Consider the following 72,089-nt stretch of genomic DNA (forward strand, 5'->3'; position numbering starts at 1 on the left):
CCTAGGTGTTATGGTTCTTTCGTAAATGTCACCAATGCACAGCCTCCTCCCTCGAACTCTTCCATAGACTCTAATGTTAAAATGGCTCAGAAGGTTGGTTTGAAAATCAGAAGAGCATGGTGTCTTTCCACTGTCACCACGTCCATATAATAAACTCCACAGGCATGAAAACTGAGAATTCGGTAGACTAGACATTGCTGTCACTCACGGTGAAAGAATTTTGTCAATACGACTTTTACTTTTCATATGGGAACGATTTGTTTCAGCCTGACTTTTCTGTTCATTTTAAGCAGCAAAAGTGAGGTGCATGTCTGTGTCCGTGTGTATGGAGCCCTTGGGTGTGGTCACTATAGCAACCAGGCTCACACCTGCCTGCTTAACGAGCTCTCTCTCTCACTCTGCCAAGATTCATCTTAAACACTTCTCTTTCAACTGCTGCTGTGTCCACAGTGTTAAAGCCATCATTTTACCCTCAAAACGTCGCCATCGTTGTTCTTTTTCCAACATCTTGTCTTTCAAAGCTCAGAGATGTAAACTTTTTAAACTGTGTGGGTCCAAGTGGAGGGATCACATTTTAGTCATTCAGTGATTCAAAGAATATGACCTTTTAATATTCTTTCAGATGTTTTCTGACTCTAAATGTTCTTTTCTCATTTCTTAGGTTTTTCTAATTTACAATTAAAACATTTTCAGCTTTTTTCCAACTTCTTCTGTGTAACCTTCAGCTTTTAGCAGTTCAGCACTGTTGTTTTCAGGTTAAATTCAGGTTGTTTTTTTTGTTTTTTTATCTCATTCAAAATTTTTAACTCAAAATTCAGCAATTAATTCATTTCAGTCCACATGTCTGTGTCCGTGTGTATGGAGCCCTTGGGTGCGGTCACTATAGCAACCAGGCTCACACCTGCCTGCTTAACGAGCTCTGTCTCTCACTCTGCCAAGATTAAATCAAAAATGTGTGTTACATCTAAGCAGTTGTAGTAAGATTAACTTTTTCAATAGGTACAATAAGACAGGTTTGACAGGCTTTTGCCACAGATTAACAGTATGTCAGTAGTTAATATAGGCTAACTGAATAGAGCCCTGAATTATTGCCCTGTTAAATTCAAGTTGATTGTGTATTGGTGGACTTGTCTTCTCCACACAGGTTTTTCATACCTCGGCAGTTTTAGTCAGTTGATGACTTTAAAATAATCTTTTCTGACTGGATAATTAAAGCTCACAGCATCTACCTGTCTGTAGTGTATTTTCCCACATTTTAAATAATCGAATCTCATTTAATGTCTCTGTTTTTAGTCTGTATAGTTAATCTCCCCACGAATACGCTCAAAGTAGTCTTAAAATAAAATCCACAAAACAGTTCAAGATGACATACTTTTTATTTGCTAATTTAATGCCAGTTGCCCTCTTTCCTGAGTATAAGCGAATGAGTGACATAAAGAGAAAAAGTACCAATTTGTATGCTGGTGAGTCTTGTGTATTTTTTTCTCTGTCTCTCTATGACAGAGAAATATATATGCTCATTATTGATGTTCAAACTGATGCTCAAATTTCCAAGCACCACCTGAACGCCTCATCAGTCTTTAACTAATCACTGCACCAACTGCCGTCATTCCGCTTTGCTCTCTGCTGTGGTAAGTACAATACACTCAGTACAGCACTGTTTTAGTTTTATGATGGTAAAAATACATGTTTGACATTTAAACTCACATATCAAGTCTTTTTAAAGTTCAACAGAGTTCAAAGAATAAAGAAAGCAAAAAAAGAATAACCTTTGCTACCATTTATATAGGTTTATGACTTTTGCTGTTAGCAGCAGTGCTAACGCTAGCTTCAATGCTAATGCTAGCTATAGTGCTAACACTAGCCTTAGCAGTTGTTAACTGACAAAAAGAATATTCTTGTGATATTCCTGTGATATTTATTGGCAGTCAGTGAGACAAAAGTAACAAATGAGATTTATTATTGCCATTGTGCCTCAGTTTTAACAGTAAGAGTACTTTATGACTTTTGCTGTTAGTAGCAGTGCTAATGCTAGCTTCGATGCTAATGCTAGCATCAATGCTAACGCTAGCTATAGTGCCAACACTAGCCTTAGCAGTTTTTAACTGACAAAAAGAATATTCCTGTGATATTCCTGTGATATTTATTGGCGGTCAGTGAGACAAAAGTAACAAATGAGCTTTATTATTGCCATTGTGCCTCAGTTTTAACAGTAAGAGTGCTAGTTCTACCAGCAGTGCTAACACTAACTGAAGTGCTAACGCTAGCAGGAATGCTAGCGTTAGCAGCGATGCTAAGGCTAGTAACAGTCTAACAGTAGCCTTATATAAGTACTTAAATAAATACTTCAGTTAATTAGTTTGAATTATAAAATGGCTGCTGTATCAGCTGGTGTGCTATATTACTCTATAATTACCCTGCTGACTATAAGTTCAGTGTATCATGTCGTGTGGGCTTTGTTTTTTTGTTAGTCTGATAACACTGTACAGACAACTAACATGTTATTTCTTGTCTTACACTTTCAGGAACTTGACTCACATCTGTGCTTTGCCTGGTAGGTGTGCACATACTGTTAGAGAAGTACACCAAAATTTAAAAAAAAGAGTCTGACTAATATAAGCTTTAAAGTGATGGGTTCAAACTTTGTGCTAGACCTTTTAAACAAATTTTTATAATAAATACACATAAGTTCAGCTTAACAATTGGGCTAAAATATTTTTTTCGTACATTTTTGCACATTACATGTGATTAGTTAACAATTCACTCAATCATATTTGTATTTAAAAATATTATTGCTGAATTTAATTAAATATTTATTCTTTTAAAAAGTGCCAAATTGTGCAACTTTTTGCACATGGCAGCCGACAACAGTTTAGCTTGAATATTTGTTTTGTCCTTTTTCAGTAGTCACAATTAGTTCATACAATTACCATGTGATATAATTTTATTAAAATTATTTTTTTTTTCTTGTTTTTTGTTCACAGTGTGCAGAAGAAGAACAAGGACCAGATCTCCAGTCTTCTATCTCACATCCCAACCCCCCAACCCCTCTATCTTCTGTCCTACTCCACCTGTTGTCTCTGCCTTCTTTCCATCTGTATTTCACTCTGTGGTTTGTGAGAAATTTTGCCAAACCAAGAATCTTATTGCGGTTTGATTTAAAGCCGTGTCTCTCCTGCTCTGTCTGTTCTCTCTGCTAAATTTTCTCTCTACCTGTTTTTCACTCTTTGGCTTGCTGCTGAAAAATGCACAAGCCAATAAAACAATAAAGAGTGCATATTTTGCCTCAACCTGAGAACAAACTGAACAAACAAAGAAAACTCTGCGGTTTGATTTAAAGCCGTGTCTCTCCTGCTCTGTCTGTTCTCTCTGCTAAATTTTCTCTCTACCTGTTTTTCACTCTTGGCTTGCTGCTGAAAAATGCCAAGCCATTAAAGCAATAAAGAGTGCATATTGCCTCTACCTGAGAACAAACTGAACAAATAAAGAAAACTCTAATTCACGGTTTGATTGTGATTTCCCAGCCGTGTTTCTCCTGCTCTGTCTGTTCTCTCTTCTAAATTTTCTCTCTAGCTGTTTTTCACTTTGCGCTTGCTGCTAAGTTGTGCCAAGCCAATAAAGAGAGTGCATATTATTCTCTCGACTGACAAACTGTCAAACAAACAAAGACATCTGTTTCTGAGAAATAAAAACCGAAATATAAAGACAAAGAAAACATCTCCTGCTCTGTGCCACTCTTATTTTATAAACATATTTTCTAAAGACTAAGAGAAACACTTGTGTAAAAATGCCAAGGAAGCAGAAAAAGTCACAAGCGGCAAAACAACGCTGGAAGACGTTCCATGAGTTTCATGAAGTACCAACATGTGAACAAGCTGAGTGTGATTTTCCTCAGAGCTCTGCAGAAGACTTTGTGTCTGCAAAGACCAATGCTGATGGTGTCAAACAGGCAGGTCAACATGTTCCTGCACATGTACAACAGGTATCCTATGCAGATGCTGTAAAGATTGGATTGCAGCATGAATTTAATGATCATCAGGTAAACCATAGAGACCAACCTGAGGTGTCAAGTGCCCCACAGGTGGGTTATGCTGATATTGTAAAAAGAGGCCGTCACAGTGATGTGGCAGGACCATCTCATGCAGAAAGAGTGAACTTTGAAAACCAGCCCTCTGTTACACATATCTGTGCATCTCACAGCCAGGCTCATCCCAAATATGGAGACTCCAGAAACAAGCAGTGCACATGTAACTCACTCACATTTCTTGCTTTCCTTCATGAGAATGATAACATGACTACAGCTGACCTTAATCTGGTCTTGGATAAAGGTGATGTGATGTACAAAGAGGCCAAGAAAAGATTTCCTAAAAATATTCATTTGGCAACCGATGAGCTGCCAGACAAAGTTGATGCTCGCTGGTCTATGTATGATGTCGACATGACACAGCCTTCCCGGTATGGGACATTTGAAGAACCTCCAGAGGAAGCAGTAGATACCTTTCTCAGCTTAGAAGCAGGACTGAGCTGCCTGTTGTCAGATGTTCAGTATGCCTTATTGATTATGAGTGGATTGTGTATCGCAGTGTTCAGATCCACATCAGGCAAATATGGTTTCTTTGATCCACACTCTAGAACACCCAGTGGTCTTCCTCTACTACTACAGTCACGTAATCGTGGTACAGCAGTGATGCTGAAATTCACACTCCTCAGTGACATGATTAAGAGACTCCAAGATTCTTATGAAATGATGGAGATATCACCCTCTTGTAACTATGAACTGAAGCCTGTGCAGTTCTACAGTATGAGCACAGTCAACCTGAGTGATACTATCACAGACACAGTCTGCAGACCAACAGCTGCCACTGCTGTGGCACCTACTCACTCTGATACAACTGTTGATGAAGCAAACTCCTCTTCTCCAAGGAGAAACACAACCACTGATCTTACTGAGATCTCTCCAATGTCTGTTTGTACACCACTGGAGAAACAACAAGAAGTCCGTATGACTCAGTTCACATCACACGAAGCTCCTCAAAATGAATTTACTTTTATAACTACCAAAGAACTATCGAGTGACTTTAATTTCCTTCCATCAAATGATGTTTTTTCCTGTCAGTCAAGGACTGCAATAAAAAATGGTGCTAACTGTGATCTTTCTGATACAGTTATACAAAAAATCTATAAACTGACAAAAGTTAATAAACAGCAAAGGCGCAAAATGAAAAGAAGATTAATGGCATCAGACAAACCAAGAAATCAGAGAAAAGAAAACCAAAAAAGGAAAGAACGACAAAAGTACGCTTCAAATAAAGATTACAAAGAAAAGAAGAAATCTTCTACAAGCGAGGCATATAAAAACAATCCTGAAGTTAGACAGAAACATCAACAATATATTAAAAGACGCTACTGTGAGAACGATGAATTCAGAAAGAAACAACAACAATATATTAAAAGACGCTACTGTGAGAACGATGAATTCAGAAAGAAACAACAACAATATATTAAAAGACGCTACTGTGAGAACAATGAATTCAGAAAGAAACAACAACAATATATTAAAAGACGCTACTGTGAGAACGATGAATTCAGAAAGAAACAACAACAATATATTAAAAGACGCTACTGTGAGAACGATGAATTCAGAAAGAAACAACAACAATATATTAAAAGACGCTACTGTGAGAACGATGAATTCAGAAAGAAACAACAACAATATATTAAAAGACGCTACTGTGAGAACGATGAATTCAGAAAGAAACAACAACAATATATTAAAAGACGCTACTGTGACAATGCTGAATTTAGACAAAAACAAAAAAACTATATCACTAAAAGGTATCAAGAGAGCCCAGATTTCAGAGAGAGACAGAGATCTCGAGTGACTCAGCGTTATGCACGTGATAACGCATTCAGAGTAAGACACAGACAACTAATGAAACAACTAATGCGAGACAGGTATCAAAGTAATCTTGCCTTCAGGATTATGCACAATATGAGATGTGCAATGAAAATAAAAAGGAAATACAGATGGGTGAACAGACAAACCCAAGAGAGTGACAACAGTGTGATCAACGAGGCCATATCTGTGTTCAAATCACAAATCAAAGCTGGACCATCATACCCATGTACTGTATGTTTCAAGGCTTCATTTCCAAACCAAGTACGACCCTGCAGAAGGTCAAATTATGTCAAAAACCCACATGTAGTTACAACATGTTTGACAGGAAAGTTTGTTCATGTTTGTGATGAAAACTGCAGAAATGAGCAGTGCAAAGTGCCTGATGAGAGAAAGAGAGAGTGGATATGTCACACCTGCCACGATCATCTTAAAAATGGATCCATGCCAGCACTTGCTGTTGCCAATAAGTTGGATCTTGCTGATATTCCAGCTGAACTTTCTGATCTCAACATACTGGAGAGACATCTCATAGCCAAGTGCATACCATTTGCCAAGATCATTCCTCTTCCCAAAGGCAGACAAAGAGCAATTAGAGGAAATGTGGTCTGTGTCCCATCAGAGGTACAGGAAACTGTTGAAACACTACCTCGATTGAGAATTAATTCTCAGGTGATCAGAGTGAAACTGAAGAGACGCTTGTCTTACAAAGGTCATCAGCTGTTTCAGACTGTAAGCTGGTCTAAACTTGTGCAAGCACTGCATAAACTCAAGCAGATTCATCCACAGTATAAGGATGTGAGCATCAGAGATGATGCTGAGCTGTGTGATCCAACTCTTCCTGATGAAGATGATGAGGATGATGATGATGAAAACATGAATGAGGACGATTATGATGAGGCTGATTTAATGGAAATTGACAGCTGTGAGAAAAATGCACTGAGTGAAGCACAAAATATAAATGAACAGGACATTGACATGTTACCCTGTGATGGTGAACAATCGCATGAACAGATGAGAGATGATTCAGAGCAAGCAGATGGACTGACTAATGGTGGTTTTGCACTCGAGTCCTGTTTGCAGCCCCCTGATGTGGCTGAGGAGATATTATGTTTCAGTGAAGGAATCTACTCTGTTGCTCCTGCAGAGAGAAACAATCCAATAAGTTTTTTCAAAACACCTAAACTGGAGGCCATGGCCTTCCCTGTGCAGTTTCCTACAGGCCAAAACACACTTGATGAAAGAAGGCTGATCAAAGTATCCCCCAGTGGGTATTTCAAATCAAGACTTTTCTGCATTGATGATCGTTTTGCCAAAGACACAAACTATTTATTCTTTGCACAGTTTGTGACTGAAATACACTTGGCTACATCCAGCATGACAGTACAGTTAAGGAAGGCAAAGCCTCTGACCAGAGATGGTAGAAAAATAACCTCAGGCATGTTACAAGATAAACATGAGGTGGAGAAACTGGTGCGAAATAAAGATGCAGTGAGATTCATGCAGCCTCTGAGAGGAACCCCAGCCTATTGGGAGAAAACAACAAGAGATCTTTTTGCCATGATCAGACAGTTGGGAACTCCCACGTTCTTTTGCACATTTTCAGCTGCTGAAATGCGCTGGCCTGAAGTGATCGAGGCAATAACAAGGCAGCAAGGTGAACAAGTGAATTTTGAAGGACTCGACTGGTCAGCAAAGTGTGACATCCTGAGAAGCAATCCTGTCACAACAATGCGCATGTTTGACAAGAGAGTTGAAGCATTATTCAGAGATTTACTCTTATCTCCCGCAGAGCCACTTGGCAAAGTCATTGACTACTTTTACAGAGTTGAGTTTCAGCACAGAGGAAGCCCACACATACACTGCCTCCTGTGGGTAGAAGGTGCTCCTGTGTTTGAGGAGGATGATGAGCAAACTGTTCTTGATTTTATAAACAAATACATCACAGCTCAGCTGCCTGATCCACATAAACAACCTGAACTGTACAAAAAAGTAACAGAAGTGCAAAAACACAGTAAGAACCACACAAAGACGTGCTTTAGGAGTTTAAGCTCCGGGTGCCGTTTTGGTTTTCCCAAACCACCCTGCAATGAGACAATGATCACAAGACCCAGTGAGGATGATGCACTGGAAGTAGAAACGGCAAAGAACAAGCTCAGACCACTGAACCAGCTGCTGAATGAACCTGAAACTGCTTCCATGAGTTTAGAGCAGCTCTTGGAAAGATGCAAGTTGACACATGCAGAATATGAGAGATACCTGAATAAAATGAACATGAGGAGTACGATCATACTAAAGCGTGATCCAAAAGACTCTTGGATAAACGGCTATAATCCACATCTGCTTGAAGCCTGGAACAGTAATATCGACATAAGCTTTGTTTTAGATGCTTTTGGTGCTGCAAATTATTTAATGAAATATATATCAAAAAAAGAGGGCGGGCTATCTGAGTACCTGAAAACTGTCATTGAGAACTCCCATAAGGACAGTGTAAATGAGTGCGATGAAATGAGAGCCGTCATGCAGGCATATTCAAAGAAGCGAGAGATCAGTGCACAGGAGTGTGTTGCTCGTGCATGTGGTCTTCACATGAAGCAATGCTCACGTGCTGTAATATTCATTCCAACTGATGATAATCCTGTGAAAATGAGTCGTCCCCTGTCAGTTCTGGACAACACAACACCTGAGTCTTCCAATGTTTGGATGACATCTTTGAATGACAAATACAAAGCCAGACCTGAAACACCAGAGTATGAGGAGATGTGCATGGCAGACTTTGCTGCTACTTGCAGGATTGTCTATGGCCAACAGAAAAAAGGTAAAGATGTTTTGCCCCTTCTCAATGAGATGGGGTTTGTGCAAAGGCGCAAAAACAATAAGCCTGCTATCATCAGATTTCACCGCTGCTCACAAGAAAAACATCCAGAGCAATATTACGGAAGACTGCTTAAACTGTACCTTCCTCATCGTTCAGACCACGAACTGAAAACACCATCGTTGCCAACCTATCAGGCTTTCTATGGTGCTGGCTGTGTACAGCTACCAGGTACTGACCATCTTGAGTACGTGCAACACATTGTCAAAAGAAACAGAGAAAAATATGAGAAAAACAGTGAGGAGATCGAGAGCGCTGTTGAGGAATATGAGCAGAACAGAGGTGTGACTGACGAATGGTGTAATCTGGCACCTGAATCAGATCTCGTAAGGTTGCCACTTGTCGAACAAGAAAGAGAGCGAGACAATGAAAATGAACAGGAAGATGTGCCCGACTACAGCCGTCAGGCTGATGCTTCAACAGAAGTCAGAGCCATCAGGGAACCCCCTGCTATTGATCCCACATTGTTACGTCAGATGTTTCAAAATCTGAATAAGAAGCAAGCCTGCATATTTTATGCAGTTAGAGACTGGTGCATTAAAAGAGTCTGTGCTCTAAATCCAGAGCAGTTTTTCTTTTATATTAATGGTGGTGCTGGAACAGGAAAATCACATCTTATCAAATGCATCTACTCAGAAGCATCTAAGATACTGAGCAAAGTGCCCAGATATGCAGACGACGTTGACATATCAAAACCCACTGTCCTGTTAACTGCTTTCACTGGGACTGCAGCTTTTAACATTTCTGGAACAACACTGCATTCTCTTCTCAAGCTGCCGAGAAGCTTAAAACCTCCCATTCAGGGACTTGGCAATCAGCTGGATGAAGTCAGATCAGAACTTTTGAATGCTGAAATAATCGTCATTGACGAAGTGTCTATGGTGTCAAGACATCTGTTTGCATATGTAGATGCAAGACTCAAACAGATCAAAGGGACTCGGAGACCCTTTGGAGGCATGTCAGTCATTGCTGTCGGAGACTTCTATCAGCTACCCCCAGTGCGACAGTCTAAACCTCTCTGTGTGCACGACCCGTCTGAGATCGACCTGTGGCGGGAGCATTTTCAGATGATCACTCTGACTGAGATTATGCGTCAGAAAGATGATGTTGTCTTTGCAGAGATGCTGAACAGAATTCGTGTGAAAGGAAAGTTGGATGAGCTTTGCGAAGCAGATAGAAATTTGTTGTCACAGGCCATAACTGAACCAGCCCATTGTCCAACTGATGCGTTGCACATTTTTGCAACTAATAAAGAAGTGGATGCACACAACTCTGCAACACTGGCTCTGCTCCACACTCATATCATTGACATCCATGCAGATGATTATAGAAAAGATCCTAGAACTGGCAGAATGGCACTTCAAGACAGACCATTGAAAGGAGGTAAAAACGAGTTACCAGACACACTGAAAGTTGCAGAAGGAGCTCGTGTCATGCTCACCAGAAACATTGACATACAAAATGGTTTGGTTAATGGAGCTTTTGGAAAACTACTTAGAGTAGTTCACTCTGAAAACGACCAACACATCATCAAGCTTGGACTTAAAATGGATAATGAGACATCTGGAAAGAATAACCGCACACCAGCAGACGACATGGTGTACATTGAGAGAGCAGAGGAGAATCTGAAGCAGAAAGGAGTGGTACGAAGACAGTTCCCAGTGAAGCTGGCCTTTGCATGTACAATACATAAGGTACAGGGTATGACAACTACATCAGCTGTTGTCTCTCTTAAGAGCATTTTTGAGCCCGGCATGGCCTACGTAGCTGTCAGTAGAGTGACGTCTCTCAGTGGACTGTATCTTCTTGATATGGAGGAGAAAAAAATATTCACCAACCCAGAAATCACTGCAGCGCTTGAGAACATGAGACAAGCCAACCTTGATGACATGATGCCTCTTCTACACGTGAGGCAAACACTGAGCAGGTCAGAGGTTTTCACCATTGTTCATCATAATACAGAGGGACTGCCAGCTCACGTTAATGACATCAAAAGTCACCATGAATTGTGTCTAGCAGATGTTTTGTGCCTAACAGAAACACACCTGCGGGGCTCTTTTGTCGCAGAGAGTCTCCACTTGGAAAATTACAATTTGTTCAAACGCAACAGACACCTGTCCTACACAAACTTTCCCCAGATGGCTAACAGAAGTGGTGGTGGAGTTGCTGTTTATGTGAAAAGTGACATTCAAGTGCATGAAAAACAGTACATCCATAATGTAACTGACCTTGAATTTCTGGCTTTAAAGGTTGAAGCACCAGTCAGTGCTCTGATTGCAGTTGTGTACAGACCTCCAGACTACACTCTGAGGCCATTCCTGAAAAACCTGGTAAGCCTATTAGACTCATTGGAGATCATGGACTGTCATCCCATCATAGTTTGTGGTGATTTTAATGAGAATGTTTTATCCAGTGCAAACAAACCAATCCTGGAGCTGTTTGAGTCTAGGGGATACGCACAGGTCATCACTGCCCCTACCACAGAGAAGAACACACTGCTTGACCTAATTTTCATTTCTCAGTCAGATCGATGTCTCCATTCTGGAGTCATGAAGACATACCATAGTTACCATGACCCAGTATACTGTGTATTGTCCTGTGATGATTCATGATCTAGATCTTTGAATACAGTAAGTAATTTCTATATTTTTGAATGACTTAAGAAAGTAGAGCGATATTTAAAAGTTGACGCCCTGCATTGCAGTATAATGGTTGAATTGTTTACATAAAATACAATTACATGAATTAAGTAATGATATCAGTAAAAGATGACAATTTTATTTATTACAGAAAATCTAAAATTCACTAACAGTAACCTATAAATGTCAGAAAAATCAAATATAGCAGTTTGAAACGAACAGTGTAGGCATATCCTCTCTGCAGCCAGGCTTCAACATCCTGCCAGGCTGCCCCAGTCTCACTGTGGCTGGGAGGGAGGGAGGGTGGACCAGAGGATTGCCTACACAACACATAAATGTTCAACAGCTTCTTCATTGTTTCTGAGAGAACAATAATGACTAAAGGTTGCTTTTTAAAAAAACAAACAAACAAACAAACAAACAAACAAACAAACAAACCTAATTACAGCAATAATGACAGTTAAGCCACTTTATGTGTGCCTCTATTTTGAAATACTATTTACAAAAATGTTATTATTTTGGTTTGTTATAAACTTTAAACTTTTTCAAAAGTATACGATTATATTTTTGGACAAATCTTTCGATGAAACATACATTTTTATGAGCTTTTATCATGTTTCGGCCAGTGCAATCATCAGGGTGGGTCTGGGTTGATAACTGCACATTTCTGGCCAGAAATGTTTCAGCAGTGTTACATAAGTAGTACATATGTAACACTTGCTTTCTGTTACCAGCTGATACCCTACATTTGTATAGACATTGGATGGTGTGAGGTTGGGGAGTTGAGTGGGGGGGGGGTTACGGTGGGAGCTGAGGGGGGGGTGTTAGGTTTCCTTTTTTCTTTTTCTTTTTTAAGAGAGACACAGTCCTCCTGTGTCTTCTCCAAGCTTCACATGTAAGATCCAACAGTGTGAAGCACATAGCAGCTAGAAACTGTAATGCCACAGATCAGAGAGGCTTCATCATCACCATCTTCATCGCCGTACGATCAGAGCGTGAGACTTCACATCTGGAGCACAGGAGACATTCTGTGATAAGTCTTCCTTCTAGCTTGTCCCACAAGCAGTCGGTGAGATTTACTCACAACAAAAAGGGTTAATGACATAATTTCCATGAAAACATGTATTCATTCTTTGTAAAGTGTTTAAATTGTGTTTTCACTTGACCTTAGGAGTGTTAGAGTGTATTGTAATGTCTGTACTCAGGTGTTTCCCTCTGTGATCCATCCCCATCAGAGCTGAGACACTCAGGACTGAACAGACTGCACAGTTTCTGTGACCGAGCCTCCAAAACACCTTCTTTGAAACCACTCATGATAGAAGGGCTTCATATTTGCAGCAGCACTACTACAGGTATTCAGTTTATTACAGGATGTGTTTGTTTCTTAGGACCAGCTCTGAGTGCACACTACCTAACATATACACCTTTCTGTTCATTACAAACCAACTACTCTGGATCATATGGCCAGTTGGCAGGAATGTTGCTGCAGGAAAACATCCCTGGAGATCACCATCATTGTCAGACTGACTGTGCCTCCTCTGTGCAGTGTCAAGATCCTCTCTAAATGAGTGTGTAAGTTAACATTTTCATTATTTTATTCCCTTTGACAAGACAAGTATCACTGATATTTACATTTACAACTACATATGTTCCCGTTTTCTGCTCTTCTTTTAAAGTCCTCAGCTATCCTGCTTCTGTGCTGCTTGCCACACATCAAACACTGGCCGGATGACAGGGAGGATCCACTCTGAAGTCACTGGACATGATGAGGATCATATGGGACTTCATAGTTTCACAGAAACATTGTGCTCTGTGATTACAGGTTTTAAATGGACATAATGACTGCCTCTCTCTGATCAACAGGCTAAAGGATTGTTTTCATTGTTAGTGCTCTGTACAATGTATGCTTATTTAATATTTCATCACAGAGCAAACCTTTATTTATTTAACATTTTTTTATTTTGTTTTAATGTTGAATTAACTGTGGGGATTTTTTTAAGTGGGCACTTGGGATGTCATATGACCAGAAATGTGGTAACTGGAATTCAACAGTATGGAAGAAAAAATCTGCTGAGAACGAAACACATACAAAAACCCCCAAGAAAATTCAAATTCATTCCATGTAATCCAATCTAAAACATTTTAAACTGCTGAACAGCAACACAAACAGTGTTAAAAAACAGTGTTAACAGAATGATTATGATGATTTTGTACCAAAGTTTCAGGTCACATGGCACACCTAGTGTGTAGTGTGGGGTATCAGCTGGTAAGTATAGGTTTTTTCATATTTGTGTCCTTAGAGTTCAGATAGATAAAGCCTTGTGTATAATAATTAGTCATAACCACAACTCAAAGTCAGGGACTAACTAAATTTGGGACTTTGTGTCTGAGCCCAGGTTAAAACAATGTGTAAAAAAGCATTTAGTGGCATGGCTGAACAATGCTGTAAACTATTGATACTTATTTATCCATGTTCACAAAAAGGACTAATGTGTTTATTTGATTATTTGCATGTGTTAAACTGTGTCACCACCTTAGGCTTTCATTTGAGTTTACTCACAAATCTCTATACAGTTCTCTTTTACCACTGTGTGGACTCTGTTTACATTAAAACATAAAAAAGAATGAGTAATAAAGAGATGTGTAGACAGATCAGAAGATTAAGTAGACCGATAGAAACAGCTGTTCAGCCATGTTCTAAGAAACCAACACAATTTAAAGGTTCAGGATTGTGGTTTTAAAAGTTGAATTTTCATGTATTTCATATGTTGCTCATTATTTTTTATTTAGTTATTTAATTTAGTTATTTTTCTTTATTCTACCAGTCCTTTTCAGAAAGAAGCTGTAAAATATGACTTAAGATTTTTATGTTATTTTCTATGACATACAAAACAAATTGATGTATGTAATACTATTAAACATGATATACACATGTGTATATGTCTGAAAAACATTATGCTGTATATTAAAGTTTGTATTTTCTGCAGAATGTTTGTTCATCTTTTAAGTTCATTTCAATTAGAAGAATATGAACTTTTAATATTCATTCAGAGGTTTTCTGACTCTAAATTTTCTTTTGTCATTACTCATCTTTTTATTATTTACATTTTAAACATGCTTAGCTTTTTCCAACTTCTTCTGTGTGAACATCAGCTTTCAAAGGTTCTGCACTTTTATTTTCAGGTTAAAAATTCTGTATTTTCCAGCTCATTCAGATTTTTAACTTAACATTCAGCAATTAATTCATTTCAGTGCATACATTCAGATTCAAGCATTCACACTGCAGTTTCTTCAGAAAATGCACTTTCTAGTTATATTTTATCTATTCCGTACGTTTTTTGTACTCCTACTCCTTCAAAACCGTTCAACTTAGAAAAACCATTCAAACACCGTTAGATTCCTATTCTTTTGGACATGACTGCTTCTACTTTTCTCATTTTTAACATTTATATTTTTAATTTTATTCAACTTTATTCAACAAAAATTTCCCATGTATTTCAATGGGGAGACCCTTCAAATTCTCATTCAACTTACTCATTTTTAAACTCCTACTACTTCCACATACGTTGACATAGAGCCACCATTCAAACTTTAAAACGAAGACAAGACATTCAACTATTGAACTTGTATTTATCTTTTCAATATCTATTATACTTTTTCTTCAGTTCCAGTTTAAGTTTCATGATGTTTTTTCACCCGTTTCAGAGTTTATAATGGGTGTGTATGGGACGGAATGTTGGGGCTAGAGTGAGACAGCTCAACTGCTAGAGTGAGAGGAGCAAAAAAATTAATCTTAAAATCTTTTTTAAAACTGCTGCTGTGTCCGCAGCGTTTGCTCTACAGGTATGATTTTACCCTCAAAACGTAGCCATGGCTGTCCTCTTTCATCCAATGTGTTTACTATTGTACTAGGTGTTATGGTTCTTTCATAAATGTCACCAATGCACAGCCTCCTCCCTCCAACTCTTCCATAGACTCTAATGTTAAAATGGCTCAGAAGGTTCGTTTGAAAATCAGAAGAGCATGGTGTCTTTACACTGTCACCACGTCCATATAATAAACTCCACAGGCATGAAAACTGAGAATTTGGTAGACTAGACATGGCTGTCGCTCACGGTGAAAGAATTTTGTCTGTACGACTTTTACTTTTCATTTGGGAACGATTTGTTTCGGCCTGACTTTTCTGTTCATTTTAAGCAGCAAAAGTGAGGCGCATGTCTGTGTACGTGTGTATGGAGCCATTGGGTGCGGTCACTATAGCAACCAGGCTCACACCTGCCTGCTTAACGAGCTCTGCCTGCCACTGTACCAAGATTCATCTTAAGCACTTCTCTTTCAACTGCTGCTGTGTCCACAGTGTTACAGCCATCATTTTACCCTCAAATTGTCGCCATTATTGTTCTCTTTCCAACACCATATCTTTCAAAGCTCAGGCATTTAAACTTTTTAAACTGTGTGGATCAAAGTGGAGGGATCACATTTGAGTCATTCAGTGATTCAAAGAATATGACCTTTTAATATTCATTCAGATGTTTTCTGACTCTAAATGTTCTTTTCTCATTTCTTAGGGTTTTCTAATTTACATTTAAAACATTTTCAGTTTTTTTCCAACTCCTTCTTCTGTGTAACCTTCAGCTTTTAGCAGTTCAGCACCTTTGTTTTCAGGTTAAATTCGTTTTTTTTTTTTGTTTTTTTTTAATCTCATTCAATATTTTTAACTCAAAATTCAGCAATTAATTCATTTCAGTGCATACATTCAGATTCAAGCATTCACACTGCAGTTTCTTCAGAAAATGCACTTTCTAGTTAGTGTGAATGCTTGAAAAGCATTCACAGTATTGTTATTCGAATCTTTATTATTATTATTATTATTATATATTCCGTACGTTTTTTGGCATCTAACTCCTTCAAAACCGTTCAACTTAGAAAAACCATTCAAACACCGTTAGATTCCTATTCTTTTGGACAACACTGCTTCTAAATTTCATATTTTTAACATTTATATTTTTAATTTTATTCAACTTTATTCAACAAAAATTTATAATGTATTTCAATGGGGAGACCCTTCAAATCCTCATTCAACTTACTCATTTTTAAACTCTTACTACTTCCACATACATTGACATAGAGCCACCATTCAAACTTTAAAACGAAGACAAGACATTCAACTATTCAACTTGTATTTATCTTTTCAATATCTATTATACTTTTTCTTCAGTTCCAGTTTAAGTTTCATGATGTTTTTTCACCCGTTTCAGAGTTTATAATGGGTGTGTATGGGACGGAATGTTGGGGCTAGAGTGAGGCAGCTCAACTGCTAGAGTGAGAGGAGCAAAAAAATTAATCTTAAAATCTTTTTTAAAACTGCTGCTGTGTCCGCAGCGTTTGCTCTACAGGTATGATTTTACCCTCAAAACGTAGCCATGGCTGTCCTCTTTCATCCAATGTGTTTACTATTGTACTAGATGTTATGGTTCTTTCATAAATGTCACCAATGCACAGCCTCCTCCCTCCAACTCTTCCATAGACTCTAATGTTAAAATGGCTCAGAAGGTTCGTTTGAAAATCAGAAGAGCATGGTGTCTTTCCACTGTCACCACGTCCATATAATAAGCTCCACAGGCATGAAAACTGAGAATTAGGTAGACTAGACATTGCTGTCGCTCACGGTGAAAGAATTTTGTCAATACGACCTATACTTTTCATTTGGGAGCGATTTGTTTCGGCCTGACTTTTCTGTTCATTTTAAGCAGCAAAAGTGAGGCGCATGTCTGTGTGCGTGTGTATGGAGCCATTGGGTGCGGTCACTATAGCAACCAGGCTCACACCTGCCTGCTTAACGAGCTCTGCCTGCCACTGTACCAAGATTCATCTTAAGCACTTCTCTTTCAACTGCTGCTGTGTCCACAGTGTTACAGCCATCATTTTACCCTCAAAACGTTGTTCTCTTTCCAACATCTTGTCTTTCAAAGCTCAGAGATGTAAACTTTTTAAACTGTGTGGGTCCAAGTGGAGGGATCACATTTTAGTCATTCAGTGATTCAAAGAATATGACCTTTTAATATTCATTCAGATGTTTTCTGACTCTAAATGTTCTTTTCTCATTTCTTAGGGTTTTCTAATTTACATTTAAAACATTTTCAGTTTTTTTCCAACTCCTTCTTCTGTGTAACCTTCAGCTTTTAGCAGTTCAGCACCTTTGTTTTCAGGTTAAATTCGTTTTTTTTTTTTGTTTTTTTTTAATCTCATTCAATATTTTTAACTCAAAATTCAGCAATTAATTCATTTCAGTGCATACATTCAGATTCAAGCATTCACACTGCAGTTTCTTCAGAAAATGCACTTTCTAGTTATTATTATTATTATATTTTATCTATTCCGTACGTTTTTTGTAATCCTACTCCTTCAAAACCGTTCAACTTAGAAAAACCATTCAAACACCGTTAGATTCCTATTCTTTTTGACAACACTGCTTCTATTTTTCATATTTTTAACATTTATATTTTTAATTTTATTCAACTTTATTCAACAAAAATTTATAATGTATTTCAATGGGGAGACCCTTCAAATCCTCATTCAACTTACTCATTTTTAAACTCTTACTACTTCCACATACATTGACATAGAGCCACCATTCAAACTTTAAAACGAAGACAAGACATTCAACTATTCAACTTGTATTTATCTTTTCAATATCTATTATACTTTTTCTTCAGTTCCAGTTTAAGTTTCATGATGTTTTTTCACCCGTTTCAGAGTTTATAATGGGTGTGTATGGGACGGAATGTTGGGGCTAGAGTGAGGCAGCTCAACTGCTAGAGTGAGAGGAGCAAAAAAATTAATCTTAAAATCTTTTTTAAAACTGCTGCTGTGTCCGCAGCGTTTGCTCTACAGGTATGATTTTACCCTCAAAACGTAGCCATCGCTGTCCTCTTTCATCCAATGTGTTTACTATTGTCCTAGGTGTTATGGTTCTTTCGTAAATGTCACCAATGCACAGCCTCCTCCCTCCAACTCTTCCATAGACTCTAATGTTAAAACGGCTCAGAAGGTTGGTTTGAAAATCAGAAGAGCATGGTGTTTTTACACTGTCACCACGTCCATATAATAAACTCCACAGGCATGAAAACTGAGAATTAGGTAGACTAGACATTGCTGCCGCTCACGGTGAAAGAATTTCGTCAATACGACCTATACTTTTCATTTGGGAACGATTTGTTTCGGCCTGACTTTTCTGTTCATTTTAAGCAGCAAAAGTGAGGCGCATGTCTGTGTACGTGTGTATGGAGCCATTGGGTGCGGTCACTATAGCAACCAGGCTCACACCTGCCTGCTTAACGAGCTCTGCCTGCCACTGTACCAAGATTCATCTTAAGCACTTCTCTTTCAACTGCTGCTGTGTCCACAGTGTTACAGCCATCATTTTACTCTCAAATTGTCGCCATTATTGTTCTCTTTCCAACATCTTGTCTTTCAAAGCTCAGAGATGTAAACTTTTTAAACTGTGTGGATCCAAGCGGAGGGATCACATTTTAGTCATTCAGTGATTCAAAGAATATGAACTTTTAATATTCATTCAGATGTTTTCTGACTCTAAATGTTCTCTTCTCATTTCTTAGGGTTTTCTAATTTACAATTAAAACATTTTCAACTTTTTTCCAACTTCTTCTTCTGTCTAACCTTCAGCTTTTAGCAGTTCAGCACTTTTGTTTTCAGGTTAAATTCGGACTTTTTTTTTTTTTATCTCATTCAATATTTTTAACTTAAATTCAGCAATTAATTCATTTCAGTGCATACATTCAGATTCAAGCATTCACACTGCAGTTTCTTCAGAAAATGCACTTTCTAGTTATTATTAGTGTGAATGCTTGAAAAGCATTCACAGTATTGTTCTTCTAATCTTTATTATTCCATTTTATTATTATCTATTCCGTACGTTTTTTGAAAGCCTACTCCTTCAAAACCGTTCAACTTAGAAAAACCATTCAAACACCATTAGATTCCTATTCTTTTGGACATGATTGCTTGTATTTTTCTCATTTTTAACATTTATATTTTTAATTTTATTCAACTTTATTCAACAAAAATTTCCCATGTATTTCAATGGGGAGACCCTTCAAATTCTCATTCAACTTACTCATTTTTAAACTCTTACTACTTCAACATACGTTCACATAGAGCCACCATTCAAACTTTAAAACGAAGACAAGACATTCAACTATTCAACTTGTATTTATCTTTTCAATATCTATTATACTTTTTCTTCAGTTCCAGTTTAAGTTTCATGATGTTTTTTCACCCGTTTCAGAGTTTATAATGGGTGTGTATGGGACGGAATGTTGGGGCTAGAGTGAGGCAGCTCAACTGCTAGAGTGAGAGGAGCAAAAAAAATAATCTTAAAATCTTTTTTAAAACTGCTGCTGTGTCCGCAGCGTTTGCTCTACAGGTATGATTTTACCCTCAAAACGTAGCCATGGCTGTCCTCTTTCATCCAATGTGTTTACTATTGTACTAGGTGTTGTGGTTCTTTCATAAATGTCACCAATGCACAGCCTCCTCCCTCCAACTCTTCCATAGACTCTAATGTTAAAATGGCTCAGAAGGTTCGTTTGAAAATCAGAAGAGCATGGTGTCTTTCCACTGTCACCACGTCCATATAATAAACTCCACAGACATGAAAACTGAGAATTTGGTAGACTAGACATTGCTGTCGCTCACAGTGAAAGAATTTTGTCAATACGACTTTTACTTTTCATTTGGGAACGATTTGTTTCGGCCTGACTTTTCTGTTCATTTTAAGCAGCAAAAGTGAGGTGCATGTCTGTGTGCGTGTGTATGGAGCCATTGGGTGCGGTCACTATAGCAACCAGGCTCACACCTGCCTGCTTAACGAGCTCTGCCTGCCACTCTGCCAAGATTCATCTTAAACACTTCTCTTTCAACTGCTGCTGTGTCCACAGTGTTAAAGCCATCATTTTACCCTCAAAACGTCGCCATCGTTGTTCTTTTTCCAACATCTTGTCTTTCAAAGCTCAGAGATGTAAACTTTTTAAACTGTGTGGGTCCAAGTGGAGGGATCACATTTTAGTCATTCAGTGATTCAAAGAATATGACCTTTTAATATTCTTTCAGATGTTTTCTGACTCTAAATGTTCTTTTCTCATTTCTTAGGCTTTTCTAATTTACAATTAAAACATTTTCAGCTTTTTTCCAACTTCTTCTTCTGTGTAACCTTCAGCTTTTAGCAGTTCAGCACTTTTGTTTTCAGGTTAAATTCGTGTTTTTTTTTTGTTTTTTTTTAATCTCATTCAATATTTTTAACTCAAAATTCAGCAATTAATTCATTTCAGTGCATACATTCAGATTCAAGCATTCACACTGCAGTTTCTTCAGAAAATGCACTTTCTAGTTATATTTTATTTTTCCGTACGTTTTTTGAAAGCCTACTCCTTCAAAACCGTTCAACTTAGAAAAACCATTCAAACACCATTAGATTCCTATTCTTTTGGACAACATTGCTTCTATTTTTCTCATTTTTAACATTTATATTTTTAATTTTATTCAACTTTATTCAACAAAAATTTCCCATGTATTTCAATGGGGAGACCCTTCAAATTCTCATTCAACTTACTCATTTTTAAACTCTTACTACTTCCACATACATTGACATAGAGCCACCATTCAAACTTTAAAACGAAGACAAGACATTCAACTATTCAACTTGTATTTATCTTTTCAATATCTATTATACTTTTTCTTCAGTTCCAGTTTAAGTTTCATGATGTTTTTTCACCCGTTTCAAAGTTTATAATGGGTGTGTATGGGACGGAATGTTGGGGCTAGAGTGAGGCAGCTCAACTGCTAGAGTGAGAGGAGCAAAAAAATTAATCTTAAAATCTTTTTTAAAACTGCTGCTGTGTCCGCAGCGCTTGCTCTACAGGTATGATTTTACCCTCAAAACGTAGCCATGGCTGTCCTCTTTCATCCAATGTGTTTACTATTGTCCTAGGTGTTATGGTTCTTTCATAAATGTCACCAATGCACAGCCTCCTCCCTCCAACTCTTCCATAGACTCTAATGTTAAAATGGCTCAGAAGGTTCGTTTGAAAATCAGAAGAGCATGGTGTCTTTACACTGTCACCACGTCCATATAATAAGCTCCACAGGCATGAAAACTGAGAATTAGGTAGACTAGACATGGCTGTCGCTCACGGTGAAAGAATTTTGTCAATACGACTTTTACTTTTCATTTGGGAACGATTTGTTTCGGCCTGACTTTTCTGTTCATTTTAAGCAGCAAAAGTGAGGCGCATGTCTGTGTACGTGTGTATGGAGCCATTGGGTGCGGTCACTATAGCAACCAGGCTCACACCTGCCTGCTTAACGAGCTCTCTCTGCCACTCTGCCAAGATTCATCTTAAACACTTCTCTTTCAACTGCTGCTGTGTCCACAGTGTTAAAGCCATCATTTTACCCTCAAAACGTCGCCATCGTTGTTCTCTTTCCAACATCTTGTCTTTCAAAGCTCAGACATTTAAACTTTTTAAACTGTGTGGATCCAAGTGGAGGGATCACATTTTAGTCATTCAGTGATTCAAAGAATATGACCTTTTAATATTCTTTCAGATGTTTTCTGACTCTAAATGTTCTTTTCTCATTTCTTAGGTTTTTCTAATTTGCAATTAAAACATTTTCAGCTTTTTTCCAACTTCTTCTTCTGTGTAACCTTCAGCTTTTAGCAGTTCAGCACTTTTGTTTTCAGGTTAAATTCGGGTTTTTTTTTTAAATCTCATTCAAAATTTTTAACTTAAATTCAGTAATTATTTCATTTCAATGCATACATTCAGATTCAAGCATTCACACTGCAGTTTCTTCAGAAAATGCACTTTCTAGTTTTATTTCTTTTTCAGGATTCTTGTTCTGATTATTGCTTTTTTTTAAAATCTTTTTAATCTGTGTATGTAATTAGTGTGAATGCTTGAAAAGCATTCACAGTATTGTTATTCTAATCTTTATTAGTGTGAATGCTTGAAAAGCATTCACAGTATTGTTCTTCTAATCTTTATTGTGTGGATGCTTTAAGCATCCACACTATTGAGTTCCTGTTTCTCTTTATTCTTTATTATTATTATTCTAGTTGCTTCCGTACACTTTTCGCCGTTTAACTACTTCCACAATTTTTGTGCTATTTTCACCGTTCAAACTTTAAACTATTCAGCTATTTTTGCTAATTCCTGCTACGATTTTTGCTATTTTTAACTATTATACTTTTTAAAATATTAAGCTTTTTTCCTTTAATTTGTCCCATTGAAATGAATGGGAAACTTCTGCAATTCTGCTAAATTTTGCCTGTTTTTGAAACTTAACTACTTCCTCATATTTTCACCTAGAACAACCATTCAAATTTTAAAATGTTCACAAATTATTTGGCTATTCAGGTATGATTCAGCTTTTTCAAATCTTCTACTGTTTTACTTTTATGCCTCTTAAAGTTTTGAGTTGCAAAATTGTGATTTTTCACAAAATACATGTGTTGTTATGGTTGCTATGCTCTTGGCTTCCAGTGTGCCACTGAAGGTTTTGCAATTTTCACTTCATGTCCGAACAACTTCCTGCTACTTGCTCAATTTTCACTCAACTTCCACAAATTATACATCAAAACGTAGGTATTTTTGCTGGCTTTCAGAAAATGTCACCATCATTGTTGTGGGATTTATAGAATTTTTGCAAATCTCCTCAGACTAACACAAGGTCAGAAAACTCTCCATATAAAGTGAATGGAGAGCTTGTTCAAAATCACCGCTGGATTTCTGTAATGAGAGGCATATTCGAATCGTCATATCTCCTTAACGAAGCAAAGTTAAGACATGAGGCTTGTCCCCGAATATCTTCAGACACCCCTGACGCTCACAATTCAAGAATTTCTTTCTCACCTATTACCGTTCTGAAATGAGTTGGACTTGTTTGAGGGTAGGAAATTCGTCCTTCGCTCAGATTTCTTCAGATTTCAAACTGTGGAAATGAACCACTTTTTTCTCTCGTCATAACTTTTTGTTGGATTTCCACAGAGACCTGAAAATTTCCATGATTGTTCACCAAAGCCTGCTGTCTCTTACGGTGAAAGAATGATATCGATACTCCAAATAGATTTCGAGTTAGAAAGCGTTGTTTGAGGGCAAGTCAAGGCAGTTTTTGCTTCGCTCTACTCAGTTATGGTGCATTACAAGTCAAATATCTTTAATAATTCATATTTTAATGATAAATTGTAAACACTGGAAGATTCCCCCATCTCTTCTGAACAAAACGGTGTAAGAATGACCGCTCTAGCCCCTACGGTTTGGAAATTATGGTCATTTGTTTGAGGGGAGTCCTCACTATGAGAAATAGGCTGCAATAATCCTGTGCCTCTCTCTGCTGCGTGTGTAAAAAGATGCACCTGTTTTGGCGGGAAAACGTAAACAGCCACTCTGATTGGTGGATTTAAATTCGGCAGCTCTCTCCCTCTGTGTGTGTGTGTGTGTGTGTGTGTGTGTGTGTGTGTGTGTGTGTGTTTAGTGGGAGAGAGAGGACCCTGCCCTTATTTGGCAGCATGTCATTGTAGGATTTAAATTGAATATAGGTAGACTGGTTGACTGGATTAGAGCCTGTGTTTGTGTGTCCCTCTGTGCATTTGTGTTTCAATAAGTTATTACTATTCTGCTAAATCATAGTATTTCTGGTACTTTTAGGTACTTGTGCTAAATACAGTATTTCTGCTAAATCATACTATTTCTGCTTTTCATAGGATTTATGCCTAATATAGTATTTCTGCTAAATTATAGTATTTCTGCTTTTTATAGGATTTGTGCCTAACATAGTATTTCTGCTAAATTATAGTATTTCTGCTTTTTATAGGATTTGTGCTTAACATAGTATTTCTGCTAAATTATAGTATTTCTGCTTTTTATACTATTTGTTCTAAATTATAGTATTTCTGCTTTTTATAGGATTTGTGCTTAATATAGTATTTCTGCTAAATTATAGTATTTCTGCTTTTTATAGTATTTGTGCTAAAACATAGTATTTCTACTAAATGTAGTATTTATGCTTAATCATAGTATTTCTATATATTTCTGCCAGGTCCCCAGGCAGCCAATCCTCTGTGAGGACTGAGAAATTCAAATTTTCAAATCAGGGCCTGCACGGCTTCCCAGCCAATCATATATGTGTCCTGAGGCATTCAAATTTGCATATTGGGGCCTTCATGGCTTCTAAGCCAGCCAATCATATCTGAGTGCTGAGGAATTCAAATCCACAAATCAGGGCCTGCACGGCTTCCCAGCCAGCCAATCATATATGTGGTCTCAGGCATTCATATTTGCATATTGGGGAATTCGTTGCTTCTAAGTCAACAAGTCATCCATGTCATATATCTCTAAAAATTCACATTTTAATGATAAATTGTTAACACTGGAAGATTCCCCCATCTCTTCTGAACAAAACGGTGTAAGAATGACCGCTCTAGCCCCTACGGTTTGGGAATTATGGTCATTTGTTTGAGGGGAGTCGTCATTATGAGAAATAGACTGCAATGATCCTGTGTCTCTCTGTGCTGCGTGTGTAAAAAGGATGCACCTGTTTTGGAGGGAAAGAGTGCACAGGCTCTCTGATTGGTGGATTCAAATTCAGCAGCTCCCAGGCTGACCTAGAAACTCACTTTTCTCTCCCTGTGTGTGTGTGTGTGTGTGTGTGTGTGTGTGTGTGTGTGTGTGTGACAGAGAGAGAGAGAGAGAGAGAGAAAGGCTTTTAATGGGATGATCTCATTCTAAGATTCAAATTCAATATATTTAGACTGGTTGACTGAATTGGATCTTGTGTGTGTGTCTCTCTGTGCATGTGTGTTTTCTTATGTGTACATATTTGTGATTGTGTGGCTGTTATAGATTTTTTTGCTGATTTTTTTCATTTAACAAGTATAGTTGAGGGACCTTCAGCATGTTCATCATTTTTTCAGCTGTCCATTTTTGCTTTTCCAATTTTTCTATTTAAGTTATTACTATTGTGCTAAATCATACTATTTCTGCTATTTTATAAGATTTGTGCTAAATACCGTATTTCTGCCAAATATAGTATTTCTGATTAATTATAGTTTTTTCTACCAAATCATAGTACAGTATTTCTGCTTTTTATAGGGTTTGTGCTTAATATAGTATTTCTGCTTTTTATAGTATTTGTGCTAAGTTATAGTATTTCTGCCAAATTATAATATTTGTGCTAAAACATAGTCTTAATTTAAAATTACAATATTCATAGTTCATCACAGTGTCTCTGGTAAATCACAATATTTCTGCTCTGTTGTACTATTTTTCTAAATCATAGTGTTTCTGTAATGTTTAAGTATTTTTGGCTAAATATATTCTTTCTGTTATCTTATACTATTTCTCCTAAATTCTTGTATTTTTGAGAAGTTATCATGTTTCTGGTAAGTTACAATATTTCTGCTAAATTCTGCTATGCTATTGTATTTCTGCCAAGTATTATGTTTCTTCTAAGATATTGCAGTTCTGCTAAGTTATTCCATTTTAGCAAACTTCTTTTGCTTCTGCAAAGTTTTTACAATTTCTGCAACTTTTCAGCTTTTTCAGCTACTTTTTGCATACAGCTTCAGCTTTAAGCATCCACACTGCATTTTCGCAGGAAATGCAAATTTTTCTAGTTATTATATTTTCTTATTCCGTACGTTTTTTGAAAGCCTACTCCTTCAAAACCGTTCAACTTAGAAAAACCATTCAAACATCGTTAGATTCCTATTATTTTGGACATGACTGCTTCTATTTTTCTCATTTTTAACATTTATATTTTTAATTTTATTCAACTTTATTCAACAAAAATTTCCCATGTATTTCAATGGGGAGACCCTTCAAATTCTCATTCAACTTACTCATTTTTAAACTCTTACTACTTCCACATACATTGACATAGAGCCACCATTCAAACTTTAAAACGAAGACAAGACATTCAACTATTCAACTTGTATTTATCTTTTCAATATCTATTATACTTTTTCTTCAGTTCCAGTTTAAGTTTCATGATGTTTTTTCACCCGTTTCAGAGTTTATAATGGGTGTGTATGGGACGGAATGTTGGGGCTAGAGTGAGGCAGCTCAACTGCTAGAGTGAGAGGAGCAAAAAAAATAATCTTAAAATCTTTTTTAAAACTGCTGCTGTGTCCGCAGCGTTTGCTCTACAGGTATGATTTTACCCTCAAAACGTAGCCATGGCTGTCCTCTTTCATCCAATGTGTTTACTATTGTACTAGGTGTTATGGTTCTTTCATAAATGTCACCAATGCACAGCCTCCTCCCTCCAACTCTTCCATAGACTCTAATGTTAAAATGGCTCAGAAGGTTCGTTTGAAAATCAGAAGAGCATGGTGTCTTTCCACTGTCACCACGTCCATATAATAAACTCCACAGACATGAAAACTGAGAATTTGGTAGACTAGACATTGCTGTCGCTCACAGTGAAAGAATTTTGTCAATACGACTTTTACTTTTCATTTGGGAACGATTTGTTTCGGCCTGACTTTTCTGTTCATTTTAAGCAGCAAAAGTGAGGTGCATGTCTGTGTACGTGTGTATGGAGCCATTGGGTGCGGTCACTATAGCAACCAGGCTCACGCCTGCCACTGTACCAAGATTCATCTTAAACACTTCTCTTTCAACTGCTGCTGTGTCCACAGTGTTAAAGCCATCATTTTACCCTCAAAACGTCGCCATCGTTGTTCTTTTTCCAACATCTTGTCTTTCAAAGCTCAGAGATGTAAACTTTTTAAACTGTGTGGGTCCAAGTGGAGGGATCACATTTTAGTCATTCAGTGATTCAAAGAATATGACCTTTTAATATTCTTTCAGATGTTTTCTGACTCTAAATGTTCTTTTCTCATTTCTTAGGTTTTTCTAATTTACAATTAAAACATTTTCAGCTTTTTTCCAACTTCTTCTTCTGTCTAACCTTCAGCTTTTAGCAGTTCAGCACTTTTGTTTTCAGGTTAAATTCGGGTTTTTTTTTTTATCTCATTCAAGATTTTTAACTTAAATTCAGTAATTAATTCATTTCAGTGCATACATTCAGATTCAAGCATTCACACTGCAGTTTCTTCAGAAAATGCACTTTCTAGTTAGTGTGAATGCTTGAAAAGCATTCACAGTATTGTTATTCGAATCTTTATTATTAGTGTGAATGCTTGAAAAGCATTCACAGTATTGTTATTCGAATCTTTATTATTATTATTATATATTCCGTACGTTTTTTGGCATCTAACTCCTTCAAAACCGTTCAACTTAGAAAAACCATTCAAACACCGTTAGATTCCTATTCTTTTGGACAACACTGCTTCTATTTTTCATATTTTTAACATTTATATTTTTAATTTTATTCAACTTTATTCAACAAAAATTTATAATGTATTTCAATGGGGAGACCCTTCAAATCCTCATTCAACTTACTCATTTTTAAACTCTTACTACTTCCACATACATTGACATAGAGCCACCATTCAAACTTTAAAACGAAGACAAGACATTCAACTATTCAACTTGTATTTATCTTTTCAATATCTATTATACTTTTTCTTCAGTTCCAGTTTAAGTTTCATGATGTTTTTTCACCCGTTTCAGAGTTTATAATGGGTGTGTATGGGACGGAATGTTGGGGCTAGAGTGAGACAGCTCAACTGCTAGAGTGAGAGGAGCAAAAAAATTAATCTTAAAATCTTTTTTAAAACTGCTGCTGTGTCCACAGCGTTTGCTCTACAGGTATGATTTTACCCTCAAAACGTAGCCATGGCTGTCCTCTTTCATCCAATGTGTTTACTATTGTACTAGGTGTTATGGTTCTTTCATAAATGTCACCAATGCACAGCCTCCTCCCTCCAACTCTTCCATAGACTCTAATGTTAAAATGGCTCAGAAGGTTCGTTTGAAAATCAGAAGAGCATGGTGTCTTTCCACTGTCACCACGTCCATATAATAAGCTCCACAGGCATGAAAACTGAGAATTAGGTAGACTAGACATTGCTGTCGCTCACGGTGAAAGAATTTTGTCAATACGACTTTTACTTTTCATTTGGGAGCGATTTGTTTCGGCCTGACTTTTCTGTTCATTTTAAGCAGCAAAAGTGAGGTGCATGTCTGTGTCCGTGTGTATGGAGCCCTTGGGTGCGGTCACTATAGCAACCAGGCTCACACCTGCCTGCTTAACGAGCTCTCTCTGCCACTCTGCCAAGATTCATCTTAAACACTTCTCTTTCAACTGCTGCTGTGTCCACAGTGTTACAGCCATCATTTTACCCTCAAAACGTTGTTCTCTTTCCAACATCTTGTCTTTCAAAGCTCAGAGATGTAAACTTTTTAAACTGTGTGGGTCCAAGTGGAGGGATCACATTTTAGTCATTCAGTGATTCAAAGAATATGACCTTTTAATATTCATTCAGATGTTTTCTGACTCTAAATGTTCTTTTCTCATTTCTTAGGGTTTTCTAATTTACATTTAAAACATTTTCAGTTTTTTTCCAACTCCTTCTTCTGTGTAACCTTCAGCTTTTAGCAGTTCAGCACCTTTGTTTTCAGGTTAAATTCGTTTTTTTTTTTTTTTTTTTTTTTTTTAATCTCATTCAATATTTTTAACTCAAAATTCAGCAATTAATTAATTTCAGTGCATACATTCAGATTCAAGCATTCACACTGCAGTTTCTTCAGAAAATGCACTTTCTAGTTAGTGTGAATGCTTGAAAAGCATTCACAGTATTGTTCTTCTAATCTTTATTATTAGTGTGAATGCTTGAAAAGCATTCACAGTATTGTTCTTCTAATCTTTATTAGTGTGAATGCTTGAAAAGCATTCACAGTATTGTTCTTCTAATCTTTATTATTAGTGTGAATGCTTGAAAAGCATTCACAGTATTGTTCTTCTAATCTTTATTATTATATTTTCTTATTCCGTACGTTTTTTGAAAGCCTACTCCTTCAAAACCGTTCAACTTAGAAAAACCATTCAAACATCGTTAGATTCCTATTATTTTGGACATGACTGCTTCTATTTTTCTCATTTTTAACATTTATATTTTTAATTTTATTCAACTTTATTCAACAAAAATTTCCCATGTATTTCAATGGGGAGACCCTTCAAATTCTCATTCAACTTACTCATTTTTAAACTCTTACTACTTCCACATACATTGACATAGAGCCACCATTCAAACTTTAAAACGAAGACAAGACATTCAACTATTCAACTTGTATTTATCTTTTCAATATCTATTATACTTTTTCTTCAGTTCCAGTTTAAGTTTCATGATGTTTTTTCACCCGTTTCAGAGTTTATAATGGGTGTGTATGGGACGGAATGTTGGGGCTAGAGTGAGACAGCTCAACTGCTAGAGTGAGAGGAGCGAAAAAATTAATCATAAAATCTTTTCTAAAACTGCTGCTGTGTCCACAGCGTTTGCTCTACAGGTATGATTTTACCCTCAAAACGTAGCCATCGCTGTCCTCTTTCATCCAATGTGTTTACTATTGTACTAGGTGTTATGGTTCTTTCATAAATGTCACCAATGCACAGCCTCCTCCCTCCAACTCTTCCATAGACTCCAATGTTAAAATGGCTCAGAAGGTTCGTTTGAAAATCAGAAGAGCATGGTGTCTTTCCACTGTCACCACGCCCATATAATAAACTCCACAGGCATGAAAACTGAGAATTTGGTAGACTAGACATTGCTGTCGCTCACAGTGAAAGAATTTTGTCAATACGACTTTTACTTTTCATTTGGGAACGATTTGTTTCGGCCTGACTTTTCTGTTCATTTTAAGCAGCAAAAGTGAGGCGCATGTCTGTGTACGTGTGTATGGAGCCATTGGGTGCAGTCACTATAGCAACCAGGCTCACACCTGCCTGCTTAACGAGCTCTGCCTGCCACTCTGCCAAGATTCATCTTAAACACTTCTCTTTCAACTGCTGCTGTGTCCACAGTGTTACAGCCATCATTTTACCCTCAAAACGTCGCCATCGTTGTTCTTTTTCCAACATCTTGTCTTTCAAAGCTCAGAGATGTAAACTTTTTAAACTGTGTGGGTCCAAGTGGAGGGATCACATTTTAGTCATTCAGTGATTCAAAGAATATGACCTTTTAATATTCTTTCAGATGTTTTCTGATTCTAAATGTTCTTTTCTCATTTCTTAGGTTTTTCTAATTTACAATTAAAACATTTTCAGCTTTTTTCCAACTTCTTCTTCTGTGTAACCTTCAGCTTTTAGCAGTTCAGCACTTTTGTTTTCAGGTTAAATTCGGGTTTTTTTTTTTATCTCATTCAAGATTTTTAACTTAAATTCAGTAATTAATTCATTTCAGTGCATACATTCAGATTCAAGCATTCACACTGCAGTTTCTTCAGAAAATGCACTTTCTAGTTATATTTTATTTTTCCGTACGTTTTTTGAAAGCCTACTCCTTCAAAACCGTTCAACTTAGAAAAACCATTCAAACATCGTTAGATTCCTATTATTTTGGACAACATTGCTTGTATTTTTCTCATTTTTAACATTTATATTTTTAATTTTATTCAACTTTATTCAACAAAAATTTCCCATGTATTTCAATGGGGAGACCCTTCAAATTCTCATTCAACTTACTCATTTTTAAACTCTTACTACTTCAACATACGTTCACATAGAGCCACCATTCAAACTTTAAAACGAAGACAAGACATTCAACTATTCAACTTGTATTTATCTTTTCAATATCTATTATACTTTTTCTTCAGTTCCAGTTTAAGTTTCATGATGTTTTTTCACCCGTTTCAGAGTTTATAATGGGTGTGTATGGGACGGAATGTTGGGGCTAGAGTGAGGCAGCTCAACTGCTAGAGTGAGAGGAGCAAAAAAATTAATCTTAAAATATTTTTTAAAACTGCTGCTGTGTCCGCAGCGTTTGCTCTACAGGTATGATTTTACCCTCAAAACGTAGCCATGGCTGTCCTCTTTCATCCAATGTGTTTACTATTGTACTAGGTGTTATGGTTCTTTCATAAATGTCACCAATGCACAGCCTCCTCCCTCCAACTCTTCCATAGACTCTAATGTTAAAATGGCTCAGAAGGTTCGTTTGAAAATCAGAAGAGCATGGTGTCTTTACACTGTCACCACGTCCATATAATAAACTCCACAGGCATGAAAACTGAGAATTCAGTAGACTAGAAGCTGCTGTCGCTCACGGTGAAAGAATTTTGTCAATACGACTTTTACTTTTCATTTGGGAACGATTTGTTTCGGCCTGACTTTTCTGTTCATTTTAAGCAGCAAAAGTGAGGCGCATGTCTGTGTACGTGTGTATGGAGCCATTGGGTGCGGTCACTATAGCAACCAGGCTCACACCTGCCTGCTTAACGAGCTCTGCCTGCCACTGTGCCAAGATTCATCTTAAACACTTCTCTTTCAACTGCTGCTGTGTCCACAGTGTTTGCTCTACAGCCATCATTTTACCCTCAAATTGTCGCCATTATTGTTCTCTTTCCAACACCGTATCTTTCAAAGCTCAGGCATTTAAACTTTTTAAACTGTGTGGATCAAAGTGGAGGGATCACATTTGAGTCATTCAGTGATTCAAAGAATATGAACTTTTAATATTCATTCAGATGTTTTCTGACTCTAAATGTTCTTTTCTCATTTCTTAGGGTTTTCTAATTTACATTTAAAACATTTTCAGTTTTTTTCCAACTCCTCCTTCTGTGTAACCTTCAGCTTTTAGCAGTTCAGCACCTTTGTTTTCAGGTTAAATTCGTTTTTTTTTTGTTTTTTTTTAATCTCATTCAATATTTTTAACTCAAAATTCAGCAATTAATTCATTTCAGTGCATACATTCAGATTCAAGCATTCACACTGCAGTTTCTTCAGAAAATGCACTTTCTAGTTATTATATTTTATTCTGTATTCCGTACGTTTTTTGAAAGCCTACTCCTTCAAAACCGTTCAACTTAGAAAAACCATTCAAACATCGTTAGATTCCTATTATTTTGGACAACATTGCTTCTATTTTTCTCATTTTTAACATTTATATTTTTAATTTTATTCAACTTTATTCAACAAAAATTTCCCATGTATTTCAATGGGGAGACCCTTCAAATTCTCATTCAACTTACTCATTTTTAAACTCTTACTACTTCAACATACGTTCACATAGAGCCACCATTCAAACTTTAAAACGAAGACAAGACATTCAACTATTCAACTTGTATTTATCTTTTCAATATCTATTATACTTTTTCTTCAGTTCCAGTTTAAGTTTCATGATGTTTTTTCACCCGTTTCAGAGTTTATAATGGGTGTGTATGGGACGGAATGTTGGGGCTAGAGTGAGGCAGCTCAACTGCTAGAGTGAGAGGAGCAAAAAAATTAATCTTAAAATCTTTTTTAAAACTGCTGCTGTGTCTGCAGCGTTTGCTCTACAGGTATGATTTTACCCTCAAAACGTAGCCATCGCTGTCCTCTTTCATCCAATGTGTTTACTATTGTCCTAGGTGTTATGGTTCTTTCGTAAATGTCACCAATGCACAGCCTCCTCCCTCCAACTCTTCCATAGACTCTAATGTTAAAATGGCTCAGAAGGCTCGTTTGAAAATCAGAAGAGCATGGTGTCTTTACACTATCACCACGTCCATATAATAAACTCCACAGGCATGAAAACTGAGAATTAGGTAGACTGGACATTGCTGCCGCTCACGGTGAAAGAATTTCGTCAATACGACCTATACTTTTCATTTGGGAGCGATTTGTTTCGGCCTGACTTTTCTGTTCATTTTAAGGAGCAAAAGTGAGGCGCATGTCTGTGTACGTGTGTATGGAGCCATTGGGTGCAGTCACTATAGCAACCAGGCTCACACCTGCCTGCTTAACGAGCTCTGCCTGCCACTGTACCAAGATTCATCTTAAGCACTTCTCTTTCAACTGCTGCTGTGTCCACAGTGTTACAGCCATCATTTTACCCTCAAAATGTCGCCATCGTTGTTCTCTTTACAACACCGTGTCTTTCAAAGCTCACACGTTTAAAGTTTTTTAAACTGTGTGGATCCAAGTGGAGGGATCACATTTTAGTCATTCAGTGATTCAAAGAATATGAACTTTTGATATTCATTCAGATGTTTTCTGACTCTAAATGTTCTTTTCTCATTTCTTAGGGTTTTCTAATTTACAATTAAAACATTTTAAGCTTTTTTCCAACTTCTTCTTCTGTGTAACCTTCAGCTTTTAGCAGTTCAGGACTTTTATTTTCAGGTTAAATTCGGGTTTGTTTGTTTTTTATCTCATTCAACATTTTTAACTCAAAATTCAGTAATTAATTCATTTCAGTGCATACATTCAGATTCAAGCATTCACACTGCAGTTTCTTCAGAAAATGCACTTTCTAGTTCCATTTTATTATTATCTATTCCGTACGTTTTTTGAAAGCCTACTCCTTCAAAACCGTTCAACTTAGAAAAACCATTCAAACACCATTAGATTCCTATTCTTTTGGACATGATTGCTTGTATTTTTCTCATTTTTAACATTTATATTTTTAATTTTATTCAACTTTATTCAACAAAAATTTCCCATGTATTTCAATGGGGAGACCCTTCAAATTCTCATTCAACTTACTCATTTTTAAACTCTTACTACTTCAACATACGTTCACATAGAGCCACCATTCAAACTTTAAAACGAAGACAAGACATTCACCTATTCAACTTGTATTTATCTTTTCAATATCTATTATACTTTTTCTTCAGTTCCAGTTTAAGTTTCATGATGTTTTTTCACCCGTTTCAGAGTTTATAATGGGTGTGTATGGGACGGAATGTTGGGGCTAGAGTGAGGCAGCTCAACTGCTAGAGTGAGAGGAGCAAAAAAATTAATCTTAAAATCTTTTTTAAAACTGCTGCTGTGTCCGCAGCGTTTGCTCTACAGGTATGATTTTACCCTCAAAACGTAGCCATCGCTGTCCTCTTTCATCCAATGTGTTTACTATTGTACTAGGTGTTATGGTTCTTTCATAAATGTCACCAATGCACAGCCTCCTCCCTCCAACTCTTCCATAGACTCTAATGTTAAAATGGCTCAGAAGGTTGGTTTGAAAATCAGAAGAGCATGGTGTCTTTCCACTGTCACCACGTCCATATAATAAACTCCACAGACATGAAAACTGAGAATTTGGTAGACTAGACATTGCTGTCGCTCACAGTGAAAGAATTTTGTCAATACGACTTTTACTTTTCATTTGGGAACGATTTGTTTCGGCCTGACTTTTCTGTTCATTTTAAGCAGCAAAAGTGAGGCGCATGTCTGTGTACGTGTGTATGGAGCCATTGGGTGCGGTCACTATAGCAACCAGGCTCACACCTGCCTGCTTAACGAGCTCTGCCTGCCACTGTACCAAGATTCATCTTAAACACTTCTCTTTCAACTGCTGCTGTGTCCACAGTGTTACAGCCATCATTTTACCCTCAAATTGTCGCCATTATTGTTCTCTTTCCAACACCGTATCTTTCAAAGCTCAGGCATTTAAACTTTTTAAACTGTGTGGATCAAAGTGGAGGGATCACATTTGAGTCATTCAGTGATTCAAAGAATATGACCTTTTAATATTCATTCAGATGTTTTCTGACTCTAAATGTTCTTTTCTCATTTCTTAGGGTTTTCTAATTTACATTTAAAACATTTTCAGTTTTTTTCCAACTCCTCCTTCTGTGTAACCTTCAGCTTTTAGCAGTTCAGCACCTTTGTTTTCAGGTTAAATTCGTTTTTTTTTTTTGTTTTTTTTTTTATCTCATTCAATATTTTTAACTCAAAATTCAGCAATTAATTCATTTCAGTGCATACATTCAGATTCAAGCATTCACACTGCAGTTTCTTCAGAAAATGCACTTTCTAGTTATTATTATTAGTGTGAATGCTTGAAAAGCATTCACAGTATTGTTCTTCGAATCTTTATTATTATATATTCCGTACGTTTTTTGGCATCTAACTCCTTCAAAACCGTTCAACTTAGAAAAACCATTCAAACATCATTAGATTCCTATTCTTTTGGACATGACTGCTTCTACTTTTCTCATTTTTAACATTTATATTTTTAATTTTATTCAACTTTATTCAACAAAAATTTCCCATGTATTTCAATGGGGAGACCCTTCAAATTCTCATTCAACTTACTCATTTTTAAACTCTTACTACTTCCACATACATTGACATAGAGCCACCATTCAAACTTTAAAACGAAGACAAGACATTCAACTATTCAACTTGTATTTATCTTTTCAATATCTATTATACTTTTTCTTCAGTTCCAGTTTAAGTTTCATGATGTTTTTTCACCCGTTTCAAAATTTATAATGGGTGTGTATGGGACGGAATGTTGGGGCTAGAGTGAGACAGCTCAACTGCTAGAGTGAGAGGAGCAAAAAAATTAATCTTAAAATATTTTTTAAAACTGCTGCTGTGTCCGCAGCGTTTGCTCTACAGGTATGATTTTACCCTCAAAACGTAGCCATGGCTGTCCTCTTTCATCCAATGTGTTTACTATTGTACTAGGTGTTATGGTTCTTTCATAAATGTCACCAATGCACAGCCTCCTCCCTCCAACTCTTCCATAGACTCTAATGTTAAAATGGCTCAGAAGGTTCGTTTGAAAATCAGAAGAGCATGGTGTCTTTCCACTGTCACCACGTCCATATAATAAACTCCACAGGCATGAAAACTGAGAATTCAGTAGACTAGAAGCTGCTGTCGCTCACGGTGAAAGAATTTTTTCAATGCGACTTTTACTTTTCATTTGGGAACGATTTGTTTCGGCCTGACTTTTCTGTTCATTTTAAGCAGCAAAAGTGAGGCGCATGTCTGTGTACGTGTGTATGGAGCCATTGGGTGCGGTCACTATAGCAACCAGGCTCACACCTGCCTGCTTAACGAGCTCTCTCTCTCACTCTGCCAAGATTCAACTTAAACACTTCTCTTTCAACTGCTGCTGTCTCCACAGTGTTACAGCCATCATTTTACCCTCAAAACGTCGCCATCGTTGTTCTCTTTCCAACATCTTGTCTTTCAAAGCTCAGAGATGTAAAGTTTTTAAACTGTGTGGATCCAAGTGGAGGGATCACATTTTAGTCATTCAGTGATTCAAAGAATATGAACTTTTAATATTCATTCAGATGTTTTCTGACTCTAAATGTTCTTTTCTCATTTCTTAGGGTTTTCTAATTTACATTTAAAACATTTTCAGTTTTTTTCCAACTCCTTCTTCTGTGTAACCTTCAGCTTTTAGCAGTTCAGCACCTTTGTTTTCAGGTTAAATTCGTTTTTTTTTTTTTTTTTTTTTTAATCTCATTCAATATTTTTAACTCAAAATTCAGCAATTAATTCATTTCAGTGCATACATTCAGATTCAAGCATTCACACTGCAGTTTCTTCAGAAAATGCACTTTCTAGTTATTATTATTATATATTCCGTACGTTTTTTGGCATCTCACTCCTTCAAAACCGTTCAACTTAGAAAATCCATTCAAACACCATTAGATTCCTCTTCTTTAGGACATGAATGCTTCTATTTTTCTCATTTTTAACATTTATATTTTTAATTTTATTCAAATTTATTCAACAAAAATTTATAATGTATTTCAATGGGGAGACCCTTCAAATTCTCATTCAACTTACTCATTTTTAAACTCTTACTACTTCCACATACGTTGACATAGAGCCACCATTCAAACTTTAAAACGAAGACAAGACATTCAACTATTCAACTTGTATTTATCTTTTCAATATCTATTATACTTTTTCTTCAGTTCCAGTTTAAGTTTCATGATGTTTTTTCACCCGTTTCAGAGTTTATAATGGGTGTGTATGGGACGGAATGTTGGGGCTAGAGTGAGGCAGCTCAACTGCTAGAGTGAGAGGAGCAAAAAAATTAATCTTAAAATCTTTTTTAAAACTGCTGCTGTGTCTGCAGCGTTTGCTCTACAGGTATGATTTTACCCTCAAAACGTAGCCATGGCTGTCCTCTTTCATCCAATGTGTTTACTATTGTACTGGGTGTTATGGTTCTTTCATAAATGTCACCAATGCACAGCCTCCTCCCTCCAACTCTTCCATAGACTCTAATGTTAAAATGGCTCAGAAGGTTCGTTTGAAAATCAGAAGAGCATGGTGTCTTTACACTGTCACCACGTCCATATAATAAACTCCACAGGCATGAAAACTGAGAATTCAGTAGACTAGAAGCTGCTGTCGCTCACGGTGAAAGAATTTCGTCAATACGACTTGTACTTTTCATATGGGAACGATTTGTTTCGGCCTGACTTTTCTGTTCATTTTAAGGAGCAAAAGTGAGGCGCATGTCTGTGTACGTGTGTATGGAGCCATTGGGTGCGGTCACTATAGCAACCAGGCTCACACCTGCCTGCTTAACGAGCTCTGCCTGCCACTGTACCAAGATTCATCTTAAGCACTTCTCTTTCAACTGCTGCTGTGTCCACAGTGTTACAGCCATCATTTTACCCTCAAATTGTCGCCATTATTGTTCTCTTTCCAACACCGTGTCTTTCAAAGCTCAGGCATTTAAACTTTTTAAACTGTGTGGATCAAAGTGGAGGGATCACATTTGAGTCATTCAGTGATTCAAAGAATATGAACTTTTAATATTCATTCAGATGTTTTCTGACTCTAAATGTTCTTTTCTCATTTCTTAGGGTTTTCTAATTTACATTTAAAACATTTTCAGTTTTTTTCCAACTCCTTCTTCTGTGTAACCTTCAGCTTTTAGCAGTTCAGCACCTTTGTTTTCAGGTTAAATTCGTTTTTTTTTTTTTGTTTTTTTTTAATCTCATTCAATATTTTTAACTCAAAATTCAGCAATTAATTCATTTCAGTGCATACATTCAGATTCAAGCATTCACACTGCAGTTTCTTCAGAAAATGCACTTTCTAGTTATTTAATATTGTTTTAATATTTGGGTTTTTTAGGGGGAGTAATCAGATATAATAATTTATTTATATATATACATTTATTATTTTCTGAACTTTTGACTTAGAGAGTTATTTTTATGTGGTCTTGAAGCATTTAGTGAAATGTTTTACATAATATTTTTATTTTAATTATAGTTTTTATCCCAACAATCCATTTGCCTTAATTTTGTAAATAATCGTGTGTGTGTGTGTGTGTGTGTGTGTGTGTGTGTGTGTGTGTGTGAGAGAGGTGTGTGAGAGAGGTGTGTGTGTGTGCGTGTGTGTGTGTGAGGTGTGTGCGTGTTTGTGTGTGAGAGAGGTGTGTGTGTGTGTGCGTGTGCGTGTGAGGTGTGTGGGTGAGGTGTGTGTGTGTGTGTGTGTGAGGTGTGTGCGTGTTTGTGTGTGAGGTGTGTGTGTGTGCGTGTGTGTGTGTGAGGTGTGTGGGTGTGCATGTGTGTGTGTTTGTGTGTGTGAGGTGTGTGCATGTGCGTGTGAGGTGTGTGTGTGTGTGTGAGGTGTGTGCGTGTTTGTGTGTGAGTGGGTGTGCGTGTGTGTGAGGTGTGTGGGTGAGGTGTGTGTGTGTGTGTGTGTGTGGGTGAGGTGTGTGTGTGAGGTGTGTGTGTGTGTGTGAGGTGTGTGCGTGTGAGGTGTGTGTGTGGGTGAGGTGTGTGTGTGAGGTGTGTGTGTGGGTGAGGTGTGTGTGTGAGGTGTGTGTGTGTGTGTGAGGTGTGTGCGTGTGAGAGGTGTGTGTGTGAGGTGTGAGGTGTGTGTGTGTTTGTGTGTGTGAGGTGTGTGCGTGTGAGGTGTGCGTGTGTGTGGGTGAGGTGTGTGTGTGTGTGTGTGAGGTGTGTGCGTGTTTGTGTGTGAGTGGGTGTGCGTGTGTGTGAGGTGTGTGCGTGTGAGGTGTGTGTGTGGGTGAGGTGTGTGTGTGAGGTGTGTGTGTGTGTGTGAGGTGTGTGCGTGTGAGGTGTGCGTGTGTGTGGGTGAGGTGTGTGTGTGTGTGTGTGTGTGTGTGTGTGTGTGTGTGTGTGTGAGGTGTGTGTGAGAGAGAGAGGTGTGTGTGTGGTTGACTGATAGTTGCAGATTGTGGACTCTGTGTCTCAGCTCACAGACGTCGCTCTGATACTGGTTCAGGATGTGCTTCTGACTGTGGTCGAGCAACAGCACCAGCAGCAGCAGCAGCAGCACTCGTCCTGCTGAGCAGTGAAGATGGATGGACAGTCGGCCTTTATCATCCCTGGCCGACACATTTAAATTCACCGCCTGTAGGTGCTCATGTCTCCCAGGAAGAAAAAAACAGAGAGGCTCAGAGCTCATGAAGAAGACTTATGAATACACAGACTGAGCTCTCAGAGCGTGCACTGTGATCAGTCATATCAGCAGGAGCTGAAATACACTCCCAATGAGCAGCATCACAGGGCTCACTCCTAACTCCAGCTCATTGTTGATCTCACATTATTTGGCTGTAGAAGCGTGAGGTCAGCATGACTTTAACAAACAACAAATGATAAAATGTGTTTTTGTGCTTCCAGAGATGAGGAAGTGTAACAAAGAAAACACAGGGCAAACTTAAGAGTTCATTCTTACAAAAAGTCATTTTAATTTTACTTTCTGTAGACAAAATCAATTAAAAAACTATTTTCAGTCTAAACCCTGAGTTCAGCCTGGAGGCTTCTGGCATCCAGATGTTATACACAGACAGATGTGGTCTCTGTGACATAAACAACAAAGCTTCCGGACTTGTAGCAACCACTATGTTGTTTTTCATTTGTTTTGTTTTTTTTTGAGCCAGAAGTGACAAATGCTAAAATATCACCTAATGCTGGGTCACTTAGGTCACTTGGTTAGACCAGACCAGGGGTCGGCAACCCTAGGCACGCGTGCCACAGTTGGCACGCGAAGGGTTAACTAATAGCACGACCATAGCTGGATTGGCCATCGGGCATACCGGGCATTTGCTCAGTGGCCCGGTGACTTTTTTCTTCTTTGCAACGGTATAAACAAGGAAAGGTGGTGGATTGGCCAGATCCTGGCCGGTGTGTAAAAATAACTCAGTAATTTGGTGCTGGCTATGGCGGAGATTCCACAGATTCAGTAAAATTAACAAGTGGTGGAGGCCAGCAGGTGGATGAGGGAGAGGGGAGGCAGGAGGAGGAGAGACCCGAGGCGGCCGCCGGTCCGAGTGTCAGGTGAACTGAACTTCAGGTAAGAAGTTATGACCTGCAGTCTATCTGGGTCAGATATAAACCAAGTTTAGGTGCAGTTTATTTTTGTTGTGCTGACGTTTTACAGTCAGTTAGAATAACTCGTACTGCGTACTAGCTAGCATGATGGAGTTTCTATACAGCTGGGTCGGTGCTATGATGTAACTGATAATGAACTTTATTTTATTCATAAGGTTAGTTAGTAGAGTTGCCAACCTTCCTGTAAAAAATGGAATCGTCCCGTATTCAGAGAAAATATTACGCATTTTGTGTTGAGCTGAGAAGGGACGCAGTTTGTCCCGGACTTCAGCTAGAATGGAAAAAGACACAAAGCTGGAGTTATTCTGTCGTTACGCTGTCAGCTGCCTCTTCTTCTTCTCTCATTCTCTCCCCTCCCTCTCCTGTTTCTACTTCAATCATTAAACTGATCAGTGATCAGCTGATCGGCTTTTCTCTCGTTTGTTTATCGCCCACTTTGCGCCAGAAAGAGGAAACCGCCAGATGTCGCGCTAAACAACAGCAGCACGTTTAAGCTTGATCAGCTGTTGTTAGAATTTATTTAATATTAATTTCTAGTATCAGCTGATGTTTGCTGGAGCCACAGCTGTAAAGCTGCTGGTCATGATATCGGTTTGTATATCTGGTGAGAGGGAAACATGAAGATGAAACCAGGAGATGTCCTTACTGGATCATCAGAGCTGAACAGGTGATGGAGAAACAGGTTTACCTTTTAGTTAACATGAATGAGTTGACAGGAAGTTATGAACTGTTTCTGAGAGACCAATAACACCAGGATCCTTTTCTATGTAGCTGACAGCTGGTAACTGTGCAGGGGCGGGTCTAGCAAAGTTTTGCCAGGGGGGCCAGGTAGGGCATTAACAGGGAAAGGGGGCACAGAGAAATACTTTCTTATTCTCATTTAAAATGTCTTGCTGTTATTAAATAATTATCTGAAACTTACAACCAATGTTTTTATCTGACATAAAATGTATAGAAATCATACATATACCAACAAGACTGTACATCACTGTCACAACAGCATTTGTTTTCATTCAAAGGCTTTATGGCTTTAGTACCTGGTGGGCCGGTCTCTAGTCAAAATGCCCGGGGCGATTTTTTGTCTCAGTCCAGCCCTGGGCACGACACGCAGTGAACTAATCTGAGATGGTGCATTAAAAAATAAATGGCTGCGCCAGCGGTGCACATCGCAAATCAGCTCGCATAGACACATTAGTTGTGCCTCTTCTTAATGACGGTATCTTAGCTAACAAACCCAACTACCAGATTCAACTTGTAATTGGCTAAAAATAACTTGGCCTACTGGTGAGAGGGACGTTGTTAACTTTCCACATTCCGACACTTCAAAAGCTTCAGGAGCTTTCTGCTCAGCACAGCATCAGCACCACGGAAACACACGGATACATCCGTAGACTCGAGACACAATGCATTTTTGGGACTTTCAGGTGTATGGACCAATGTTCTATTTTCTGATCAAAGCGGAAATCTTTAATGAGCAGCTAGATTTGTCTCGCATTAACTGGCTGAGTTAATGCCAGTTAATGCAACATCGAAGCAGCCGGAATCCACAGCTTTGCGTGTTCATGGAGCTTGCATTTTCACCTGCTGGACATCACTGCCTGACAAGTTTAACTGTCTTCAGAACATTGCAGAGGCCTTATTGACAGTATTTGGCTCTACATGTCTGTGTGAGCAGATTTTCTCTCACATGAGTCCTCAGGTAGCCGTCTGAATGCTGGACATTTGGAGACCTGTGTCTCTGAGTGGGAGACCAGAGATCACATTAACATGTGTGTCTCTGTATTAACAAACATGCCATATTGACTTAGTTTATTTTTCTTATCATTGTTGTGAGGAGACCATAAATAGGATTTGTATTGTCTGTTGTGCAGTTCATTTGCTTTTATGGAGTTGTTATTATGGATTTGTTTCAAAATAGCTGATATTATTCGCTGATAGCTGTCAACATCTGCAAACAAATATAATTCTTTAAAGTGGTTCTATATATTGTGTAACTGTTCATATAGAGCGTTATTAAATTTATTCCTAATGCAATCATATGGCACACTGACTTCTGAGGAAATTTTAAATGGCACTCGCCATCAGAAAGGTTGCCGACCCCTGGACCAGACTATACGAAAGTATCAAACACGTTTTATTGTGTGAATGCATCATTTATTCTCTTTTTTTGTTGTTGTCATATTTCTATTTGGACTGAGGGTGTTGTTCAGTGAGTCAATACCCTAAAAACTTGTTTTAATCGAGCCCGGATCAAGAATTTTAGGTCACACTGACTGACTGAGTTTTTTATGAGTAACTGAATAAATTTGAGTTTGAGTCATTTTGTGTCTGTTTTCTGTCATTTAGCACCAGGGGTGCCACCAGAGATATGGGACATAAATAATAATATCACTTTTGGGCACCACACACAAACACTGTGCAGACATGAAAAATGGATAAATAGAATTAATGATTTCATGCAAGGTTGATGAGATATATGCTTTTAATTATTTTAATGATAACAATACTATAATTTTATTAATTTTTTTAAATTTTATTTCTGTTGATTGGTACCTTACACAAAATACAAATTAAATATACATAAACCTTTGAACAGAAATAATTTTTCATTCTCATCTATAAAATGGTGTAAAGTATTTTTACTGCTAAAACATTGTATTCATAATATTAAGTATTGGGAAATATAACTTAAATAATCCTTTGGATCTTAGTGTTCAAACAAAGTAAATCCGTGTGCAAAATATGTGCAGAGCAACACACACGTCTCCATAACTGCTCTGTTTATGTGGGTTATAGGGATAATGTATTATTATTATGAAATAAATAGCGTGTAGAATAAAAATACATTTCCCACGGGTCCTCCTGCAGTCAGACACACGTTTTAAGTTAAAAGAGCTTCCCTGTTTCTTCAGGTGTCAGTGGGCTGGTTCAGTGTCAGCAGTGTGGCTGTGGGGAGATGTGAGTGGGACAGCTGAGCCTGAGCTAGAGGTGTGATCTGTGTGGCACCACGTAAGTAACGTAGTGCACACGTGTACAAAGGGTCAGGCTTCACCGAGCACATGCTTCCTGTTAGTGAGGAAGTAAGCTAGCTACCACTGGGACACGCGGCAGTTTCTTTCACTTCACTTCACTCCACCTGTCCCTCTTTCATTTTTTTCAAACCCAGCCTTCACTTTTAATGGAGCCATCCTACTGCAGTCCAGGAGCACGTGCACGTGGAACAAACCAAATCATGAAATAAGAGGGGGGTCAAAAACACATCCAACTAGTGATAGGAAACAAACATCTTTATAAGTACCCGAGAAACAAAAATAATTTTATAGCGATAGGTTCATATTTTTTTTTAAAGATTTATTAAATGAGATTTAAAAGATTAACTGACTGTTTACTGTTTTCGAATGCCCCTGTCAGTTGCTGTCAATCGTGGGCCTTTAATATGGTCATCGCTTTCTTGTGGGAGAAATACCAAATGACACATGGTGAGCGAACACAGGTGTAAAATTTTGCTTTATCTTTAAAAAGCATGGACAGACTCCCCCAAATTGAGGAAGTCTTTGCAAGCTCCTTTGACGAGGAAGTCTGTCCATCACTTTTCATACACCTAGTGACAGAACATAAGGAATTCCTTCCCTATGTTAAACATAGTGAAACTAGTGGGGCTGAATGCGCAATCAACAGGTGTGTGTGTGTGAGCTATGTTTATCATCAAACAAACTTTCTGAAAATCATTTATTGGATAACTCTTCTGGTTTTTTCCCATCATTTATGCTATAAGACAGGGGTGGGGAACTCCAGGCCTCAAGCGCTAGTGTCCTGCACGTTTTAGATATCACCCTAGGTGATAATGATTACTTCATTATCAGGCCTCTGGAGAACTTCAAGACCATTTGAGGAAGTAATTTAGCCATTTAAATCAGCTGTGTTGGATAAAGGACATATCTAAAACCTGCAGGACACCGACCCTTGAGGCCTGGAGTTCCCCCACCCCTGTTATAAGGGGTTCTGCTCTCTCTGCAACAGCAGGTTGATTCATGCACCACAAGCAGAGGTTCCTCTTCATGTGCTGAGAGTCTCACAGATGGAAACATTTCAGCCTCCAGCTCATTGTCCTCTGTCTGAATGTTGGGTGTTCTCTGTATTATAGTAGGGTCTTTATCTTAAAGTATAATACACTTTGAAGTGACTATTGATTTGATGACTGAAAAGCCAGACAGACATGACCAGGCAAGCGAAGAACTGTAGATGTGGTTAACCTGTAAAGGTGAGGTTGGAAACTCAGAGTTTTGGTCATGAGGGTTAGTCTATCATTTCTAAAAGCCTGTTCAAACATCTTCAGTTTTTTTAGTTCAAACCCCAACAGTCAGACGACTCCCTATGAGCAGCAATTGGTGAAAAAGGCAAGGAAGAACTCTGGGTTCATGGATAACGCTGGGTATCATCTGGTGGGTAATGAAAATTTTTGCAGTGAAAAAAGTATAAGTCTGAGTACACAACCCCAACGAACTCCAGTGTGAAGAAGACTCTTTATATTAACAAAGAATTATACCCTGTTGGATGAAAATGATTCAAACCACTGCAGCACAGTACGCTTAATACATCTAAAAATGAAGAGCATGCAGTAAGCATCAAAAAGCATTCATGAAAAAAAAATAAAATAAAATAAAATAAACACTCTGAATTGTCAACGAAAGGGTTGATGTGTTACAGTGGCATGTCTCTGGGGTACAAACAGAGTCTACAAGAAGCTGGTGTTCATCCAGGGAAAGCAACGTGTCGGTGCGATCTGTAACATTTATACAGGAGTTTTAGGTTTCAGAGAACTGCAGAACATTCGGGGTATTTTATAAAAAGGTTTGGTTCAGCTAATTACACCTCATGGGCCTTTTTTTGGACCACTGTGGTAACAGACCCCCCTCCATCCACCTCCCCAGCACAGGCTGCAAACATTTACAGGCCTACTGGCTGGCAGCACCCACCCGTCCCTATTTAGAAACCTCCACCTCACAGGTAACTTTAGTTCACCTTCAGACACTGAGTACACAGAAATCAGACAGAAACAGGCGAACATCTGTGGCGATGCTGCAAACCTTTGTTTTCTTTGTTATTTGTGACACGCAGTTTGGGTCATCAGTTATCGAGGGCTTTTCTCAGAAGAATTAAGCAACTGGGAGTGTGTTTTGGATGCTAAACAGTGCATGACCAGGCTGTTGCAAAACATGACAATCAATCCCCTCTTGATGTTTGCTTCAATTTATAGTAGACATGTTAGATACAGCCTGTTCCTTGCTAATCGAAAAAGGGAACTAAGATGATGGTGAAAGAGCCTGACAATCACTTTATTTATCCTAAAAAGAGCTTTGATAAATTGGAAGATGGCATAATTTGTATTAAACATATTAGATTCAAAATAAAAATCACAATTTTAAATTAAAAAAAAAAAAAAAAAAAAGCATTCATGACAGTCAGCTTATTTCCATAGTGGACACTCTGAGGGACTTAGCCGGAGAATTTCAATTAGATTAAATTCAATTTCACAACAACAGTCGCCTCAAGGCGCTTTATATTGTACAGTAGATCTTACAATAATAGATAAAGAGAAAAACCCAACAATCATATGACCCCCTATGAGCAAGAACTTTGACAACAGTGGGAAGGAAAACCTCCGGCAGAACCAGGCTCAGGGAGGGGCGGCCATCTGCTGCAACCGGTTGGGGTGAGAGAAGGAAGACAGGATAAAAGACATGCTGTGGAAGAGAGACAGAGATTAATACCAGGTACGATTCAAAGCAGAGAGGTCTATTAACACATAGTGAGTGAGAAAGGTGACTGGAAAGGAAAAATTCAATCATACATGTAATCATAGTGTTGTGTGAGATCAGTGGCAGAGTTATGTTTTGTTTCCAACTATAAAACATCCAGAGTGAGACCATGGCAGGATAATGAAATACACTCACATGTCCTGGTATATGAATCTCACTTATCCTCACCTCTATTAACATAATTAAACTTTATTTATACAGCACCAAATCACAACAGCAGTCACCTCTAGATGCTTTCTGTTGTGAGATAAAGACACTATAATAATACAGAGAAAACCCAACAATCAGACTCTGAGCAAGCACTTTGGTGACATTGAGAAGGAAAAACTTCCATTTAACAGGAAGAAACCTTCAGCAGTACCAGGCTCAGGGAGGGGCGGGGCCATCTGCTGCGACAGGTTGGGGTGAGAGAAGGAAGACAGGACAAAGACACACTGTGGAAGAGAGCCAGAGATTAATAATAACTAATGATTAAATGCAGAGATGTATAAACACATACTGAGTGAAGAAGAAACACTCAGTCCATCATGGGAATCCCCCGGCAGCCTACGTCTATTGCAGCATAACTAAGGGAGGATTCAGGGTCACCTGGTCCAGCCCTAATTATATGCTTTATTAACCCTTTAAGACCTACCATAGAACCAAGTCCGCCAGAGCTAATATTATATTTTTACATGTTGTAGTGCCCTTTTTGGGAGCATTTCAAGTTGATATACATCAATACAACCATTATAGCCCAAATTTTAATAATATGTATGCATTAAGTGCATAGTAATTACATAAATTCCAAAAAAGTGCAATAGACTACAAAAAAATTTAAAATCGTTTTTGCTTTTTTAACATATATTTCTAGTTAGAGAAATTTAAGAGGCTTATCCCTCAAAACTGTAAATACAAAAAAGTTGCACAAAATAGTTTCCCACCACATGAAATTTATTTTGAGTGTCTTCATAGTTTTATTTTTGAAATACACTTTTATATACTGCTGGAAAAACGAAAATAAATATTATAATGCAAATTTGCAAAAAAAGCAGCATGTGCATCAAAATAAACTATTTCCAGCAGTGCAACATGAGTCCTAAGCATCCCAGAAACGACACAGAAAATCATAAAGTCAAACATAACACAAGTATAGGCTCAAAAGGCCCTGATGGTAAAAAAAACTACATTTCCGCAAAATGACGTCACTTCCGGTTTCGGCCAGGACATGGCGGACATGCTATAGTTCGTGCTGATGGACGTAGGGAATGTTACGAACGGCTGATCGGATCGGCAAAGCGTGTTTCTGGAATATTATGTTTTTGTTGCTGCAAGTGCTTTTTATGCAGTTTTTGCAAAGCTATATGTGGAAGGAAACTGTGACTTAGGACAAGCTGATGGCATAAGATATAAGTACAACTCCTCCAGTTTCATATGCAAAAAAAATTATTGCGCTAGCTTACGTGGTTGCAGAGCTACCAGAATTTAAAAATAGTTACGCAAAACGGAGCATGCCCGCTCCGACTGGCTTTAAAGGGTTAAAAAGGAAAGTTTTAAGCCTAATCTGAAAAGTAGAGATAGTGTCTGTCTCCCGAATCCAAACTGGAAGCTGGTTCCACAGAAGAGGGGCCTGAAAGCTGAAGGCTCTGTCTCCCATTCTACAGGGTGGACCATTTATATGGATACACCGTAATAACATGGGAATGGTTGGTGATATTAAAGTCCTGTTTGTGGCACATTAGTATATGTGAGGGGGCAAACTCCTCAAGATGGGTGGTGACCATGGTGGCCATTTAGAAGTCGGCCATCTTGATACAACTTTTGTTTTTTCAATAGGAAGAGGGCCATGTGACACATCAAACTTATTGGTAATGTCACAAGAAAAACAACGGTGTGCTTGGTTTCAACGTAACTTCATTCTTTCATGAGATATTTACAAGTTTCTGACCACTTATAAAATGTGTTCAATTGTTGACCATTGTGTTGGATTGTCAATGCAACCCCCTTCTCCCACTCTTCACACACTGATAGCAACACCGCAGCAGAAATGCCAGCACAGGCATCCAGTATCCGTAGTTTCAGGTGCTGCACATTTCGTATCTTCACACCATAGCCAATTGCCTTCAGATGACCCCAAAAATAAAAGTCTAAGGGGGTCAGATCGGGAGACCTTGGGGGCCATTCAACTGTCCAACGACGACCAATCCACTTTCCAGGAAACTGTTCATTTAGGAATGCTCGGACCTGGCACCCATAATGTGGTGGTGCACCATCTTGCTGGGAAAACTCAGGAAACGTGCCAGCTTCAGTGCGTAAAGAGGGAAACACATCATCATGTAGCAATTTCAAATATCCAGTGGCCTTGAGGTTTCCATTGATGAAGAATGGACCCACTATCGTTGTACCCCATATACCACACCAAACCATCACTTTTGTTGTTCCAACAGTCTTGGAGGGATCCATCCAGTGTCAGACCAATAGCGGTGGTTTTGTTTGTTAACTTCACCATTCACATAAAAGTTTACCTCTCTGGAAATGAAGCAGTTTCTTCTCTCGTCATATCGACGGAGGTACAAAGAGCTATGAAAATCACAGTGAAAGTTCAAGTCTTTTCAGCAGAATTTTTAGCTTCTTGGCCTGTTTACAGCAGAATTCTCAGTTTCTTCAAGTCTTTTTACCATAAAATTCCACAAGTTCACTTTTTTCAGCAGAATTTTCAGCTTTTTCACCTGTTCTCAGCACAAATCTCAGCCTCTTCTGCTCTTTTCAACAGAATTTTAAGAATCTTCACCTCTTTTAAGGAAAATTTTCAGTTTCATATCGTTTCAGTCACCTGAGAACCAGTTTGGCTCGGTGAGATAAGCAGCCGCCTTGAGACCAAGTGGCGCAGGTTCAAATCCTACCTGTAGCTGATGCCCTAGGTCTTCTCCTCTTGCACTCACTCTACCCTTTCAAATAAAGCAGTTTTCAACAAAGACAAAAGCTTCCACACAGTGTTTTCAGCAGATAGTTCTTCTTCTGCTTTTTTCAGATTCCACTACAAGGCATTCACACAGTATTTTCGCAGGAAATGCAACTTTTTCTAGTTTTTATTCAACAGCTAAATGTATAAAACATATATATTAAACATATAAGGTAAATATGCAATGTCAGATTACATTAAGATAGCTCAGAATCAGTGGCGGTCCTAGCCTGTTTGGCGCCCTGGGCGAACACTCCCTTCCTCTTCTTTTTTATTTTTTCTAAACTGATCACCTGATGGCTTTGAACTTTTTTTGTCCATCTTCCATTGGTTTTAATTTTGCACTCCAGTATGAACACAAATCCCCCAACTCGAGGATTGCCACAACATAACCTAATAGACCTACACCTTAGTTCACAGATTTGCTTTGTCTAGGGTTTATTTCTGGGATTTCGCACAACCCAGGATTCAAATCATGAATACATAATGGGCTTGGATTTATAACATTATGAAGGAAATGTGCTCTATTTGGAAGCAGCCGGCCCCCCTCCCCTTTCGACAGGTTGTGTGTGAGACGTTAAATCATCAAACATCAAACCCTGGAGGTTATTAGATGCTGCTCCAGCCAGCCAGAGAATCCCCCGCCGCCCCGCCCTCTCCTCCCTGTGCCGCGAGCAGTAGGCGCACCTCGCAAACGGAGGGCGCCCTTACTCCCAGCAAATGGTTCTCAGTGAGAACACAATTATCTGTAAAAAGGTTTTTTAGCTCCTGTCCATAGTCAGTGGTTTGAGTCAATAGTTCTCGCATTTTTAGTGCATCACTTCAGAATCTAAACAAAGTTCACAAGTCACAGCTCACTTAAAAAAAAAAAATAACTGTCAATAATAAAAAGCATCCAGATTTAATTGTAGTGAATCAAAAATCTAGATAAAAAAGATTTACATGATCAAACTCCCTTTTTGCTTGTTTTTCTTCAAAAACATTCATATTAGTTTCCCTGTAATCTCGAGTGAAATTATGCAGGTTTCTTCCTCCAGGATGCTCTCTTCATAGTAAAGTTACAGACTACTGGGTAATTTATGCTTTAGTATGAAGTGCATGTAAACACTGGACCAAGCAGCAGTATGAAGCCTGAGCTAAGAACATGTCCAGCTTCTTCTTCCTTATAATAAACTAAATAATGCATTCAATTTGTGATGTGTTCACCCAACCAGCACACTGCCACAAAGGGCAGCATGCAGCCCCCTCATTATGTCAAATTTGCCAAAAGAGATCAAAGGAGCTGCAGAGGGAACACGGAGCTCTGCATCAGCCGGTAAAAATACAACTCATTTAGAAATGATTTGTATTTTTACCGGAAAAGGAGCAAACAACCAGCATCGCTTCCTCAGACTAGCCCTTGGTTGGCCTTTCCTTCAGAGCAGGAGCTGAAGCTGCTGTCCTGGTTTTTGTGAACCTCAGGTGACATGGATCAAAACACAAAGACTCCGCATTTATAATTTTACTCTGAAACCTGCAGGGAGGATTACAGCAATTAGCAGACTTCTGTCACAAAATATGAATCTCATCAGGGAAAGTAATTAGTCACAGAACTGTAAAAACTCTGCCTCCAGTGGAGTTTGCTCAGAGTAAGACAGTCTCGTCTGTTGAGGGCAGCAAGTCAAAGATCGGAACCAGAGGGAGTGGAATCTGCTGGATGTGAAGTTTCATGGTTGGTGCTCTGTGGCTTGGGCTTGCTTTCCAGCACACTCCACAGATGCCCAGATGAGATTAAGATTTGAAGAAATTTGAAGGATCTGATTTCTTAAAATGTTGCTAAAAATGTCTAAAACACTCCTGATTATCATGCTGAAAGAGGCCCCTGCAGTCACGTTGACCTGTGACCATCAAATCTAATCTGATCATTTCTAAATCCAAGTACGTTACTCCGTTTTGGAGCCAGCCTCAACAGGTAATTTGACAGAGTGCACTTCCAAGTTGGCTTAATTTTTAACCCTGGAGGTTACTTCTTTTTCTGTCTATCTTTCCATGTGAGCTCTTGCTCCAGGACAATGTGTTGCAGCTTTGAACTTTCTGTTTCTTTGAGGTCTGAGTGTAATCATTCAGATGTCCAGAGGGGAGTTCAGAGCTGAGTCTCTTTATGTTAAAAGGACCCTTCTGAGATGGTTCAGGTCCTCCTGAGTCCCCTTCATTGATGCTTTTCCAGACATCGTCTGGACCCAGAACACAGTGAGGAGATTATCCTTTTTGTTTGTACTTGAAATGTCCTGGGTTTTGTTAGGCAGAGGCATGACTGGAGTACCATGACCACAGAGAGGTGGACAGATGCATTTATAAATAGGTGTTTGTGTTGATTAGCAGCCATTAACAGTCTATTATCAGAGATCTCATTGACTTGTTGTGACATTAAAGTAGTGAGCTGGGTTCATTAGAAGTTTTCTGAGCATGCTGTCTGGATGTTCTTGAAATTGCAGCCTGCAGCAGAATGCTGGCCAATGCCAGATTTCACAAACAGTGGAGGAGTTTCTGCAGTGGCACTGGCTTGGCTGCAACACAATCACCCTCACATCACAAGGCACAAGAGGCGTTTGAGATAACAGCTCCTACAAAGAAGCTTTGCATTTTCTTTCTACAACAGACTGAAATAGACTAAGACGAAACCCACAGAATCTATATCATGATGTCTGAACAGGAACTGCTCTGTGCCACAGACTCAAGCAAGAGGCAAATATTGGATGGTAAAAAGAAATATTCCTGTGTGTGAAAATTAAGTGGAGAAAGTGTGACAATTCAAACCAGATGCAGTCTGCTGGGAAATCACTTTTACAACAAGCTCTCAGGATTAGTCTGCCATGATTTCCATTCTCATCACCCTCCCTGTTACATGCCCTCTACTTATCCACGCCTTCATTCCTATTTCTCGTTAAAACTTCATCTCTCTGATTGCTCTTCTCTGCCTCTCTCTCTCTTTTGTTGCTCTTTTTTCCCTCTTGTGCAGCAGCACAAACCCGAACTTGCTGCAACGCTGACCTCTTTTACCTTGGTCTCCTGGCACTAATTCAATTACAACAGCCACTAGAAAAGGCATTTATAATTAACACTGATTAATGAGGTGAAGTCAGAGGATACATCCGAGATAGAGTGATTGGACAACATTAGTGGGGGACAATTACGGAGGCGAGCTATGAAGTGAATCACACCCACAGTCATTAGAGGAGGAATCAGCGCTCACTGTGGGGAAAGCAAGGCCAGAGGTTTACAATGTGATCAACAGCAATCCAAATCTGGCCCAAATCACTCTCCCCTTATCAGAAGCTGTGTGACTCCAGGCCAAAGGTGACTCTGAAAACAGAAAAACTACGTCAACGTTGATAACAGACTGTTGTATTGTATTGTTACCTAATATATGGTGACTATGTCTGCTGAAATACAAATAAAGTCCAAGAAGGCATCCTGCTGCTTCCAGATGCGGAACCACTTTTGATGTGGAGGAGTAGCAGCCGTACTCGATTGCCTTCACCCATCAGAGGAAACTCATTTCTGCCACTTGTGTCTTCAGATACATTCTTTTGGTCATTACCCAGAGCTCCATCAGTGAGGGTAAATCAACAGCTTCACCTTCACGCTCAACTCTCTCTTTATCACGTAACTGTAGATGCCCCACCTGCTTTCTTCCCTCACTTGTGAAGAAGACTCTTAGATTCCAGAGTCATGGATGAGGACCAGACTTGGAGCCTCAACACATCCTCACAGCTTCACTGAGCTGTAAATGTCCCCAGTGTGAGCAGCATATCAACACTGAATGAGCAGTAATGGTCATCCCCTGCTGAAGTTAAAATTTCACTCAGAGTTTCATCAACCCTCTCCTATATTAGCCGTCCAGATAAGAAAAAGGCATCGTGTCTCTTTAACGTCTGCTGTGCAGTGCTTGTGGACCACTGTAGAGCCAAACACCCAGCAGCATCATCGCTCTTGGTCTGGTCTCTGGGAGTTTAAGTGTTAAAAGCTTCATTGAGTCTTACCTTTTTCAGGCTGAAGACATACAGAATGTATTGTAGCTGCACGTTACTCTGTAATTAAACTGTCTGAATGCTTTTGCCTGCACATAGTCATTAGCTTTTTATGAGGAGTCACTTATGGTGCCATACAACAAAATCAGTGAGGAAGTGAAGCAGAAAAGCAGCTAATGGTGTATAAGCTTGTCTTACTGACATGTTGATTCTTAGTGCTGTCAGAACAGGAACAACAGGTTTTCATGCCACTGATAATACAGACATATGATAAGACTCAACGGAGAGGTAGCTTTATCTATTTAAACCAGAAGCATGGCTCTTAGGCTGTTTTCAGATAAATCTGGCTGGGATTACTTACACTAGTTTCTGGAAGATGTAGTGATACCATAATTTTCGGTCCACAAAACACACCGAATTATAAGCCGCACTGTCCACGAACAGGTCCGTTTTCATACATAAGGCACACTGGATTATAAAGCGCATTAAGCAAAACAAAATCAGATAAGTCAAACTTTACTCAACTCATTCTGCTTGCTTCCTCCACTTCCGATTCATTAATGTTGAATTCTCTCGCAGCTGCTCTATTCCCATGTTGTTGCAGTATAATAATGACTAACCTCATATTGTTGATTAATTATTTCAGTTTTTCTCCTGACTGAACTTTGGTCCCTTCATAGCATCCTGCCATGCGATTGCATTTGTCCCTAACCATAGGGAACCCTCACATTAACTTTTATGGAGTGGAAAAAAGTTAGTGTTCCTCCTCCAGCTTCACTGTGTTTATGTTATGCTAACATAGGTGTGTCGCTAGCGATCACGTAGCACATTATTATATACCAGCTAGCCCAACTTCAGTAAAAATCAGTTCGAGGGCAGTAAGCATCAGAACTCATACATGAGGCGCACAAGATTATAAGGTGCGAAGGGATAACCAGTGAAGGTGACTAAGGGATGTTGACAATGCCACCTGGGGAGGGAGTTACACCCCAGGAAATATGTCTGTGAAGGTTCTCAGTCATCCAGGTCATTGTAGTCTAAGGAGCTTGGAAAGAAAAGCGTCTTCAAGCAACTTAAAAAAGTTGCTTGAAGACGTTACACCTCTCATCCAAGAAGCTTCTTCAAATGGTCAAATGGTAGAGAGTCCCAGATTTAAACCCCTGTGGGAGTTTCTCCCCAAAGAGGGACAAAAGGACCCCTGATGATCCTCTACCTAATCACATGAGCCATTGTGTGAAAACGGGAGTAGGTCACAATCAGCCAGGGTTTCGGATGAGCTCATTGTGAAACCTGGACCCACCCTATAATGTGATTTCCTGAGGTCAGATGGCCCAGGGTGTGAGTGGGTGTTAAGGCGTCTGGGAAGGGATCTCAAAACTGGATTATAGATGCATAGTTGATGTCGTAGGCCACCGCCTCTGTTCAAAGATGGTCGCTCACAGTGGACATAAATGACCTCCACTAAAGCAACAAAACAACAAAACATATAAAACATTAAACAAATCAGTAAAAGAGATATAAACGAAACAAATACTCCCTAAGGTACAGTTATGGTTTATAAAAACATGATTAAAATATATCAAACAATTCAGAGTAAAAGACCATAAAACCCGGAGTCAGTTAAGGCCAGTCCATAAACGTTTGCAAAATGACAACATGGCTACAGCAGTGTGGCACAATCCACTCTCTAAAGGGCAATACTGAAATGAGCAGCTTTCCTGGAGAAATCAAACCGCTCTACAATGCTTAACCGCTTAACGCTCTTGGCCACTTTGGATGGGAACGGACTGCCAAATGCCTCCGTGTGGTAGTGAAGCGCAGCCGTTTCTTATAAGGCCTCTAATTATCAGCTGGAAAGGTGCGCTGCATTCAAGGACATCACGTAAAAGTCTACCCCAAAATCTACTTAACTACATTACTTTCAGCTGGGTTTAATTTTTCTGCCATCATCCATGTGTATAAATAGCCCTGTCTTCCTTGTTGTCTCTATTGCATCCTCCTATCTTCTTTTAAGTTTCCTGTGCCTAGTTATTTACTTATCGTTACACTCAATGTAAGAATGAGTGTTGGGGAGTAACGTAATACATGTACCAGCATTACGTATTTAAAATACAAAATATGAGTAACTGTATTCTTACAGTTACCGTTTTAAAAGGTGATATTCAGAATAGTGTTACTTTGTTGAAATAAAGGGATTACACAGCGGTCTTTTCCTGTTTCATATGTTAGGCTATGCTCTCTCTATTTTTCGTAATTGACTATGTGCACGTTAGCATATGCTACTTCCGGGGGGGAAACTCCTGTGGGGAGCTTTGTTTCCGGTGTCCTATTCGTCCCTGTTTACGGTCCAAAACAAGTTAAGCAAATGAATGAATCAAACGGCGATCTACATTTCTATAGATGTCTTGGGCATTTACCCAATATATCTGTAAATGATGTTCATCGACTTGTCGATATTTTGACTTCAGAGTCACACTGCTAGCGATCGATGCAGCGATTCTGTACTGTACAGGAGAGATGTCATGGAGGAGATCGTCTGCAGTGATCAGGACGCAGGACACAATGTGACTTAAAAAATAAGCATGCAAACTTGCAATAAAAAATCTGCGAAACAGCGAGGTGAAAGGTGAACCGCGTTATAGCGAGGGACCACTGTAATTTTGAAGGTAAGTCACAACATACCCTTCGTAAATACTAATGTATAGAAACCCTTACCAGCAATCATTCATTTTTTTGTGTGGCTTTTTTCACGGTTTGTTAACATGCTGTGTAGATGTGTACTTGACTAGCTGATCTCGACATAAAGGGGGAAACCTCTGGTTTGACTATTCTTCACCTGTAGTTTGAATGCTGAACATTTGCCTGTTTAAATCATAAGACCAGTTATGGGCTCAAAATGTGGTCATAAATATTTTGTACTTGTAAATCAGGATTTGTATGTTTAAAAAAAATTTGTGTGTGCGTAAAAAAGATTTGTATGTGTAAAAAAATTTGTCTGTCATGGGCCGTGGTGCGCGGGCACGAAAGGATCCAGGCGCAGACTCCGAGCTAACAGAAAGACACTTTATTGAAACAACGAAAGGCGACCCGGGGAAATTAGAGAGCAAAACAGAAACTAAAAACCCGGGGAAACAATGACACGAGGAAGCCGGGATCGGGACGGCGGGGGGCTGCAATAGAAAGGGGAGATGATTACTAGGGAGCCAGGAAGCGGGGAAAACATATCAGGACTGAGTTAGAGTAGGGGCTTACGATAGAACGGGACCGTGGGAGCTCGGGAGGGAAGTGTGGCAGTCCGTGGGGGCAGGAAGTCCGTGGGAATGGCGAGTGGGCCGGGTGAGCACCGCGAGATCCAGTCGGAGGACAGGCAGGTAGCAGACGCCGAGTAGAAACCTGGACAGAAGTAGGCAGGTTAAACAAAGTTCCAAGCAGAAGAGAACGCACACTTTTCGTGGAAGTCTGGTTACCACTGTGGGGATGACTAACGGACTGGCGTGGAGCATCCGTCAGCGCCGGATTAAGTGGATCTCCGTGTAATCACCGTGATGGAGAGCAGGTGTGCTGGTGATGGCCCAGCCCGGGGGTGTGGCTACCCGAGCATCACGCATTCCACAGACACAGGACCACGGACCATGACATTGTGTGTGTGTAAAAAAGATTTGTATGTGTAAAAAAATTTGTGTGTGCGTAAAAAAGATTTGTATGTGTAAAAAAACATTTGTGTGTGCGTAAAAAAGATTTGTATGTGTAAAAAAAATTTGTGTGTGCGTAAAAGAGATTTGTATGTGTAAAAAAAAAAAGATGGGTTTGGCTGTCAGAGGGGCGCTTTTTTGAACTGCAGGTCCTTGAAGGGTAGCAGCTAGGTCGACTAATTTTCAGCAGTTGTTGAAAGGGTAAAGTTGTGGTATATCAGTGGTTAGAAATACCATTATTACTTTAGGATTAGTTTAACACAAAGTCAGGGCTGACCCGGGACCATTGCTGTGAGTCACAGTGCGCAGCATAAAAGTCCTTTCACATGGGACGCAGGATGTGCTGCTAATGCTAACTAAAAGCAAAGGATCCAGAATTTGTTGCACTGGCTGCTGGGCTCTGTGGGTTTTTGCAGCAGCTCTACCTGTACTAGATGCACCTGCTCCTTGTCTTTTCTATCTCTGACTTTATGTCCTCTACAAGAGTTTGGGTTTTTTTGCTGGTTCTTCAAATGTTCAATAAAAACATGTATGCTAATTCATAACGAAGAAAGCGGGGGCGGGCAGTGTTTTGTAATGAAGACTGTCATTTCCAAAACACTGCCCGCCCCCACCCCACGGTCCGCAGCGCTGTTGAAAAGGCTGTGGAAGTCCCTGTATTAAACACGTAGACCTGTGACACAAAAATCACCAAACTCGGACGACCACAGACTGTTTTCCTTCGTGGTGATGAAGGAAAACGCTGGGTTGGCATGTAAAAGGGCATTTATTCCCTTCAAAGACCTGCAGTTCAAAAAAAGCGCCCCTCCGACAGCCAAACCCATCTGTTCTCTGATTGGATTGTTACATTTGTGATGTAGGGTCAAAATTCGTACTTGTAACTTGCAGGGGGTTTTTTTTGGCTAAGTCCACACACAAATTTTTTTACATATACAAAACCGATTTACAAGTACAAAATATTTATGACCACATTTTGGGCCCATAACCAGTCACTATACAGAGATGTGCTTCTGAATGTGGACGATGTGTCTTCTGATTTTGTAATGCAGTTCTGCTTGTGTTGAGTGATGTAAACAACTGATCGATCTAAACTCTTTAAACGTCAAAATTGATCATTAGATTTTTTATGACACAACGGTGGTGAGCGTTTCCACCTTCTGCTCTTTGTAACTTAACGCGATCTTTCCGTTTTCGAGTTTTGGACATGATTTTGGAGTATATCTTCGCAGTAGACTCTCCAGTGAGAGTCCAAGAATGGCCCTGTAGTTGCTTCGAATGAGCTCATATTTTTATTTAAATGGTACATTTTCTCAGTTAAAACATTTGAAATGACTCTTTAAATCCAGAAAACAGTCCAAATATGAACCTTTTACATTTCTAGGTCTTGTAAGGCTATCCTGAGGTCCAGTAACGAGCCTCAGTGGTCAGTTTGTGCAGATTATATGTGTGGAGGACAGAAATGGATCTTTACTGAACTCTGACCATGAAGATCAGACTTAACCCTCGTGCCGTCACCCGAGTCAGGTCTTCTGAGAGGCCTCCCAGGCTGCTTTGCTGTAATCGTCTTCATTACTTTATGGTGACCTGCGTCTGATTCGTCACATCTGAATCCTCGCCACCCCTCCACTCTCACCTTTTCCTTGCTTTTACAGTACCTCACACTCAGCTTTGTTAATTTAATTAAGGTGTAATTATATCTGAAGCTGCAGACATCCAGCGTCAACTTCTCTGCAGGTTTAATATCCACCTTGCACGCTAAATCAATTCTCCTCCAAACTGAATCTGAAATTAAATCTCAGATCATGTTAAATCACATTTGAATCAGAAAATTATGCTACTTTAGCATAAGGACATCACATGGAGCTCAGAAGGATGACTGAAAGAGTAATAATATGTTAATAATTATCATCATCTTCATCATTATGAATCTAAAACACTTCCCTCTGGTTAAGTGTCCTTTGCGGGGAATGTTAAATGTGCTTAGTATCACAAACTGAAACTCGATCAGATTCAGACCACCAAAGGTGCTAGCTTACATAAAGACTGATGACCTTCTTGTTTTAGTTCCTTTAGGCTGACAAACTCTGAGGCCAAAGAGGAGATTTTTCCTCTCTGCTTTGACTGATCTAAATTTGCTGAGAATATGAGCTGAAGAAGAGGTGGACTCCTTTTGTGAAGAGTCCCGTTGATGCAGTGTTGTGTGTTCTGTGTTTGTGATAATGACGGATCTGATTGGGTGAGTGGACAGTGTCTCGTTCAGAGAAAGGCCTTTGCTTTTATTTTCAGGCGATGTGCTTCTGCTGGCTTAGTCAGAATCCACCTCAGTTTGCACCAAGCGTGAAGTGATGTGGATAAAGCTGTGGTTCGCTGGAACACGGTGGAATAAGAGTCGTTGCCCCCAAAGGGAGCAGTTTATGAATTTTGGGATCTGGACAGTGGATCTGCAGGGTCAGTGGTAATGTGAGCGCTGTGCTGGACTAAAGTGAAGCTTAAATGTTACCTCAATTGTCATCCTGAGCTCTCAATAATGACCAAAGTGAACAGATTCAGATACAAGGATTAGGATAAGGATTCAATTTTATTGTCATTACACATGTATAAATACAGGGTAACAAAATACAGTTTGCATCTAATCATAAGTGCAAAAGCAGTAAGTGCAATAAGAGCAGATTATATACAGATAATATACAGATAAGACACAAGTTTCCTGTGAGCCCTACAGACAGGCCGAGGAAATCCTGTAACAGTAAAGTGAGCCTTTGAATCATTCAGTCTTCTGTGTTCATGATATCTCAGTATTGACCAGAAGAACAAGACTGCAGGTAAAAGAGGCCGGCACAGTTTCTGACTGGTCTCAAGCTTTGGTCACCCACACAGGCAAATGCCCCTGGTGGATTTTAAGGCTTACCTGCCACTCACCTGACTGCCCACTCTTCACAGATCTCCACTGCCCACTGGTACCTCCTCCTGAGCTCTGCTTGCTTGGACTCTCAAATAAGACCTCATCCTGCAAACCCTTTCAGTTACTGCCCTTTAATAAACAAAGCATACCTAACCGTCTCCCTCCCACTCTACAGACGCTGCTCATGTTCAGTATGATGAGGACGCGTTTCCCTACAGTCTATCACGGCTCAACACTCAGACAAACAAACCTTTAATGACTCTCTCTATTGTGTGACTTTCTTCTCTCTGCGTCAGAATCTGGCGGGCATGCAAAGCTCAGAGGTAGACTAAGAAACTGCTGGATCTGGTCTGGGAACACCTCAGAATCCCAGGCAAGGGAGTGGAAAACATTCCTGGGGAAAATGATACAAGGAATACACTGCTTAATCACGACCAAATTTCACATAGGTAGAGTAGATGGAGCTCGCCTCTACAGAGACCTTTTTACACCTGTAAGTAGGGATGGGTATCGTTTAGGTTTTATCCGATACCGGTGCCAAACCGGTACTTTTGAAACGGTGCCGGTGCTTAAACGGTGCTCAAACCAGTGCTTAAAGAATGGAGAACACAAAATTGGTCCTAAAACCTCTCATGTTCAGCTGTTTTTTTGTAAAAAGATAACAATGTTAGCCTTTTCTGCAGCTATAGGGCATATATGGTATCACTCTTGGCTGGAAGCAGTGCTTAAACAATGGAAAAAACACAAACTTTGTCCTAAACCTCTCATGTTTAGCTGTTTCCCACTTTTTCTTTGGTCATTTTAGCCTTTTTGGCCAGGGTGAAGGGAGTATCTGCCATCAAACAAGAAGACAGCCGAATGTAGCTATGATGATGTTTGCTAGTTCACCTTACATGCATTAATTTAATAACGTGGTTAGCCTACTCAACGTAAATTACATACGAATAGGGTTGCCAACTCCCTGAAAAATAAATAAGGGACACCTCGTGGCCAGGGCCGGGCAACCCAGTTGTCTTCACCCTTCCCAGTGTGGTAGCTCTTTTTTTGTGTGTGAAATTATTTTTTAACCATTTGACTTGAACTTGATTTAAGCAGATGCATATTCTTTGTGATATGACCATATGTGAAACAAATGATCATTTAGCCATTTATTTTTAGCTCAAAATGACAACATTAACACAGTAAAACAGGTCTCTTTCTTAAACAGAAGCCTGTCATGCTTAACTTTTGAGAATATAAGTAAATCTTTCTTTAAAAGAACTCTGTCCTGCTTAACTTAAAATTATATAAATTAATAGAAAGCAATAGAACAAAAATATTCTTGTAACAGTGCACATATAGTGCATTTAGTACAGTTGGCTTCAGTTGAGGTATTATTTCAGCTTTTCTAATGCTAATCAGCTGCTCCTGTTTGTAAACCCACTTGTTCCCATGATTATGCATCTTAACTCATCATCATTATTCATCTATGTATTACTTTTATGTATTAGTCATCAATTTGTTGTAATCATCTATCCTTGCAGTTGTTTATTACACAAAATAAATTATATTATCACACTTCTGGCCACATAGCGCTGATATTCACTGCAGATGCCCATATTAACCTTAACCAGAGGGTTTAAAAACAACAAACCAGTGTTTACATACCATATCTGCTTCTGCCGTGGCCTGGTGGACAAAAAATTGGTTAAGGGTTCCCCGAGCTTTCACGCCCCTCATGTTCTTCATGTGCCCACCATTAGAAGCATGCCTATGGAAAAAGTGCGCCGGCACACTGTGCAGTGCGCTTTATAGTGCACTTTTCCAGCCAGGTGTTTCCCTTTTCTCATTCCTCCCTGTACTTTTGCAGCCTTTTTTTTCTTTCTCTGAGGGGAACAAACATTGCTGCTCTAATGCTGGGCTTACACTGTGCGATTTTTGGCCCATTTTGAGCTGATTTTTGAGTCGTGCGACCGATTTGGTGATCGGCCCAATTTTGGCCTTCATCGTGCATTGTGTAGTATACGTGGGGTAACGAGAAGCGATTAACACCTCGAGCAGCTCCCGATCATCAATCACTCGTGAGCCGCTCACACTGCTCACGCGCAAACAGGTAAACGTCAGTGAAAAAGACGGTGCAGCACGGCTGTGCAGCGTGTGATCTGGACACAAGCGATGGAGGCACAACTTGTAGAACTTTGGAAAGCTCATCCGAGCCTTTTCGATGTGGCATGACAAAATTATCACGACCACAACAACCGTGAAAATAGTTGGATCTACACTGCTGCTCAATCACAGCTGCCTGATCATGTTTTTCATTAGCAATTTAGCAAAGTTGATGGTGGTGGTGTGTCTGTGTGAGTGAAAGACAGAGAGAGAGAGCGACAGATTTTCTGTTATAACCTTCATTTTATGGAGGCACAGTGTGAGCACTCAGGTCGCATCAGAGCATCGGGTGAGACCCTGCATCGTGACCTACCAACTTCTAACCCCTGCGAGTCAATCGTGCAGTTTGAAAATCGCACAGTGTCTGCCCAGCTTTAGGTTTACTGTCGTCCGAGACTTGCACCGCAGTGTTGGCGTTTGTTTCCCTGTTGGCCATGCTTCTTGTTGTGGTCATCTGTTGTCTTCCAGTATTTTCTCCGTAAGCGACCTTTCCTCGACCAATGAGATAAGCGGTAATCTGACTTGTCATACTCGAATTGTCATAAGTGTGCTGTCAGCTCATTGGTCACAAAGCAGGAGAGGGGCTGGGAATTATGTTTTCAAACAAAGCGTTAATTCCATTAAAAGTTATAGACTACTTTTGATTATCACATTGCTGCTCTAATGCTGGGCTGTAATCAATTTTAAATCATGCTTTTTATTTGTTCTTGTTTCTAATGTCTCTGTAAAGCACTTTGAATCACCTTGTTGTTGAATTGTGCTATACAAATAAACTTGCCTTGCCTTGCCTTGCCTATTACGGGACAAACTGCGTCCCTTATTAGCTCAATACGGGACTTGTACTTTTGTTTCGAAATATGGGACGATTCCGTTTTTTAAGGGACGGTTGGCAACCCTACACACGAACAACATTAAGCTACTCACACAGAGAAGAACGGCTGCTGCTGCCATCATCATCTGTCATCATTTCTGCTACACTGGCAGGGCTAGGGGCCAGGACTCTAATCTTCGGGTTTTTGGGGGATGTTGCTAACATCCAATAACAGGCACCACACCCGCAATAGATGTGCTCGGTGTGAGGTCTCGCAGCAAGCTATCAAATATGGCACATTTCTCTGCTTTTAACCCTTTAAAGCCAGTCGGAGCGGGCATGCTCCATTTTGCGTAACTGTTTTTAAATCCCGGTAGCACTGCAACCACATAAGCTAGCGCAATAATTTTCTTTTGCATATGAAACCGGAGGAGTTGTACTTACATCTTATGCCATCAGCTTGTCCTTGGTCACAGTTTCCTTCCACATATAGCATTGCAAAAACTGCATAAAAAGCGCTTGCAGCAACAAAAACATAATATTCCAGAAACACGCTTTGCCAATCCGATCAGCAGTTTGTAACACTTCCTACGTCCATCGGCATGAACTATCACATGACCGCATGACCTGCCCGAAACCGGAAGTGACATCATTTTGTGGAAATGTAGTTTTTTACCATCGTGGCCTTATGAGCCTATACTTGTGTTTTTCAAAGTTATGTTTGACTTTATGACTTTCTGTGTCATTTCTGGGATGCTGAGGACTCCTATTGCACTGCTGGAAATAGTTTACTGTGATGCATATGCTGTTATTTTGCAAATTTGCACTATAATATATTTTTTCGTTTTTCCTGCAGTATATGAAAATTGGTGTATCTCAAAAATAAAACTATGAAGACACTTAAAATAAATTTCCTTTGGTGGGAAACTAGTTTGTGCAACTTTTTTGTATTTACAGTTTTGAGGGATAAGCCTCTTAAATTTCTCTAACTAGAAATATGTTAAAAAATCAAAAACGATTTTCAATTTTTTTGTAGTTTATTGCACTTTTTTGCAATTTAGGTAATTTCTATGCACTTAATGCATACATATTATTAAAATTTGGGCTATAATGGTTGTATTGATGTATAGCAACTTGAAATGCTCCAAAAAATGGCTCCACAGCATGTAAAAATATACTATAAGCTCTGGCGGACTTGGTTCTATGGTAGGTCTTAAAGGGTTAAAAAAAAACGCTATGCGTTGCCAGGTGTTTCATCGGAATCGAGGTGTTACCTCCTTTGCACAGTATCACAGTATCAGCTTAAAGCACTTGTTGCAGGCTGCTGAGTTTGCATCTTTTGCTGTGAAGTACAGCCAGAATTCGACCGCTTCGCCTTGGGCGTTTTTAAATCTGTAGCTCTGCTCTAAAAGAATGTACGTACCTGGGCCCGCCTACTATCCTCGGAAACATAAAATGATTGGCTAGAATCTAAAGTGTATCACAGCTCAGGAAAAAAAAGCACCGAAATAAAGCACCGAAATGTGCGCTGCTTTTTGGTCTGGTTACTACCGTTTATGTCAGAACCGGTGCCATCATGGCACCGGATACCGGTACCCATCCCTACCTGTAAGTTTTACTGAAATTTACGGGAGACACCAGGCTGAAAAAAAACCCCACAAGCTCATGTCCATGACCTTCTTTATCCTTTGGATTAGCTCAGGCTGTAAGTAGGCAGCAATTTTCCAGGATTTTGCCAAATTTGCAGATAAATAGAGTACGTTGTGTCTTATCCATCAACCTGCTGACATTTCTTCTGTTATTACCTGAACAGCTGATGTTCCAGCTGCACGAGCTCACTGCTCTTCTAAAAGAGAAAAAACGCCTTCTGCACCTTTTCTCAGCAAACTCTTGTTCCTGCTGCTGCTTCGGCATTCTGTTTTATGTTTGTCTTCACACACACACACACACACACACACACACACACACACACACACACACACACACACACACACACACGCGCGCACACACACACACACACACACACGAAGAAGCACACCTGAGAGGCGGTATCAGTGTGAGACATGCTGGTTAGGTAACAAAGCTCTGAGCTGTAATTGGAGACTTTCTCGCTGCCTCCTCCGAGCTGACATTGATTTAATTTAATTTAATTTCGACTCCCTCCGTGGGGACGCTCAGATAACATTAATTAGGTTTTCTCTTTTAACTTTTTTAATACTAGCCTTGTGTCCCTACAGAGTTTATGCAAAGCCAACCTACCTTTCTATCTCGCTGTCTATCTGCCGCTCGTCTTTCTGTCTGTCTTCTAGACTCCCTCCATCCCTGTCTCTACATGCACTTTATTTTTCACCTTTATCTCAACCCACAGCTCTAATAGGAGCTATTTCACCCGCACACATAAATATTTCCTCTGACACACACATAGTCTAGGTGGTAGTTATGGATACAGTCCAGTTTTTAAATGTGTTTCTGAGCGCTCAGGACTGATGCTGTGACTGCTATATAATTACAGTTGACAGGCAGGAGGCAGACAATAAAAGCAATACATCCACTGTGGCTTTTATCTTTGAATACTTAAAATACATGCACTGCATCAGCAGAGACTTCCAGGGTCTGACAAAACTACAGAACTGAGCTGCCACACTTTTATTTAGTTTTTTTGTTTTTGCACCTCCTGGGGACAAACTGTACTTAAACAATGTACATGGCTACCATGATGTAACCCACTGATTGTGGATTTATCATTTGGATTATTTATCGGAATTTCAGGAGCGGGACCACAGCTCCAAATACGCTCCTTCCGGTTCTCATCTATATAGGTTCCCCCAGTTCTGCAAGCTGTTCATTCTCACTTACGTGCCCCACCCTCCCTCTCTCCCCTTTTCAATTCTTTAACTTCTTTACTCCTATTTACTACATGGGGATCTGCCAGGCCCGGGAGCCATCGCCAGTCTCCTTCGAGGCCTTCCCCAAACCGCAGCTCAATTCATGTCCAAGCATTCACATTTACCTACTGAAACGCTGTCAAACCTAAAATGAGGACGTGGGCCCAGCCAGTGAAATTAGAGTTTTGGTTACCACTATCTTGAATTTTGGGAGTCAGAAATGTGCCATAATGTACCAAATTGTCAGCTGGAATTAACTCCGGCTAATCAACACTCAGTAACATCCAGTTTCTGCTGGACGCTCTGTTAGTACAATGGCCATATACTGTATTGGTATATTGGTCACATGATGTAATCATAAATGCTCCAACAGCACAAACACGGTCCAGAGGTTTATTGTGTTAACTGGCTGCTGATAATAAGATCTTTATTTTATAAATCATAATAATTAATTATTGTCTTCATAATAATCTACATAATCAGTGCACAGTCTTTGGATATTCATGAAATTGACAGAAACAGACTTCAGCAGCTATAAAGCAGAGTTAACTTCGGCACAACAACAAACTGCTGATTCTGTTCAGAGTTTCTCTCTTGGTAAAGATTCCACACTTTACTTTTTCTAATTCAATGAAAAAAAATAAGATTTCTTCCTTTGTTTCTATTCAGGATTTTCAGCTACAAAACGTAAACTTTCCCTTTATGTGAAGATGAATGTATTATTGAATCATCCAAGGCCAGCAGACACTGTGGGAACATTTCACACTGGAGCACTAGTACATGGTGTCAGGTGAAAACCTTGCATTTCCTAATGATTGTAAAGACCATAAAAGCAGAGACAAATAGAGTGAGATTCTTTTTTTTTTCGGATTCTCAGAACTACAAAGTAAGAAAACTGAGAATCCAGTGTTTTTCATCAGCAGCAGAATGACTTTAAATGGTTGTTCTCTACACCTACACTGCATCAACACCAAAGCTGGCAGCCTGTATTGTTCTACTCGCAACAAAAAATTATACAGAAGCAATCAAAGCGATTTCCTTTCATCACCAGGACAGCTACAGCGTGTTTGCATACAGATATGAAAGACAAAATGTGGATGGAGAGCAGTCAGAAAGCATGTGAGTCTGCAGCTGCAGATTTAGCCCTCCCACCTCCACCTCCACCACCAACACCCCCACCTCGTTTTCATCCCCTTATCTTCATTTAGCTCCCAGAGGCTTTGGTGCTGCAAACACTGCCGCATGCACTCGCATTCACACACACCTGCTGCAGTGTGTATAACGCGCACACGCCGTTATAACAGCAGCGTGCAACCTGATGATGATCTTCCTCCACTGTTTAACAAACTGGACCAGATTAAAACACCTTTTCATGGTTTTATGCTGCCGATCTTTTATTCTTTCATGCTATTCTTGTATGCTGACAGACTTGTATGTCTTGCTGCGCTTTGCGTGGACATCCTCACCTTTCTGTGAGTAATTATGCGTTTCTTTCATAAAATTAGTGAAAGTGTTAAATGGAATAATATTACTTCTGCAGGTGTTTAAGCTTCTAACTACTCTGTGGTCAGTGGTTAGCATCGGTTTCTCATCAAAGAACAGACATTTATTCATAAAACATACATGTAAACTAGCCACTGTTAACTGGACACACACGTGCTATCAAAACGACAGATGCTTAACATGGAGCCCTGCTTCCAGAGACAATTTCCAACTGCCGTCACAAGATGGCAGTAATTTAAAGGATGTTAGTTTCCAGTTCATGCTAGCAGGTCAGTCAACATTAGCCAGAAGAAAGTGGATCAGATTCAAATGTCCTGCTGATATCACCCATAGTTTTAACCCAATTATCAACGCCCTGTTTGGTCAGACAGGCTTTATTAGATAAAACTAGACTTCTTCTGGCTAATGTTAGCTGACATTAGCTGCTTCACTAATGATACAGGCTTGAGCTAAGTATTGGCTCTGATGTTAAATGACTGTGTCTGGCTGTTTTCAGTGTTTAGTTACAGGGAACACTAATAACAGGAGAGTCTGTTTGTTTGTTTTTTAAATTTGGGCTTTAATGCATATAAATGAAGTGAAATGAAAATATTCTTTTATAATGGAATTGCATTTCTTATTATTATTTTACTTGAAGTAATAGCTACTGTTTCCCCTGAAGCGAGAGCCAAGGCGGAGGAATGCGGAACACCAGCACAAATTTGATGAAGCTCAGCTTAGAGGTGGAACACAGGTGAAGGGGGACGCTTTTAGCGGTTGGTGCAGATTCACAGCGCTTTCTTTAAAACTGGCTTATGGTGTTTTTGAGTTTCTGTGATCTATTAAATATTACCTCATCAATCAGCAATCATGTAGTATCAATGTGGTGAAATTCCGACTTGCATCACTTGGTTCTCCTCCACCTGTGTCAATGTCATGACACATACAGGTGCGCACGCATCCTGACAAACACTGCAGGCCTTTCTGCCTCCTGCTGTGACTGCAACACATCAAACACTCTTTCTCTCACATACACACACACACATATGCACACGCACAGACACACACTTCATGTATTGCATCATGTGTAAATGTGCATAAACACTCTCTCTGTCAGCGTGTTTGTGCGTTCAGGCGGTGTGAGCGAGCTAAAGCGACAGCCCGCTGACCGAACTCCTGCCGCTGTCGCCATCGCCGCCACTGAATACCAAAGAGCAGCTCCCACTGAGCGTAAACACAGGGCGCAGCAGGGCCGTGACAGATGACGGCAACGCTGCTGCTCCTGAGCACCTCCGGCATCAGACGCTGAACGTCAGTGGAGGGAAGATAATCACAGGCCGACGGCAAGAAAGGAGACAATATGCAGGCAGGAGAAGCAGGGTGAAGCGCTCTAACAGCCTCACCACAGGATGCTGGCCTCGGAGGCGGAGTCAGCCCGACATGCAGAGTTGACTCGCATGAGTCTGCTGTGGAAGGTGGAGGCAGTCAACTCCTCTCACCTCTTCTTACTGTGGTTTCTAGCTGCTAGGTCGGGTTCCTTCAAGTTTTTTTGGCCAGCAGGGGGCAGAGGCCTTCGTCGGATTTTACACCTCAGGCGCAGCAGCTCCACCACAGAGCTCCTCCATCACTTAGTTTTCACATATGAAGGTATAGATTTGTTCGACTGATAACCTCCTCCAAGAAAAGCTGTTTTTATAAAGAAGCAATGCCTGAGAATCTATCACAAGGTTTTACACCCTAAACACATGTTTAGGGTGTAAAACGCTGTGTAACGTGTAGCGGTGTAACGTGTAGCGGTGTAACGTGTAGCGGTGTAACGCTCCAATGTTCCTAAACAGCCAATAACACATCAAGATGCGCTCACATCCACAGGGATACTGGCAAGTTCTGTTAACTAAACGTGCGCCGAAATCAGTGCCTTTGTTACACCTGATAATTTTTTGCACTACACTGTCATGCCGTTCGGGTTAAGAAATGCCCCAGTCACATTCCAGCGACTGATGAAAACTGTGTTACGTGGAGTCCGGAATTTTGAAGTGTATTCGGATGATATAGTGGCCTATTCATCCACCTGGACTGAACACCTCAAAACCCTTAGCGAAATATTTGACCACCTGTGTGATCCCTCTCTGACACTAAACTTGGCTAAATGTCAGTTTGGAAAGGCTGTTGTAACCTACCTAGGCAAGCAAGTAGGACAGTGTCGAATCCAAAATATGACTATCCAGATGTGACGGAGTTACATCGCCCAGCCGCAGACAGCTGATCGGGGCGCATATACGCACCGCCACCATTAGTTCTAACAGACACCAATAAACAAAAAGGGGTGAAGGGGGGGGGGGGGGGGATTTGGAGCAGCATAGAGGGTGGCCAACTTATTTCCCCTTACCTTGTTAATAAAGTTGGTCGAGGAGACGCGCTGTGATCTCCAATGATGCGGGATGATGCAAGCCGATGGCATGGTGTTCCGGGGTTTAAATAATGGGTTCACGTGGGCTTGGACGGTCACGTGAACTGCATCCTTTGTTTGGATTGTTTTAATGTTTTGTGAAACATTGTAGGCTGATTGGAAGTTGCCTAAGAGTCTGTATATACATGTGTGTTGTGAGACTACAGTGGGAAAGAAGCTGAGGGGGGACAGTGAGGATTAAAGTAATAATAAAGAAATGATTGTTACGTCTAGGGGGAGGGGCTACGGGATATAAGAGACAGGTCATACGGGGTGGGAGAGAGAGTCCAGTGAGCTGTTACAAGGAGGGTAACATGCAGGCTGGGTCGGGTATACAGACGTTTTGTTGACACTGACCCAAGTTAATTCTATTTGCTGTAAATAATTTTCTGTGCACTGGGGAGGCCGGCTAAATAAATTATCCACACTAAAAGACCTTACCGACTACGCCTGTGTTTGTTGTCCGGGAGAGGATTAAAAGAGGACCCCGCGACATATGGTGTCAGGAGTGGGATGGCTAGTCGGAAGAGGAAAACGCGCCTCCCAGCGAAGCGCACAGGGCTGCGGTCCCAGCAGCATGAGCTTCCGGGGGAGAAGACAGCAGAGGAGCTGGCGTGGGACACAGTGCCGGCGTCGTCTTCTTCAGCAGAGGAGGAGGAGATTTCCGGCAGGATTGGTCCGGAGTTGCCTACAACCTCGACCGCAGCACGTGATGGAGAACTGATTGCGATGATGAGGGACTTCCTGGCGGGACAGCAAAGGAGAGAGACGGTGTTATTGGCAGAACTCAGGGGACTGAGGACCGTTTCCCCTCCTAATGCGCCGCTGCCCGCAGATGTGGCTGGTCAGCAAAGCCCAGGTCCCGCACTAGCTGGAGCTAGCACCACGGCAGCAACGGCTACGCCAAGCACGGCAACAGCAAGCAGCCCCCGAATGGTACTGCCTACACCGGCGCGGCAGAGGGAATACGGGGAGTCGCCAGCGGAGGTTCCCTCTCGTCAGTCCCAAGGAGGGATTAGCAGTATCGACCCGTCAGGGGGAGAGTGGAGGCGATCGGCGGGGCCGAAGATCCCGCCTTATCAGATGGGGGAAGATATTGAGAACTATTTGTTGCGTTTTGAGCGGGTGGCCAGAACATGGAGATGGCCAGAGAGCGAATGGGCCTGTCGGCTAGTTCCACTGCTAGCGGGGAAGGCGTTGGAGGCCTATACTGCAATGGATGAAGAAAGAGCCCATCGGTATGAAGATCTCAAAACTGCCTTGTTAATTAAATTTGACATTTCACCGGAAACGTATCGGCAGCGGTTTCGCTCTAATATAATTCCACCTGGTGAGAGCCCCACCGAGACCTATTATCGCCTGAAAGGACTTTATCGACGCTGGCTCAGACCAGAGCAGCACACGAAGGACGAGATGGGAGAAGCGATCATCTTGGAGCAGTTAATTCGAGTACTGCCAGGGGAGGTGAGGACCTGGGTGAGGGAGCATGAGCCAGCAGATGGACTGGCCGCTGCTAAGCTGGTGTCACAGTACATCAACGCGCGTAAAGGAGCACCACCTGCACGCTCGTCTGGGACGCCACAGCGACCACCACTGCCATCGTCGGGGTTTTTGAAGAGGGAGAGCAACCCCGAGCCACCCGGGATCCCCAAGGTATCTAATCTACGAGGAGCGGGTAAGGACTTTCTTTGTTATTATTGCCAGCAGCCAGGCCATAAAGCCTCGGTGTGCCCTATTCGGAAGGCCAAAGTCACGGGGGCCTGCTATGCACCCCGACTGGAGGCGGAGCCTACAAGGGTCCAGCCAGTGGATGTGCAACGCTATAAAAAAGTGATAGTAAATGGTCAGCAGGTTACTGCTTTGCTGGACACTGGTAGTTTCATGTCATTAATTAAGCAAAGCTTGGTACCAGTGAACTGTGTGGATTACAGCAGACAAGAAGAAGTGTTATGTGTGCATGGTGATAAACACCCATACCCAAAGGTGGAAGTAACAGTGACTATTAATGAACAGCCATACCTATTGTCAGTTGGGGTGGTACAGAATTTGCCGGTAGAGGTTATTCTGGGGATGGACTTGCCTGTGCTTATGGATTTGTTGCAAGAAAAAGAAGAACGGGCCACAGAGACTGAGAGGGGGGAAGCGGGGAATGTTAAAGTGAATGTGTTAGGCCCGGTGATCACTAGGGCCCGGGCGAAGGCTGAATGCCAACCCCTGCCAGACTTTGACAGTAGTCTGTGCGATGGTGGCACGAAAGGGCCAGGAAAATCTCACCGCCAACGCCGCTTTGAGAA

At 39.8% G+C, this 72,089-nt stretch overlaps 1 protein-coding gene and 1 long non-coding RNA gene across 4 annotated transcripts; both read left to right on the top strand.

Moving 5' to 3' along the window:
* Positions 1-1,391: 1,391 nt before the first annotated feature.
* On the top strand, positions 1,392-3,503 carry LOC146705285 (uncharacterized). 2 transcript variants are annotated; one of them, XR_014921324.1, is made up of 4 exons: positions 1,392-1,463; positions 1,556-1,631; positions 2,526-2,554; positions 2,985-3,503. It is a non-coding gene; the product is annotated as an uncharacterized LOC146705285 (long non-coding RNA). The 2 variants fall into 2 exon arrangements; XR_014921323.1 differs by having other exon boundaries at positions 1,421-1,631.
* Positions 3,504-5,629: 2,126 nt separating this feature from the next.
* Positions 5,630-14,393, top strand: LOC146705286 (uncharacterized). 2 transcript variants are annotated; one of them, XR_014921325.1, is made up of 4 exons: positions 5,630-11,101; positions 12,646-12,762; positions 12,879-12,982; positions 13,087-14,393. XR_014921325.1 is itself a non-coding variant. In XM_085462935.1 (2 exons), exons 1-2 carry the CDS (start codon positions 5,933-5,935, stop codon positions 12,649-12,651), a joined length of 5,175 nt encoding a protein of 1,724 aa, XP_085319061.1. In that variant the 5' UTR covers positions 5,630-5,932; the 3' UTR covers positions 12,652-12,872. The 2 variants fall into 2 exon arrangements, 1 of the variants encoding a protein (XP_085319061.1); XM_085462935.1 differs by lacking the exons at positions 12,879-12,982; positions 13,087-14,393 and having other exon boundaries at positions 12,646-12,872.
* Positions 14,394-72,089: the final 57,696 nt, after the last annotated feature.

The sequence above is a fragment of the Copadichromis virginalis genome, linkage group LG7 (genome assembly GCF_057382275.1).
Source record: "Copadichromis virginalis isolate Kocher_CV1m ecotype Utaka linkage group LG7, C_Virginalis_male_GT1.1, whole genome shotgun sequence".
Taxonomy (NCBI): Eukaryota; Metazoa; Chordata; class Actinopteri; order Cichliformes; family Cichlidae; genus Copadichromis; species Copadichromis virginalis.

Bases quoted from the DNA above. Each gene is read 5' to 3' on its own strand.
- LOC146705286 (XM_085462935.1), top strand. From the start codon at position 5,933: ATGAAACAACTAATGCGAGACAGGTATCAAAGTAATCTTGCCTTCAGG.